We start from the raw sequence: 61,857 nt of genomic DNA, 5'->3' as shown, positions 1-61,857 counted from the left end.
TCTTAACATGTTTAACATTATCCGGTAACCTTTGGGAGTCCTTTCATGTTGCTACTTTTTGGTACGTATACTTATGATGATTTGGGCAAATGCACCAATGAAATTGCTTAAAATAGATTTTAACAGAATTCATATTCTGGCGATTGAGATAGAGTTTGTTTACAATGAATTCATACAATGTTTTGAACAAATTATTACTAATGGGATCTAAATGAAAATAAATGAGTAGGTCCTGATGTAAGATTGAGAATATTAATTGGGGATTTAGTTATCATGAATGATTCAATTGATGAAAAATGTCTGAGCAGAATTGCTGCCAGGTAACCAAAATGGTGCTATTTTGCCGGTCTCGAACCCGGTCTAGGACCGAGACCTCGAGACCAGGAGGGCCGAGACCGAGACCAAAACCGAGACCAGCAGGTCCAAGACCGAGACCAAGACCAGGCTTAGCTGGTCTATCGACCGGTTTCGAGACCTACAACAATGGAAAAAACACTATAACAACATTTTAAAAATTTCAAAATGTTGTAAAATATTTTTTGGCTAAATATTGTTTTTGCATCATATTTTATCAACTCTTTAATAAACATTATCCTTTATATAATTTGACAATAGAACATTCTCTGTAAAACACTCTGTGTTTGCTGGGAAGCATCCCATGTAGTTTTATACCTAGCGCTCCAAGTAGTCAAATAGGCTATTCCACTTGATATCCTTATGAAAAATAGGGGCTTAACCCCTTTGGATGTAAAGTCTGCACAAAAAGAAACTCAGCTGTTATAAACACGACTATAGCTTCAGAACTAATAATTGTTTTCACAATATTTCAACATAGAGGGAAGGATGAATTATTTACACACATTTTGATACCACATTTGTCAAATGTTGTTCAATATTAACAACACAGTAGTGTTTTTAAAGAAAAATACCCGAATTTAAAAGTTGCAGTTTACAGCGATCAGTGGTTATTATGCCAGCACGTTAGCACGTAATGCCCGCCATTATCTTCACGCTTACTTCAAAATCAATACAAATAGCTGCAACTTTTAAATTCAGCTATTTTTTCTTCAAAACACTGCTGTATTGTTAATATTGGACAAATTAGGTATTAAAAAAATGCGGCTGAATAAACCATCCTTCTTTTTATGTTGAAATAATGTGAAAACAATTATTAGTTCTGAAGCTATAGGCGTGTTTGTAACAGCTGAGTTTCTTTTGTGTGCAGAACTTTATATTTCAAATGGAGTGATTAATTCACACTCCTTGTGTGGAAGATTATGGTCATGGCTTTTATAGAGGATTTCAACTGGAATAGTCTAATAACTGGAACTGTAAGATAAGAAATGTATTAAATATTAAATTTAAAACCCCAGGAAACAAAAAACAAAGGGGTAACCATTTTTGTAACATTTCAAACACTTTTTTGAAAACTTACTGCAAATATTCTAACATAATAATATTTAAATGTCAACAAAATATTTGGCAAAAATTTTTCATGACCTTTATAACCTAAAATTTAATGTTATTAAAACAGTTTTACCAAAACCTAAAATACTGCTTTGCTGGGACATTAACCTCGAAACTTATGAGATTAGTTCTTCACAAAAGTGTTATGTGTGATGCCAATAGATTATAACTGAAACAAATATCAAGAGTACATGCTAACAGAAAGATTACCAGTAATAAAATAGCTTTTTGTTTATTTTTATGTCTGGATTTCATTTCTATGTTGTCTAGTTAAGACTTGGGGTTAGTTTACTCAAAGCTCTCGTGTGCATTTGCAGGCCTTGCCGTTTGAGGCGAGCGATCACTCTCACTTGCCACCGCTTGCCCAAACTCCATTTCTAGTGAGCGATTTTCCACTCGCCATAGATACTATTATAAATATCGCTCACTGCGAATCTCCCCAAATCAGCCATCGAATCGGCCAATTCAGCATTTAATCGATTCTGTGCCCTCTCCAAGCAGAGAAAGTCACAAAGTTTAGCGGCGCTTATCGCATTGCAACATAAATACTGTTTTAAGACCGAAGCTCTACTTGATTATAAGTATACCCAAGTTAGTGGTATTTGTGCAATTTCGACCACTCGCCTAGCATCATGCTAGCGAGTGATTAACCACTCACCTTTAAAATCTAGACGGCAAGGCATTTTTCAGATTTTTAGTGCTGGCAACATAAATTAACAAATATTTCTTAATTCCCACCCTTTTTTCTTTAATAACTGTTTTTGCAGCCCCTTCTACTTCTGCCACCCCTTCCTTTTCGTTGTCCCCTCCCCCCCCCCCCGTGCCCCCACTTTTACCCCGGGGGCTAGTGCCCCAAAGCCACCCCAAAATATGCGCATGTAAAGACTATTAAAACGTTTTAATAACATTTATAAAACATTTTTGAAAACAGGCAAAACGTTGTAACAAATAATCTTATTTAACTGTTAACAAAATATTTTGCAAAAATGTTTGCCCAAATTATTTTACAATATCGTTTTAAAACGTATTCTTTACCAGACATTTCAACGTTATTAATAACTGTTCATTTTTTGGATATTAGCAATGTCTCTTAATTGATATAAGCTGGAGAACATAAAAGCTGTATGGGGGAACTCCCAAAGGTAACCAATAAAAACCTGGAAAAGAAGACACTTTACTGGTCACTGCTCAATCAGGAAAAGAAGACAATTTGCTGGTCACTGTTTAAGAACTTGGCAGGTAGTGTCAGATTTTAGTGCTGTGGAAACCCAGCAATGGCAAGAGAAATGTGGGGCGGCCAAGAAAGACCTATGTTGCTCACAGTTTAATTCGGCAATTTGCACAACCAAGAACAAAAAGTGACTGGAGTTATTTCTTGCTTTGAAAGAAACAATGGTATATCCAATATGTTTGGTTGAACTACATTACCATTTGAAAGTGGGAGAGACAGAAAGAGTAGTTAAAACAATAAATGATTTTTTCTAAAAGGGATTAAATCTTCTTGAACAAATTCATCAGGACTGTTCATACTGCTGATGCTGACTGCTGCTTAGCAAGTGAGTTGCCATTTGATTTTCTCTCAGTTATCAGATCGTCAAATACGTGACTTAAGTTCTATGCCCCTCATCTCTGTTCATTTCTTGAATTTTTCCTACCAATGATCTCATTTAAAATATAATTTACTCAATTCAGCTGGAATGACGCGCAAATAGCGAGCGGGGTATGAACATTAGAACATCTTCCATTCACGCGTGACTGTACACACACCAGCTGCTCAAACAAGTCTAACAATGTCTAAAGAGTACATTATGGTATGACAACATTCAGCATTAAGATTTTCCCATCTCCTAATTTTCTCATGAACCAAGGTTACATTAAAATTAATAGTTTCAGCTTTTTGATAAGAAATAATGTGCAAATCAGGTCAGGTAATTATTGGTCAGGAGATCCCATTATCTGCCACTGGTAACCTATAACCAGTGCTACCTGTTTAGGGTCGAGCCGTCGGCAACTAAACCGTCACACTCACCAGTTGTCCCGGAGGAAATCAATGGTGTGGAGGGTGGCTGGACACCCTGGTGAAATTAAAATTAAGATTCACCTACAAAGGGCGTATGCACTCACAGGGGAGCCATCGGCCATCCAGCACCTTCGACTGGCCAGCAAGGTCGAAGTAGCAAAGATGGCATACGAACTACAGAAGTGGTGACGTGCATTTTCTGCATTCTGGCAGGCGAAGGATCCTGTTTTTAGGATAACGGCTGGCAGAACCTTGTCATCTGAATCTGATTTGGTACTGTCCAACACTCCTTGGTTGCTTGGCAATGGTAGAAGTAAGCCGGACAGGGTTGTGAGTGCGCAATGCTATTTATTACTCTCTTAGGTGCTTGTGAAGTTTGGATTTGAAGGTTGCTTTCTTGTCTGTTGAGATTATGTTATATGGAAGGCTGTTCCAGTCCACCACTATCCACAGGAAGAAAGAGTACTTGAAGCAATCTTTTCTAGCTTTTATTCTGTGGAATGTAAACTCGTTGGTGTAGCGGGACGGACGTGTCGTCGAGCGCAGGATTTTGTTTACCGGGATGGACAGGTGACCATGCAAAGCTTGATGTAATACCAGCAGTCTTCTCTCTTTCCTTCTCATTGCCAGCGGCTCCAGTTCAGCTTGGATATCATGTCTGATGGGCTGCTTGTGTATGAGTAGTCGTCGAAGACGAATCTGGCTCCCCTGCGTTGTATTTTGTCAAGTTGAGAAATTTGTTCCTGGGTGTACGGATCCCACACGATAGAGCTGTATTCAAGGTATTAAGTTATATTGATGCCCAGCATAATATATGACATTGCTGGAAAGTAAGTAATGCAAGTCTCACCAACATGCATCTGTGGCAAGCATGGTGAGTATGCCACAACCTCCAAGTAACAACTAAGGACGAGGCCCTCAGTCCCCAGCAGCTTTCAAGCCTCCAACCGCGGGAGCGGTAGGAAAGGTGAGAGAGAGCAGAGGGTGCTAAGAATCTCTGGGTTAGGACAGGCTCCCTAAAGGAATTGACCTTAGGAACATACAACAGAAGGTCCCTTCTGAGTGATGATCGATTGTGCGAACTAGAGAATGAATTAGATAACATAAAATGGGACATCATTGGACTCGGTGAAGTAAGACCAAAAGGAGAAGCTTTATATGATCTTCAAAGCAGGAATACAATATGCTACAGAGGCAAAGAGAGGGGTGGCGCTAGTGGAGTAGGATTCATCTTAAGAAAATATCTCACAGCTAATGTCTTAAGCTCATCTGATAGAGTGGAACAGATGATCGTCAAGTTATCTAACCAACAGAAACCGAGAATCATCCAGATATATATGCCAACCACAAGCCATATAGATGACGCAATTGATGAAGTATATGAAGAAATCGATGGCCTTCTCAACCAAGATAAAGCAAGCCATACAATCATAATGGGAGATTTTAATGCCAAGGTGAGAGCTGGAGAGCAGGTATTTGGCATTGGCGTAAGGAATGACCGAGGAGACAAACTTGTAGACTTTGCTGTCAATAAAGGATTTAGAATCATGAACACATTCTTTAAGAAGAAACCCTCTATGAATTGGGTAACCACAATTCATGTGTGAACATACCGTTGCTGTCCTATGTTTTTCTTAGCAAATAAAAAAATTTGAAGGTTTTTCGTTTTATACCGGAAGTGACCCCTTAATGACCTTTGACCCCAAATCTGTGAGGACCCCATAGACACTGGGTAATAGCAATGCATGTGTGCAAGTGGTGTCACTGTCCTACGTAATTTGTGGGAGAAGAAGCAATGCAAGTGGGGTTACCGTCATACGTAATCTGTAGGAGAAGAAACATTTTGAGTTAAAATCACGTTTTTGACCCCTATGACCCCAGCGTGACCTTTGGCCCCACGAGTTTCATGTGACATGTAGGGGCATGGTCTAGACTAAATCCTCCAGTCTCGAATATACGCACGGCCGTTACACTGTGCTGACATTGAAAGAAAGAACTCAGTTGTATGCGGCCCATGTGGTCAAGCTTCTTGAAGTGTGCCTTCGCTGCACGTATTTTGTTTATAATGGCACATATCAGCAAATTCATGGAGCAGCTATGGGCTCGCCGGTTTCACCAATTGTGTGTAACTTATACATGCAACACCTTAGCGCAAATAGCCATTAGAACAGCACCCCACCCCGGTGTGGTGGTATCGCTACGTTGACGACACGCACATGAAACTCAAGAAGGAGTACGCTGAGGAATTTACAGACCATCTTGACTCATTAGACCCAGACATCAAATTCACCACCGAAGGAGAGGAGGATAGATCATTAGCGTTCCTGGACACTTCCACTGTGATCCAAGCTGACGGCAGCTTAGAAATCTATCGCAAGCCAATCCACACAGATCAATATCTGCATTTCTCCTCTAACCACCCTTTGGAACATAAGTTTGGGGTAATCCAGACCTTGTTTGACCGTGCGGAGTCTGTGATCACTAAAACCCAAGCTGTGGTAGAAGAAAAACAGCACATAACGCAAGCTCTCACTAAGTGCGGCTACCCCGAATGGGCGTTCAATAAAATCAACAAACCCAAGAGCGCGAAATCCAACCATAACAGGGACAGTACGGTTATATCTAAAGGACAGGTGGTGTTACCTTACATCAAAGGAATACCAAACATACCACTGTCACCGTAGAAGGTCAATAGTCAATACACATGGCTTGGTTGGAGCTCTCCCCTACTGACAGTGTAACAAAAGATCAGGAAAAGAAAATGTATTACCCTGATACTGGCTATTACGGGTATAATGTTTAAGGTCATGTTCACATGATGAGGGAATTTGCCAAATGTTACCGGGGATATTTGCTTTAAAATTAGTATAAATGGCCGTTGCCATGGATGGAAACTGCCTTCTCTTTGAATTATCCTAGCTCACAATTAAAGAAGCCTCGTATAATCAGTAATATAAAGTGTAATACTAACTTTTGTAATGCAAGAAATTGCTAAAATGTGAAAACAGTAAAATCCATTAAACTATAAAAATTGTGTAAAAAGTCTGCAGTGCAAAAATCTAATCTACATTTTTTACTAAATGTAAAGTATGTTGTGTGTCATACAAACTTTTGTAATGCAAGAAATTGCTAACATCTAAAAACAATAAAATCCATTAAATTATCAAAATTGTATAAAAGTCTGCAGTGCAAAAATCTACATTTTTTATATACTTAATGTAACGTATGTTGTGTGTCTATTTCGTTTTTTCCAATATTGTTATGTAAGTTTAACCTGTTGTCTAGCTTTTTCTATAATTTAAATATGAGGTCTATGGGCCTGGTTCAAAATTGGGTTAAAAAGGGTGCATTGGGTCAGAAATGGTCGTAACTCAACACATGAAGATTTGAGACTACTTCTAACTGCATAAATAGATTGATTGACCCAAAAAAACATAGACTAGACACCAGAACCAAGTAAAAAGATCCCAAAATGACAAAATTATGGCTAAAAATGTGATTTTCAGGGAAAAATGCGGCCATTTTGGATTTTTGCCGTGCACATTCTTTTTTGAAACCCAGGTTTAACAGTTTGTAATTTCATGTTGAGATAGGCCTAGGCCAAATAGAACATACAAAAAACCTTATCCCGAAGCAAAACAAAACAAGTCCCATTTATAGCCCACTCCTAGTATTAATATCCACCCCTAGGTTATTAGGATTTAGTACGTTGGGGTATGGGGCCCTACTAGGCCTAGTTCCTATAGCTTAAGTACTGATGCATGTGAAATGATTAAGAATCAGAATAGTAGCTTTTGATTTTCATAATAATCATAATACCACTAACATGTATGAATACGAGCTTGTGACACGAGGTAGGGGCTCATATTGAAGGAGCATTATCTACTGGCGATTCTACCAATATGCTGTAAAACAGAAACACCTACCCCTGTACTTGATTTGCATTCTTAAATGTAGTTCTTAACTCCTCAATGCAATAACTGACTATTGGCTCAAAAGGGACTGCTACAGTGAAAAGATCTTACATTTGATGTTAGTGTTGTATACAGCATCATTATACCAATGTCACATATTGGGAAAATCCATGTTTGTGTTCTATGAAAAGTAAAAAAGTCTCCATGATTTTTATTGCATTATATAAATGACCTATGTACAGAGGTTCTCTCCTGTAATAAACAATTTGAGAAAGATTGAGGAACTCCTACAATGACGTCACAAAGTAGAGGGATATTTCCCTTTTTTTCAAAAGTTGTAAAATGTGAAATATGGGCCCCCATCCCTGTTCATAAATGGAACATCCCAATATAAACATTTGTTGTTTAATTTTTTTGATAAAGACAAAGGATGAAAGATGGTGTGTAGAAAAATTTACTTTCATAGATTCTTGTCTTAGGTGCCAAAAATTTGTTCAAAAATGGCATAAAACGGCATTTTACAAGTCAGGGAAATATGTGTTAGGGGGCATATTTTAGGGGGCCCCATGTTTCCCAGGAGGGGGCATAACAGATTTTTTTATACTGATTATTATGAACACTTATCCAAACTTATTAAATTGCCAAAATATGGTTGAAATTTGCTGACCCCCATCTTCCACCTTTTTCCCATGGCATCAGTATTTCTCAGAAAATCTCTCTTAAGAACATTTTTTGGATATTAGCAATGTCTCTTAATTGATATAAGCTGGAGAACATAAAAGCTGTATGGGGGAACTCCCAAAGGTAACCAATAAAAACCTGGAAAAGAAGACACTTTACTGGTCACTGCTCAATCAGGAAAAGAAGACAATTTGCTGGTCACTGTTTAAGAACTTGGCAGGTAGTGTCAGATTTTAGTGCTGTGGAAACCCAGCAATGGCAAGAGAAATGTGGGGCGGCCAAGAAAGACCTATGTTGCTCACAGTTTAATTCGGCAATTTGCACAACCAAGAACAAAAAGTGACTGGAGTTATTTCTTGCTTTGAAAGAAACAATGGTATATCCAATTGCAAAAATGTTTGCCCAAATTATTTTACAATATCGTTTTAAAAACGTATTCTTTACCAGACATTTCAACGTTATTAATAACTGTTTTAAGAACATTTTTTGGATATTAGCAATGTCTCTTAATTGATATAAGCTGGAGAACATAAAAGCTGTATGGTGGAACTCGCAAAGGTAACCAATAAAAACCTGGAAAAGAAGACGCTTTACTGGTCACTGCTCAATCAGGAAAAGAAGACAATTTGCTGGTCACTGTTTAAGAACTTGGCAGGTAGTGTCAGATTTTAGTGCTGTGGAAACCCAGCAATGGCAAGAGAAATGTGGGGCGGCCAAGAAAGACCTATGTTGCTCACAGTTTAATTCGGCAATTTGCACAACCAAGAACAAAAAGTGACTGGAGTTATTTCTTGCTTTGAAAGAAACAATGGTATATCCAATATGTTTGGTTGAACTACATTACCATTTGAAAGTGGGAGAGACAGAAAGAGTAGTTAAAACAATAAATGATTTTTTCTAAAAGGGATTAAATCTTCTTGAACAAATTCATCAGGACTGTTCATACTGCTGATGCTGACTGCTGCTTAGCAAGTGAGTTGCCATTTGATTTTCTCTCAGTTATCAGATCGTCAAATACGTGACTTAAGTTCTATGCCCCTCATCTCTGTTCATTTCTTGAATTTTTCCTACCAATGATCTCATTTAAAATATAATTTACTCAATTCAGCTGGAATGACGCGCAAATAGCGAACGGGGGTATGAACATTAGAACATCTTCCATTCACGCGTGACTGTACACACACCAGCTGCTCAAACAAGTCTAACAATGTCTAAAGAGTACATTATGGTATGACAACATTCAGCATTAAGATTTTCCCATCTCCTAATTTTCTCATGAACCAAGGTTACATTAAAATTAATAGTTTCAGCTTTTTGATAAGAAATAATGTGCAAATCAGGTCAGGTAATTATTGGTCAGGAGATCCCATTATCTGCCACTGGTAACCTATAACCAGTGCTACCTGTTTAGGGTCGAGCCGTCGGCAACTAAACCGTCACACTCACCAGTTGTCCCGGAGGAAATCAATGGTGTGGAGGGTGGCTGGACACCCTGGTGAAATTAAAATTAAGATTCACCTACAAAGGGCGTATGCACTCACAGGGGAGCCATCGGCCATCCAGCACCTTCGACTGGCCAGCAAGGTCGAAGTAGCAAAGATGGCATACGAACTACAGAAGTGGTGACGTGCATTTTCTGCATTCTGGCAGGCGAAGGATCCTGTTTTTAGGATAACGGCTGGCAGAACCTTGTCATCTGAATCTGATTTGGTACTGTCCAACACTCCTTGGTTGCTTGGCAATGGTAGAAGTAAGCCGGACAGGGTTGTGAGTGCGCAATGCTATTTATTACTCTCTTAGGTGCTTGTGAAGTTTGGATTTGAAGGTTGCTTTCTTGTCTGTTGAGATTATGTTATATGGAAGGCTGTTCCAGTCCACCACTATCCACAGGAAGAAAGAGTACTTGAAGCAATCTTTTCTAGCTTTTATTCTGTGGAATGTAAACTCGTTGGTGTAGCGGGACGGACGTGTCGTCGAGCGCAGGATTTTGTTTACCGGGATGGACAGGTGACCATGCAAAGCTTGATGTAATACCAGCAGTCTTCTCTCTTTCCTTCTCATTGCCAGCGGCTCCCAGTTCAGCTTGGATATCATGTCTGATGGGCTGCTTGTGTATGAGTAGTCGTCGAAGACGAATCTGGCTCCCCTGCGTTGTATTTTGTCAAGTTGAGAAATTTGTTCCTGGGTGTACGGATCCCACACGATAGAGCTGTATTCAAGGTATTAAGTTATATTGATGCCCAGCATAATATATGACATTGCTGGAAAGTAAGTAATGCAAGTCTCACCAACATGCATCTGTGGCAAGCATGGTGAGTATGCCACAACCTCCAAGTAACAACTAAGGACGAGGCCCTCAGTCCCCAGCAGCTTTCAAGCCTCCAACCGCGGGAGCGGTAGGAAAGGTGAGAGAGAGCAGAGGGTGCTAAGAATCTCTGGGTTAGGACAGGCTCCCTAAAGGAATTGACCTTAGGAACATACAACAGAAGGTCCCTTCTGAGTGATGATCGATTGTGCGAACTAGAGAATGAATTAGATAACATAAAATGGGACATCATTGGACTCGGTGAAGTAAGACCAAAAGGAGAAGCTTTATATGATCTTCAAAGCAGGAATACAATATGCTACAGAGGCAAAGAGAGGGGTGGCGCTAGTGGAGTAGGATTCATCTTAAGAAAATATCTCACAGCTAATGTCTTAAGCTCATCTGATAGAGTGGAACAGATGATCGTCAAGTTATCTAACCAACAGAAACCGAGAATCATCCAGATATATATGCCAACCACAAGCCATATAGATGACGCAATTGATGAAGTATATGAAGAAATCGATGGCCTTCTCAACCAAGATAAAGCAAGCCATACAATCATAATGGGAGATTTTAATGCCAAGGTGAGAGCTGGAGAGCAGGTATTTGGCATTGGCGTAAGGAATGACCGAGGAGACAAACTTGTAGACTTTGCTGTCAATAAAGGATTTAGAATCATGAACACATTCTTTAAGAAGAAACCCTCTATGAATTGGGTAACCACAATTCATGTGTGAACATACCGTTGCTGTCCTATGTTTTTCTTAGCAAATAAAAAAATTTGAAGGTTTTTCGTTTTATACCGGAAGTGGCCCCTTAATGACCTTTGACCCCAAATCTGTGAGGACCCCATAGACACTGGGTAATAACAATGCATGTGTGCAAGTGGTGTCACTGTCCTACGTAATTTGTGGGAGAAGAAGCAATGCAAGTGGGGTTACCGTCATACGTAATCTGTAGGAGAAGAAACATTTTGAGTTAAAATCACGTTTTTGACCCCTATGACCCCAGCGTGACCTTTGACCCCACGAGTTTCATGTGACATGTAGGGGCATGGTCTAGACTAAATCCTCCAGTCTCGAATATACGCACGGCCGTTACACTGTGCTGACATTGAAAGAAAGAACTCAGTTGTATGCGGCCCATGTGGTCAAGCTTCTTGAAGTGTGCCTTCGCTGCACGTATTTTGTTTATAATGGCACATATCAGCAAATTCATGGAGCAGCTATGGGCTCGCCGGTTTCACCAATTGTGTGTAACTTATACATGCAACACTTAGAGCAAATAGCCATTAGAACAGCACCCCACCCCCGGTGTGGTGGTATCGCTACGTTGACGACACGCACATGAAACTCAAGAAGGAGTACGCTGAGGAATTTACAGACCATCTTGACTCATTAGACCCAGACATCAAATTCACCACCGAAGGAGAGGAGGATAGATCATTAGCGTTCCTGGACACTTCCACTGTGATCCAAGCTGACGGCAGCTTAGAAATTTATCGCAAGCCAATCCACACAGATCAATATCTGCATTTCTCCTCTAACCACCCTTTGGAACATAAGTTTGGGGTAATCCAGACCTTGTTTGACCGTGCGGAGTCTGTGATCACTAAAACCCAAGCTGTGGTAGAAGAAAAACAGCACATAACGCAAGCTCTCACTAAGTGCGGCTACCCCGAATGGGCGTTCAATAAAATCAACAAACCCAAGAGCGCGAAATCCAACCATAACAGGGACAGTACGGTTACATCTAAAGGACAGGTGGTGTTACCTTACATCAAAGGAATTTCGGAAGCACTTCGCAGAAACTTGCAGAAAGTTGGTATAAGAGTGACATTTAAACCTACAAGAACATTGCGCCAATTTTTAGTGGCGCCAAAGGACAAAACCGAGAAAAAGGACGTCACTGGTCCGGTGTATATGATTCCATGCCAGGGGCAGACCACAAGAGGAACCTGCCAATAATCATACATCGGTGAGACGGAACGTTCTCTTAAAACCAGATTTTTATAACACAGACGTCCAAGCACCACTTCGTCCGAGGTTTCCAACCACATCCATATTGAGTCACCGGGCCACCACGTTGACTTGGACAAAGTCCGAATTTTGGATAGGGAGCCCCGCTGGTTCGAGAGGGGAGTTAAGGAAGCCATACACATCAGGGCCAACCAACCATCTCTGAACAAGGACGGAGGGCGCTACAAGCTGCCAAAGGTCTATGACCCGATCATTACGTCACACTTCAAGTGAGCTCAAGTGTGCTCGATCGGGTCAGTCCGCTGAAGAAAGCTGTAGTATCAACAGCTGAAAATTTCAGAGGTAAATATTTTGTATTGTGATCAAGAGTTAAATCTTTCTATATACTAATGTTTTTGATATAGATGTCTGAAAACGGATACCTAATGTTTTAATGACTCAACAATTAAAGTTATTTAAACGACAACTTTTGAGAAGTATTTAAGCACCTTTTATTGGATTGTGTTTGCTGGGTTATCGAGTTGGCTGTAATAGACCATGTTGACTGTAATGACAACAACATAATTGGTCTTTTCCAAACAGGGCACGGTTAAATCCCCGTGAAAGAACAATAGAACTTGAAATTATCGCATTCAATTGTACAAATAAAACTATAATTAAATTCTGCTGTGTCAGGTTAGCATTTCACAGTTGAATAATTACAACCTGAGACGAATCGCGTGGTTCGCTTACAAATAATAAAAATAATAATTGATTGCGATATCGTAAGTCGGCTACGATAGTTGCCTTAGTCATATTTTGTATGTCATATTTTCGATATGGTGGCTGGAATAAAAGTGTTATCTAGAAAATAATATGATACGTTTGAGAACAAACCAAAAAGTTGATGACGTCCTGTAAACGAAATTCCGTTCGCGAGAGGGGGCCAACAAATCCCATCAGTTACGTTTGTAAAAAACTGGTTAAAACGTGATTTACATGTACAGCTCTCTTCCCTAGTAAAAGTGGCACAATTGTGATTTTACCCTTTCGTTGTTAAATAAAAATATCTCGAAATTGAAACAAGCAAATTGAACAGAACAAACGGCATTTGAGAACTCAGACTACGCCCTTGACGTTGATGTAAGCATCATGTCACAACGGTATTTTCTAATTGCCAAAGAGGGCGCTTTTCACTTGCACAATTTTTTTTTTTGAGACAGGCTGTACATTATAACACCGTATATTCTTTGGAAAGGGTAAAAAGACTGCTTAATTTGGATGGCTTCTGTATGACAAAAGCAGCATCTTGACATCAGTTAATGAAGCCCCTACTTGGGCTCTTTTCAAAGAAGGCCAAATCTTTGGAGTATATCCCAACAACTCATGCTGTTGGGATATACTCCTATAACTTCCGCATTGTCTTGTGAAAGCTGTATGTCTTGTTAAATACTGTGCTTAAAAATGTATTATTTCTTCTAACAACTTCAAGTTAAACTAAATCAATGAATAAATGAATGGCTGTAGTTAAACTAAATAAATGAATGAATGAATGAATGAACTTTACAAGATGAAGTATGGAGCCCATTCAACCAGAGGCAGCCAAAGTATGCAATGAATTAATCAAGTGTGGCTGTCAACTTGGCCGTAGATGTACGAGCTGCAAATGTGGAAAAACAAATCTATGTGATGGACTCTGTGGCTGCAGAGAACATTATATGTGAGCCATTCCATGTCAACTCCAGGGATGTGCACCGCAGCACCTCTTCAATTTTTTTCTTTTTCTGTGTGGTGGTAGATATTGATAAGAAAGTAAAATCCTGAAAATTTGAGCTTCATACTCTATTCCGTTTTCCCGTGGCATCATTTTGAAATTTAGGGGGATCAGTGTAAAAAATCTGTCGCAACGCGAAAGACGATGTTTGGAGGTCCATAAATGTATAAACATGATAAAGGGAACCCCCTACAACTTTGAGAAGTATATATCCTGGGGTACTTTTTTGTGTAGAGTTCAAATCTGGCATCAGAAAACTTCTAACTCCTTTACTTTAAAAGATATAGGGCCCTCAAACTGCAACTTTGTCCATCCAGGACCAACTTCGGGGGGTCAGAACTCCAAAAGTAGAGCCCCACCATCAACTTCAGGTATGTTGAAAATATGTTCTTGGACAACATTTCTGAGAAATATTGGCTTGGGGTCTTGATGACTTCGCTTTAAAAACATTAGTTAGGTTTACCTACTCACATATGAGTCATTCCAGCCACATCAACAAAATGGGTTGGTTGGTCAGTGGTCATCCCCTCAAATTTTGCTGAAAATCATTTCTAGCATACCTCTATGAGCATAATGAACACATGGAAAAAATGAATGCTCAACTCAAACATTTGTCCAAGCGGTTTTGGAGATATGGCTTGTCAAAATTTGGCCCAGACCCCCACTTTTTGCTCTCTCGAGTCGTGTCGTTGAATTAGTAGCGTTTTGGGACACTCATATTTTAACTTTGCAAAAAAGATGTTATACTGAAAAGTACTAACTGGGGTGACTTTTACCCAGAAAAACAGAATCCGGCCTCAGAAACATTGTATCTTATCTACTCAAGAAGTTATGGGTCTCTCCCGAAGTTGGTCCTGGATGGACAAAGTTGCATTTTGAGGACCCTATATCTTTTAAAGTAAAGTAAAAGTAAAGGAGTTACAATTTTTCTGATGCCAGATTTGAACTCTACACAAAAAATCCCCAGGATACATACTTTTGAAAGTTGTAGGGGGTTCCATTTATACATTTATGGACCTCCAAACATTGTCTTTCGCGTTGTGACACATTTTTTACACTGATCCCCCTAAATTTCAAATTGATGCCACGGGAAAACGGAATAGAGTATGAAGCTCAAATTTTCAGGATTTTACTTTCTCATCAATATCTACCACCACACAGAAAACGAAAAAAAATTGAAGAGGTGCTGCGGTGCACATCCCAGGAGTTGACATGGAATGGCTCATGTGTCAGAAACTAACTCAATAACTCTTATTCTTCATTGCAGAAACATTGTAACTTATAGAAACATTTGTAGCTAGAGGAATAGAAAATTATCTAGACGTTGGAGCCGTTTATTTTCATAAACTTTAGGGTTATACAAACATGTGTACCAAATTTAGCAGTTTTGTCACTCGTGTAACGATTTTGACCCTAAGGCACTATACTACAAATTCAATTCCCATGATGCAGTCATGTCTACAGTAGAATTCATCACGACCTTTGCAGGACTTAAACCCCATTAAAAGCTATTAAACCAAGATAACACTCATTGAAAACAGCTCAACTGATTAAATCAGATCTTCTCTGGTTGTGCACATGTGTCTGTTTTACATGTGCGGTATCGCAATGAGCTGGTATTATAGCTTCAGTTGGGTAACCGATTATAAAGGAAACGCAAGGAAACAATGGTATGTGGACCTTTGTTCACGAAATGAGACAATGGTCTGCTTTTTGTTAAGCAGCATTCTTGAAAATGAGCAACATAATGATTGTTGACTTAACACGGTTTGGAAACAATTTCTTCGTATTTTTTGGTGTTATCTGTCGTTTACATATCCTTCCTAAAACACAAAAGTGCGACGTATTCTAAACACCTAAATTAGCTAAAAATTTAGGACTTGTTACAAAATTATATTTTCTAGAATTTCATAGAATACTTTAAATGTAGCTTGTACCGTTTTTTTTTTTTTCCTTCAGAACTGAGCGGTCCGTTATTAATATTTTCGGTCAAATTTCCATTCAATTAACACGGGGAGTTGGCTAGATATGAGCTAGCTATGCCTTGCCCTCACTCATATTTTACGAAAGTGCGACTATTTCTGAACATCTAACCTAGCTGTAATTTTAGGTCATGTTAGAGAAATATATTTGCTAGAAGTTTGGAGAATACTTTAAATATTGGCCGGTTATTTTTCACACAGTGATGTTAACTAGGCAAATGCTTATACTTCTAACATACACTATTTGTAAAGGTCGCGCGTCAATGGTGAGAGCACTGTGTACTGTGTATAGGAAAACGGACAGTAACTGCAGTATGCTTGGAATCAATCCCACAATTCCTGTTAAAAGTTCTTAAGCTATCACATCACCGGGTTGACCTTAAAGGTTTCGTTCCATGCCAATGGATCTACTGCTGTCGAAAAATAGTAAGTTTTTGGCAATAAGAATGATTTTGTTGTGTACATTATTATATATATTATTATCTACTCTCGTGTATTCGAAATGGAAAATATCAAGCATCGATGTGTACTGTCTTGTTAAAATGAATAATTTATATCAAGTAGGCCTATGTTCCGTGTCTGGCTGACGATATAAATGATATCAGGTAGATTTCGAAATTCACGGTTTTGAACATCAGTTGTATAAATTAATGTTACGACACCTCGAGCGTCATAAACCCTATTATGACAAGGTTGGATGGTTCACAATCACAATGAATATAGTATACCAAATGATTGCCCAATTATTATGGGTTCCTTAATATATTTTACATATTTTCAGTTCCGTGTACGACCATCGATAATTAAATAATCAACTAACCACAAACTAGACTAACTAACTATACAAATGACTGACTAAATGAAATAAATAAATAGTATCACTAACGTTTCACAGTGTTCACTTTGTCTCGCGGCCGATTTGGGTTTCTTGTACTTGGTAGCGCCAAATATATATATAGTTCTAGTTCTCGGCGATCTGAAGTGTTATAAGTTAAGAGACCGTTTCTATGTCTTAGGCTAATCAGAGTGTGAAGTCATATGATGATAAGCAGGAGAGGACCAAGGATCCTTGACGCCATGCATTTATTGTCTTCTCGCTGCCAGCTTCTCATTTATGATGACTTTCAAGGAGTGAGCTAAGAGTCAATCCTGCAGCCAGTCCAATCATACTGCAGTTACTGTCCATTTTCCTATACACAATAGGCCTATACAGTGCTCTCACCATTGACTTGTGACCTCTACAAACAGTGTATGTTAGAGGTATAGGGCACTGCCTAGTTAACGTCACTGTGTGAAAACTAACCGGCCAATATTTTTTGTACTTTCTGAAATTCTAGAAAATATAGTTTTGTAACATGTCCTAAATTTTTAGCTAATTAAGATGTTTGGAAATATTCGTACTTTTGTGTTTTAGTAAGGAAGGGCACGGCATGGCCTGCAAAATTCCCTGTGTAAATCGAATGCAACTTTTAGTGACTAAATAAATGTTGGTATTTATACAGAAAATAAATAAATGTTGGTATTTATACAGCGCCTTTCACATGTGAACACTACCAAAGCGCTTTACATTTATTCCGCCGTCATTAGAATATGTCAGCTGCCATACAATGCCCAAGGCATGCTCATACCTTTGGGCGGCGCTCAATGGACAATATTCATAACAGCTCCCCATTTCACACCTGGGTGGAGAGGAGTAATCGAGATAAAGTGCCTTACTCAAGGGCACAACACGATGGCGTCGCCGGGGCTCGAACCCGCAACCTTCAGATTATGAGTCCTAGCCCGTTCCGCTCTGCCACCGTGCTCCCACTATCACTCATTTTGTGGACCGCTCTCTTCCGAAGGGCATTAAAACGAAACCACTTGACGGATATTTTTTGTACTTGCTGTCAATCAAGAATAATGTATACGTTACATGTAGGCTAAAAACTGAGTAGGCGGGGCATCTGCAAATGGTCGTACCTCCCTGATATGTAAATGACAGATAACAGAAAAAAAACTCCCAAATCTGTCCATAACTTTAGTCAGTGGAGAGAGTCAGGGGATTTCAAATGGGTGATTATTGATTGGCAAGTGACATATTTGGGCATAAGTGCAGCCCACCATTCAATGTGGAGGATGGACTAGACTTTATCGATTGATTTTGCTGGAGTAATTTCCTGTTAACCAGGTTTAAGTACTGCAAAGGTCGAATCATGTTTGATCAGTGTGCAGTTTGCGCATAACTGCACTATGTGGTCAAATAGCTTGAAGCCTAGGGTAGATAACGTTGTAGGCCAGGGTGTCATACGACTGTCATGACTGTGGAAATGAGGTAATTTATTATAATAGTCACTGCATGAAGGAACATGTACCACTTGACTTGGTAACTCGAGGGCTGAGAATCAGAAAGCCTTCACAATGTGTCACATTAGGAATTACGGCTCTCTGGTTCTCAACCATAGAACTGTATTTCAATATTATTTGAAACGTAGAGGTTTGCACATTAGAAAATCATGCATGCACCTGGAATTGTGACAAAGCTTAACGAGCCGTGCAATAGAGAGGATTGAACGAAACGGCCGAAAATTCCGCTGAAAAGAAGTTCAAATGTTCGGGTCTTCCTGCGAAATGGTAAATGGTTAAACACTGAACATGCACGTTCTGTGAAATTCCGTTATCATTGCATGAATTCGCCTTGTGAAAGTTGCCAGATCTAACATGTCTAAACCATCGAGATTTTATCTCAATTGTCTAACTTAGCCAGCCAGAAGAGACGGTCTACCCCTAATCAAGCAGAATGGAACCAGTGACTTCGCCATTCAATAAAGCGTGAAAACCTTTCAATTAATGAGCTCACTTAGCGAAGAAGTCCCACAAAATATATTATCATTTTTCCAAAAAGTTATAGACTTGATAATTTCAGACAAGTAGAACAAAAGTACACTTTATCTTGTCTTAAGTTTGAATTTTGGTATATCTTGGTAAATTTTCGATTTTTACAATCACGACTACAAACTATGCATGATGCAGTCATGTCTACAGTAAATTCACCTCGACCTTTGCAGGACTTAAACCCTTTAAAAGCTATTAAACCAAGATAACACTCATTGAAAACAGCTCAACTGATTAAATCATATCTTCTCTGGTTAAATACACACACATATGTTTCTGCTTTAACAATGGATTATAGTTTCAGTTGGGTGAACGATTATAAAGCGAGCGCTAGAGAACAATTATGTGTGGTCTTTGTATACGAAATGAGACAATACGTGCTTATTGTTAACCAGCGTTCTTGAAAATGAGAAGCATGGTGGTTTGCAGACTTAACACGGTTTGGAAATAATTTCTTCATATTTTTGGTGTTATCTGTCGTTTACATATTCCTAAAACACCAAAGTACGCATATTTCCAAACATCTAAATTAGCTAAAATTTAGGACATGTTACAAAACTATATTTTCTAGAATTTTAGAAGAGTACTTTTAATATTGGCCGGTTATTTTTCACACAGCGACGTTAACAAGGCAATGTACTATTACCTATAACATACACTAAAACACCAAAGTACGCATATTTCCAAACATCTAAATTAGCTAAAAATTTAGGACATGTTACAAAACTATATTTTCTAGAACTTCAGAAGAGTACTTTTAATATTGGCCGGTTATTTTTCACACAGCGACGTTAACTAGGCAAATCCCCATACTTTTAACGTAGGCTATTTGTAGAGGTCACGCGTCAATGGTAAGAGCACTGTGTATTGTGTATAGGAAAACGGACAGTAACTGCAGTATGGGTAACCAACTTATACAGTTATGTTAAACCTGACCACGATGATATTTGTATGCGATATTTCACCCATGTGCGGAATTATTTTTAGGTGAGACTCGTTCGTATTTACCGTTTTTCTAACGCGTAATTTTTCTTCCGGTGTCTGGAAATCAGATTATCCACCTTTTTCGTAAATGACCACACTTCTTTGCCGTTGGCGGCGTTTGGCTCTGCTAACTCCAGTTAGGCCGGAGTTGGCGAAGCGGAAAACTGAAAGCGAGGCCAAAGATGTAAATTACGTATAACGCCAAATTATGCAAAGGTAATTTACCAAGTTACTATACGGACTATCTAGCTGAGACTTGCTACATAGGCCTATGTACAGGGTGTCCCTGAAAGAACTGTAGCGTCGGGAACTGATTTGTTTGGGTACTTTAACGCATAAACCAAACGTAATAACTGATGATGTTGAGGAACATATCAGCTATCAGTCACATACTTTTTGAACAATTGATCGCTCCGTTTTTGAAATAAAAGAATTTTACTAAACTCCCTCATTTTCAAGCCTTTCTACGGAGTCAATATATTATATCAATGACAACGGACGCATCATGCGCTGATGATGCGCAGTGATGGGCCATCTTATTTTTAATCTTAATAGTTCGTTATAAACCCAATACGGGATGCGGTTTTAATTTTAAATTTTTTTATTATTTTAATTAAATTTTGTGTATATGTGGCCAGGATAGACCACCTTTTCATCTCTCAGGGAGGTTGCACTGTGGTCAAGATGAAGAAATTTTTATTGAGATTTACGCTTAGGACTATGTTGACGTCTGACGATGTCAAAAAACTGAAATTTACTCAATCCAGCGGGAATAACGCGAAAAACGGGCGATTTTACTAATGTCTACTTTTTCGGCTGTTATTACTCTTATTTACATAACCCCTGACTAAAACTATTCTGGACACTACAAAGTACCCTCAATTTAATGGAAACAATTGGTATAGCTTCAATCCATCAGCATTAAATAAAAATAAAATAAAATCATCGTCGTGTTCTTTTCTAGAATTTAGATAATTTAATATCTTGAATTGATGATTATAAACATGATAGGCCTAAAGCTATTTTTGTGTCGTCCTTGTCAATCAAATGATTGTGACGCGCACTCGGGCGTGCAGTTTGATACCAGTGTGCTGAGTTTCAACATAGATCATCAAGTGGTGGTGTTGATATCAAAATCCAGTTATTGCACGGAGAATTGATAACGAACAGTTGGTGGTTCACATCATTACAGGATTTATCAGCCTGGTGTTTTTATGGAATTGGCTCCTCATAAGCTATTCCCATCTAGGTATGTAGAAGCACATTAAATTCAATATGATTCAACAAGTTACGAAGACAATAATATACATCTTATAAAAGGGTAAACCTACACCCTCATGCATGCAGTTGGCTACGTGGTATTGTATGTCTATTCTAAAGCTAAAAACCCAAAAACGATTGAACCTTCACGATTTTCTTTTCAGCATATATTCAAGGACAAGCAGAGGTTACATGTCAGTAAAGCGCGCTTCAGACTCCGTATTGTACGTACAATATTGTATGTACAATACTTTTCGTGACGTCAAAAAGTATTACACGTGCAATAAATAGTATGTACCGGGAAAATATATATTTTGCTACAATCATTGGTTGCTTAATTGATACGGAGTTGCCAAAATTTCAAAGAGTGGTAAATTTAGTGAATGCATGGAATGATGAACATCTTTTAATGTCTTCTTGTATTCAACTGTACTTGAATTATTATATAATCAATGGGCACCTTTTTAAAGTTAATACTATTAATACTAATATTAATAATATTAAAATTGTAATGATAATATAAATGGTAAATTCAGATCTTATTTATTTATTTATAGATTTATCTATTTAGGCCTATTTATTTATTTATTTATTTATTGATTGATTGATTGATTGATTGATTGATTGATTGATTACTGATTGATTAATTGATTTAAAGATTCATTTATACTGATATTTAGTCATATATTGATTTAGAAAGTTTAAAAGTAGGCCTATTATTTGTAGGCCTATGTATTTATTCTGGTTCTGATTTTATTGATACTGATATTTTTGTTATTTTTTAAAGTTTTGGCATAGCATTCGTTACATTATAACACGCTGTGTTATGAATTTGCAACACCTTTTTACATATTGATATCGTTGAGGCATGTTATGATGGTGTATGTATAGGCCTACTTATGATGATCACAATACATCCATAAACGTGTTAATGCAGTAACCGTAGCGTTATAGGGGCACGGAAAACATTTTTTTTCGTCAGATGCAGATATTTGGCCTATTCAGTGTCATAAAGCTACAAAATAGACGATCATTTAAAATCATTTTTAAATGGCTATTTTTTTCAACCTTATTGTTTGTATTATTTTGTAATGTTCACACAATCTGACAATGTCCCAACTTATACCTAATATGAATCGTGTCATTTAACATGTGCTTGTAGGACAACGATTTTGAATTAAACATTTTAATTGTGATATTTTAATTCCCCTAGAACACCACAGTTAAGCGTCCAAAATTGTAAGTGGGTTTTCTTTTATTTTACTAATAAACATTTCATAATTTTGGGCAAAGAATAGCCAAATAGTTGACCGAAATCGTATATTTGCACCAATATTTGACTGAAATTGTATATTAGCATTACCGTCCCTTCGTGGCTTTATTGCAAGCCAAAGTGCTGCTAAATGTGAAACGAGATTACTTGAAATATATATTTCAGAGTTGAAAGAGTTTCAACGCTACGAATATATTTATGAAATATGTCTCTCTGATTGGTTGATTGTCAAGAGGATTACGGCATCCTCAAAGCCTCTTGCTGTAATTCTCTAATCGATATCTATTATAGGGCCGATCTTTTGAAATCCATACAACCGTGTCAAATGAAATAGTCTCGAATCATAATTTGTGCACGATATAACGTTGATACGTCAGATTTCGGAATTTTATTAAAAATAGGCATAAATCACATTGAACAGGTTGAATGCTGGCAAAAGTAGATACAATAACTATGGGTCGAATTTACATTAATCAGTGTCCTGGGCCAGGATAACATTTAGGACGCCTTCGAATTCTAAAACAATACTTCACCAAACGTCCTTGCTTTCATTTTCTCATTTAATTTGTTTTAATTTTAATTAATTTCTTTATCCACTGGCTCTCTGGTAAATCCGGTATTGCCAAATATTTCTCGTCCATTACCCGTGTTAATCTATTTATTTATTAAAATGCACCATCTATTAAATTCATGTAATACAATGTATAGGCCTAGTGTATTTGATAACAAATTTGTTTTTATTTTTGATTGGAATTTGGTTTCCATTACACGATTTCATATACAGTAAGCAAAAGAATTAAGGTAGCAGTTGTGTTCACCCCCGTATATCCTAAATAAAGTCAAATGTGTCAAAATTAAAACAAACAGCCGATGCCTGTACTCTTTAGCTCTGATTTAAGACCTTATTTGTTGAAATTGGTTCAGAGTTAAAGAAACTGGAGTCCAAAACCTGATGAAGATACGAACTAAAAAGTTGCACTTTTGTGTTCTAATCAATGAAAGCATGACACTATTTTTTTCGTGCTAATCAATGAAAGTACAGCGCTAGTTATCCTGTTCACGAACGCTTTGTGTACAAATCAATAGGGCATTCAATGTGGCAAACTGCAACTTTTAAATTTGCATCTTCCTTGGGTTTTTGGATCGTTGTGTCTTTATTTCTTGAACAATGTCAACAAATGAGGTCTTAAATTCGAGCTAAAAGATGCAGCTATTGGCAGTTGGTTCCAATTATGACATATCTGTCGTTGTTTAGGATATACATGGGGTGAACGTAACTGGTACCTTAATTTTTTGGCTTACTGTATATATATAAAATGTTTGGGCATGGCGGAATTAGTATATGATTAAAAATAGACATACTCTTAGGCCCCCTTTTTAATGTTTGTAGGCCTACATTATTAATATTAATATTTATGTACAAAATGCAAACGAATGTATATATATTTGATTGTTTTGTAAACATTAAATTTGATGTTTACTCATAATTATGTCTGGAAAGTCAGAGAAAAACTAAGGAGTATCGGTATTTAGTTTCCTGGGAAAGTGGATCAGATGAGCAGTGAGTAAAAACATTCGCCCTAAATTTTTATTTTATTTTTTATTTTTTTATGAATTTATTAGGGCTACTTGTAAAGTGCAGAAAAAACCTCCAAACGCACTCTAGGATTTTTCATCAGCAGCAGTAGAAACTTCTCTTGCATAGATTTTCTGGTGACCTCCCTTGGATTTAACAAACAATAAACCGTCAGGGTTATAGCGCGTTATTTAATCTGATTCAACTCGTCGTTGCACGTATATCTATTGCACGTGTAATACTTTTTGACGTCACGAAAAGTATTGTACATACATTATTGTACGTACAATACGGAGTCTGAAGCCCGCTTAAAGGTATGTTACTGTCCACTCAATTAGCTTAGATCCTTGTTTTTATTAAATATTCGACAAAGTAGCGTTAATGTGAAAAATCATGAACGAAATGTTGCTAAATATTGTCAGACTCAACAAGTTTTCCACTTTCACTTGACAAACCTGATTTATTTATTTATTTATCTATTCATTTATTTATTCGTTTATTTATTTCTTTACTGTGTGGATGGGTCTACGAGGGTGTGTGCCTATTATAAATTGAACATTATTTTCAACTTGTTATTTCGTTTTGCTTGTTGAATACACACGCAATGAGAAGGATATTTGGAAACAAATGAACTTATTGTACAAGAAAATATTATTGTAATACACATTGAAATAAAATGACGAAGGTTACAGAAAACAATTCATGTTAAGTCACTGAAAATTTCAAACTTCATCTTGGGAAGGGATGATATATTATAAACGAAAAGTTTATTTTATCGATATAAAAACCAGTTGGAATATGAAGGAAGCCAACAATTTTAATGACTGTGTATGAAAAAAATAATGTCCAATACTCTAAAACGTAATCACCTATGGACCCTATCCAACAACATTTGAAATGGCAGCCACGTGGTGGACAGTTTAAAGTGTCAGAGGGACATGTCTCTAGTTCGAATTGCCTCGTGGAGGCTTCTTGGTGGGCATATTTAAAAAAAAATCAGAACGAGTGACGTAGTATTCGAATAGGGCATATGCCCTCCCTAAGCTGAGAATGGAACGTCCCACTCGATTTGTGAAAAGGTCGCGAACCCTTTTGACGAACATTTTTGGTGATCTGTGAAAAGGTCGCAAACCCTTTTGGTGGAACCAACTGCCTAAAAAGCTCTAAAATAGCTTAAAATGAGGCACAATTGAAAAGAAATGGGGTTTCAAATTGAACTTTGGAATTTGAAAAGTATATATCACGTTGGGTCTATAATGGTGTGCTAACTACTAATACTTTTTCTTTGATGACTTTGATCACAATATTCTTTATTTTTATTATCTTTCAAAACAAACAAGAATCTCAGCTAATTGAATGGACAGTAGTATATTCATCATCATCATCATTATCATTATCATTTTCATTATCATTATCAGTATCATTATCATTATCATTATCATTATCATTATCATTATCATCATCATCATCATCATTATTATTATTATTATTATTAATGTATTATGTAGCCCAATGTTAACTTATATATCATCATCATCATCATCATCATCATCATCAGTATTATCATCATCACTGCCACATGTACCATCACCATTATCATTCAACAAGTTGACAGTAGTTAATCTTATTTTGGTCATTTTTTCAGATCTTCAACAGTTTGAGAAACCAGATGGACTAGTATCGATTTTGGTAGCAGTAATTTACGATAATTTACGATGATGCGGGTATCACTTACTATTCTGGCTCTTGGCTTTCTTTGCCAAATTCATTCTACATTTGGTAAGAAAATATATATAAGTGGATAATAATTATAGGCTTTAAGGGACCGTTCACAAACACTTGTAAGGGGGGCCTGATGCAAAAAAAATTCATCGCGAAAATGTGTCGCCCCCCCCCCCCTTTACAGACCTCAAAAATGTCAGGCCCCCCTTTTTGACATGAAAATTATGGGTCAACCCCATAGAAAAGCATATAAACTCAATTTTTCCAGGAAAATTTGTGGTCATTTTTTCAGCCCCCCCCTTAGGAGGGTCAAAGAATTTCAGCCCCCCTTTTGCATCAGCCCCCCCCCTTACAAGTGTTTGTGAACGGTCCCTAAATCACAGTCTACATGTAATAAGCTACACTTGGCGTAATTGCAGAATACGAGGCAAGTTTATCTGGTGCAGCACATTATAACCATGATAACACATGTTGATGTCTGATATCTAAACCTGGCGCTTAGCTAAACGGTAGCATTAAGAGTGTGTAGGACGGGTATCAATAAGTGTCTAGGATGCGTTTATAACTTGTAAACCAAAGGGACGGTGCTGATTTTATTTGTGATGCGTAGGAGAATAGGTTTCAAAATTGAAACCTTTGTCTGAAATGGTACATCTCTCTATCATTTGCCTAATGTTGTATGTGGCTATGTATGTATGTATGTGGGGGTGTATTTGTAAACCAACATTAAACCAGGACATTATTTTATACTCTGTGTACAATGTGAGGACAGTAAAAATGTGAGGACAATTTTGATGTCCTCGCATTTCTATGGTGTCAAGGTCACTGGGCTTTCTTGCCCCGTGGGGCCTTCTATATTGGAACTCACTTGGAGTGTTTAGTTGTCGTATGTGAGTCTCCGGCCTCAGGCCTGCCGGCCCTGCGGCCTTGATGTTTTTATGGATACTGGGCGGTCAGTGGTTCTTTTTGTTTGAAAAATTAGCACCAGAACATGGCATTAGGATACTTTTTTGGGACAAATATTAATGCATGCCAGATTGGGCATAAACCTGGTAAACTAGTTAGCAAATTTAAACTTAAATAAATACCAAATTTTCAATGAATGTGTGCTGTCATATATACCGGCATATGGTGCTAGTTTAGATAGTAATTGCAATTTGACTAAACGTGTAACGTGTTTAAAAAGTGTTACAGCTTGGGGGATTTACTTGGCAAAATGAGAGGCTTTGTTTATGCACTGATATTATTGAAAATAGAGTCTTGGGTACAGTCACATGACAAATACGTGGTATATAATAATAATGCGGTCAATGAATAAGCTTGATAATACTTATTAGATAGAGGCCTTAAACATGCTCATCAAAGTGTAGCCGTATCGACGCCGATTATATATATTACAGTCACTACGCCACTGACCAACTTTTATTCGTTATGCATACAGGTTGAAATCAGCACCTTTTTGCTATGAAATTAATTTTCTCGGTCATATAAAGTAATACTTTTATTTTCTTCAGTATTATGTCAATACCTTTTAAAAAAATAGGCATGAAATTGTGTCTTTAGTGTAAGATTTTTGATTTTTATAGGCCTCAACTTCGCCCGTGAGCTTTTTTCGGAATTATTTTGTTTGCGTTTCAAATTAATATACGAGTAGTTCGCTAAAGAAAGCTATTTCCGGATTCCCACATCCCTAAGGCAGTATACTAAGAAAGTATCCTTACACTTGGAAAAATAATCACAAATTCAAAACTGAACTATATTGGGGTAACTTTGTTTTTTAATAGATGCACTATCTAATCCGGCACATTTTGACACCCCATTGAATTCAAGAAGGAAAGTTACAAGCATTTGATTAGACGAAGTTCCAGTTTTAAAAGTGACACTCTGGCCTATTCAAAACTCCACGGACTAGACATCTGGTTTGAGAGTGGTAAATGGCTAATTTATGTGTGTCTTTAAATTAAAACAAAAGGAACAAAAGAAAACTGAAACAAAAGAGCTGAATAATAAAATGCAAGTTATGAAAAGTACAGAGAAGTAAAAACTGAAATAAATACTGCTTTAAATAAGGCTTCATTGAAGAAACTGTGTAGTCTCTTTGTTTCGCTTGTTGGAATCTTTTTGCGCCAATTTGTCACTATTATAAAACTGGACCTTCGTCTATTCAATTGCTTGTAACTTTACTTCTTGAGGTCATATTGGATTCAATGTGGTGTCATAATGTGCAGGATTAGATAGTGCATTTATTACAAAAACAAATTTACTCCAATATGGTTTAGTTTTGAAACTGTGATTATTTTTCCAAGTGTAAGGATACTTTTTTGGCGCAGTATATTATAGTTTTATCAGAATATCCTTTTTTACACTTGCGACTGCCAAAACCAACCAGTACTTCATTTCTGATATAACCAGCAGAAATAATCGATATTTCTATTGTGGTTTGCAAAATCATCCAGGACATTCGCGAGTTGATTTTGACATAATTGGTAGGCGGAATTGAAAAATGGTGCTACCAAAACCGAAATTCTGATAAAACTATGACTTATAGCCCTATATGATGCGCTTTAGAAAGTTGGGAAATATATTTCATTAGTGAATTATCTTACTTTGAACTGAAGCAAAACGTTGACCCCCCCAAAAAAAAAAAAGGTCACGGGGCAAGTTGAAGCCTGTGAAAATCGAAAATCTTACACCAGAAGCCTAAATTTCACACCTAAGTTTATCACCAAGGTTTGAAAAAAATATACAGTACATTGTACCAAGCATTAAGCCATCGTCGACCCACTGCAGGGTGAAGGCCTCTCAAGGTGACGCCACTATGATTTATTCCACGTCTTTCTCATCCAGGTTACATCAAGAAATTTTGTAATTCATCTCTCCATCTAACTTTCTGTCTTCCTGGGTGCCTAGGTATCCATTATGTTACATGTACCAGTTTGGTCCATCGTCCATCTGCTGTGACTAGGTGACCAGCACAAGACCACATGACATCGGTGTCCTGTGTCATGCTTCTGATCCACTCATTGGTTTTTCTGCCTCTTTTTGTGATCACTAGCATGCTACTTTATTAATGTGTTGAGCCACTCTCAACTTCTGTCCATTCTCTGAGTCATGGGCCAAGTTTCCGAGCCATATGTCATGGCTGGGAGGGCACACTGGTTGTAGACTTTCTTTTTGAGACATAATGGCATATTGCTCTGCATCACCTCATTCATTCTGACAACTTGACCCAAGTACACATATTCTTCTACTTCTTCTAGTACTGTTTGGTGAATGTAGATTTGCTTCTTGATGACTAATCTGTTGAACATACTTTTAGTCTTGCTCATGTTGATCTTCAACACCACTTGGTTTAATACTTCATTGTTGAGGGCTTGCAGCATAGACACCAGATCATCAGGGTTTTCTGCGAAGATTATAATATCAAATCTCAGATGGCTTATCCTCTCCCCATTGATGTTGATCCCTTTCTTTTCCCAGTCAAGCTTTTGTATGATGGCTTCCAGAGCTACGTTGAAAAGTTTTGTTGACATGGTATCTCCCTGTCGAACCCCCGGTAAATGTTGATTTTGTTGCTCTCAGACTGTAGCCGGATGGTAGCTGTTCCTTTGCTTTATTTGCCCTTGATTATGTTGATATAATGCTCTCAATTGCTCTGTAGTACAGCTGGAATTTCAATGCTGTCGAAAGCCTTCTCATAGTATCAAACTCAATGGTTACTGATATTCATTTGCTTTCTCTATGATCTGGTTAACTACATGTAGGTGATCTGTGGTAGAGAATCCGTTTCTAAATCCGGTTTGTTCTCGGGACTGGTTGAAGTCCAAGGTAGCAGTGAGCCTATTGGTGATGATTTTGCTGAAAAGCTTATAAACATTGGATAGAAGAGTGATTGGACGATAGTTTCCTAGATCTGTGATGTTGCCTTTCTTATGAAGAAGGGTGATAATGGCATTACTCCAATTGTCTGGTATTTTGCCGTCTCTGGTACACTGTGTGAAGAGACCAGCTAGCTAATAATAATTACAACTGTACCTCCCTCCTTCAACACATCAGTCAGTATCTCATATTCTCCTGGTGCCTTTCCTTTCTTCATATCCTTAAGGGCAGATCTTACATCATCTGCGTTAATGGGTGGTATAGTGGGATCACTGGTTGAGACTAAATGTGGGCCTTCTACTCGGATTTTGCTACTGTAGAGGTCCTGGTAAAAATGTTCAACTCTGGATACAATTCCATTCCGGTCTGTTAATACTTCCCCATCATCATCTTGCAGGGCAGGCATCTGTGATCTCCCACGTGTTAATGCTTGGTTTGTCTTTTTATAACTTCTGCCTGCTAGAACCATATCTTGTTCTTTGTTCTCAAAATTACAAAAAATGACTTAGACAATTAGCGTAGCAGGTGGACGATATATGACAAGGTTCTGCAAGCGGTTGCATGACGACGCTATCTACACTGTGCACGCCGATTCTGATGTTTGAAAATCAAGTTTTAGCCATTTCTTATGGGTTTCACTGCCTAATAAGCTTTTGCAAGATGTTTTCCTTCTGAAATCATGAGGTTTCAGGTCTTAAATATGACTGGTAATTTAAAAATTTGATATATAAATTCCATACATTGATATTGCCATTGCGGTTCTCACGAAAGCGTGATCCAGTCGCTATGGTAACGCCTCGGGGTCACCAATATGACGTCATGTCTACGATAGCGAATTAGTTAGCGTGCACACTTCCTGCAATCTTGTTTAACAATAGCCATCGACTGACTATCGTTCTGCGTGATTAAACCATAGAAAAATTCCTGGAAGTGCTAATATCTCATTAGCATTTGCCGCATTGTTATCAAAATGAGCCATTGCATGTGTTATTCATGTGTTACGGGCACGTTACGTGTAGTAACGCCACCACTTCATGAATAATTAAGCGTTGTAAAGCACTTCGAGTTGAGAAATAAAGTCAATCGAATTCATTGGAATTAAATAAGTAATAAAAGAAGTACATTCTTTTTAGGGCTCAAATTGGACATACTAGAGAAAAGGGCACGTCCTTGTTCTAAAGAAAATATTGAAGTTAGAAAATAATCAAATAAATTTGAATACTAAAATGCTAAATAATCAAGGTCAAGGATGTGACTGATGGGATTATCATTTATTTGTCGTCGATGTTGTATAAAAACTCGAAGATCAAGAATGTAATGCTGGGTATATTATGAAATTGTTAAAGGGATCAGCCGGTCATGTTATGTTTCGCCTACCATTGTTTATGAATTAATAAACATACCTGGTTCGTGTAAAGTACAAAAAACCTCTCCGTTATAAAGAAATAAAAATTAAAATATCTTTAAATTTCTCGGTATCGAGCCTATCGGGGACGGCCATTTTCGATCATTTCTTGACGTCACGATAGTTTGACCAGCTTGTAATAGTCGGGCCTTATAACATCGCGGATTAATATCTGTATTTTTTATTTCGAGAATGTCTTGTGACATCTCAACAGAAGTATCACATATTATCCATTCAAGTCCTATACGTTGTATATTTTCTTTAACACGCACAATATAGACCAGATATGTCAACTATAAGTTAATAACTCATTCCTCATTACATATTTGACAGGGGCTATATTTAGGAGAAAAAATCTAAAAGATCAGCCTGCGAGGTTGTGGGGAAGGGGTTGCTGGAGGGGGCGGGGGTTGCCTCCCTTAGCTCCATGAAAGTACACACCATGGTTCACTAATGTCATTAAGTTTATGGTATTATTATTATGTTAATCAGAATGCAACAACGAATACAAACTCTGCAAAAATACATAAAATGACAACAGGTGCCTACAATTGCACGAAATTAATTTCTGTAAAATGTAATAATAATTTTTTTTTAAATGTTTGGATTTACTTAGAAGGGTATGTTCATATGGAAAGGTTTGGCTACAAAACGATTCTTGTTTTTGCTTGGTATTTGCCCGCCAAATGAATGTTTGACTGATTACCACAAACTATACCCTTTTTGCATATAGGATTTTTACTTTTTGGAGGAACTTTTTTAAATTTCCTGGTCATTTTCGAGCTGAAACTAGAATAGAAATATTTTAAGCACGGATTTTTTTAAGTCTCACTACACGGATTTTTATTCTTACTGCATGAACGTGCCAGGAGGCACGTTCAAATAGCCCCTGACATATGAGCTGATAAAAATCGAACACGATTTCTCATACTAAGATACAGATCACCTCGTTGTCCACCAACCAGAACAAATAATCACGTAAAATCGCACTATTTTGGGCAAATATGTGATGCGATCAAGCAAAATCAGTCGGAATTCGGAAATATTGAATTTTCAGTTTCTTATAGGATAGTAAACAGCATTTACAAATCTGGATTTTGGAGAAAACCCCATTGAAATTGAAGAACCAGTTCCAAAGATATGAGCAATTAAAGAGTTTCCAAAACAAAAGGAAATATTTCCTCTGTATGGCTATATCTCAAAATCAATATGTCCGAGTTCCGACTGATTTTGCTTGATCGCATCACATATTGTCTGATTTAGTCGAATTTCAAATAAGACGCTCCTCCCGCCCGGTTTCACTTTGACCCTCCCTCATTGGCCCCAGAAAAGAATGCTTGATGCCTCCACTGTAAACCAACAATAACCCTTTTTTCATGTAGGCCAGGAGGGAGGTAGTCACATGCACGATACACACCAATGTTTTCGGACCTGTGAGTGGCCACCGCAGCCCAAGACGTGCATCTATAACTTCACGGTTGACTGGTTTTATTCAATGTCAGTAGCATGTAATAATTGTCCAATCAACAGCACGGATTGTGATAGGAAATACTGCATTCCTCTCAATGGCGTACCCAGACCTGTTATGGTCGTCAACAAAATGCTTCCGGGTCCTGCAATTCAGGTAAGGCTAAAAATTGTTATTGTCTACATGTCAACATTTTCAAATGATGCGGAATGCATTTAAGATTTTTATTTTTATTTAAGAATAAATTAAGGTGTCATTTTTGAGTGTTCAAAAGTACACAGATAACATTGAACATTTTCTTAAATCAAAATAAAAATCTTAAATGCATTCCGCATCATTTGAAAATGTTGACATGTCGTATTGAAGATATATATATCCCCCAGACCTAATTTTTTATAGCATGCAACATATACCTAAGGCACGTCTTTAGCGTCCCGTAATAAACTTTTTAGGCTTCTTGTCAGTGAGAAACACGTCATCTCGCGATGACCTCATGGCATGTGAACCAATCAAAATCCAGCTACTATCCAACCTGAAAAAGGACGTGCGCTTGATGTAAAAAGGTTTAAAGTCAATACGTGATTCTGAGAATGTGTACGCATGGTGGTGATTGTATTAAAGTATATTGTAAAACGCCGTCGCAAATTCGACGTTGCCAACATTATAGGCTATCAGCAGTTTTGCGTCTGCCTGCATTATAACAATGCATAGCAACGATTATGGGACTGGCTCAACAAATCAGATACCGGTACCATAGGATTTAATAAAGTTCAAAGTTCATACAAAGTAAAATCGTTCGACGATTGTCATGGATAAGAATTTACGCACTGGAAACATACATGTAGGCCTATCATAGCTGAACATGATGCAGTCATGTCTACAGTAGAATTCATCTCGACCTTTGCAGGACTTAACCCCATTAAAAGCTATTAAACCAAGATAACACTCATTGAAACAGCTCAACTGATTAAATCGGATCTTCTCTGGCTGTGCACATGTGACTGTTTTCATGTGCGATATCGCAATAAAGTTTGTATTGAGCTTCAGTTGGGTAACCGATTATAAAGGAAACGAAAGGAAACAATGGTATGTGTACTTTTGTTCACGAAATGAGACAATGGCGTGCTTTTTGTAAACCAGCATTCTTGAAAATTAGCAACATAATGATTGTTGACTTAACACGGTTTGGAAATAATTTCTTCATATTTTTGGTGTTATCTGTCGTTTACATATCCTTCCTAAAATACAAAAGTACGACCCTCTCCAAACACCTAAATTAGCTAAAAATTTAGGACATGTTACAAAACTATATTGTCTAGAATTTTAGAAGAGTACTTTTAATATTGGCCGGTTATTTTTCACACAGCGACGTTAACTAGGCAATGTACTATTACCTATAACATTAACTAAAACACCAAAGTACGAATATTTCCAAATATCTAAATTAGCTAAAATTTAGGACATGTTAAAAACTATATTTTCTAGAACTTTAGAAGAGTACTTTTAATATTGGCCGGTTATTTTTCACACAGCGACGTTAACTAGTCATATCCCCATAGTTTTAACGTGGGGCTATTTGTAGAGGTCACGCGTCAATGGGAAAGAGCACTCTGTATTGTGTATAGGAAAACGGACAGTAACTGCAGTATGATAGCTCTCAAAAATGATGACATGATAATCGATAATTAGCATGATCAAACTCAGAACTGCAAAAGTCAGATATCTGATAGTATGATTCAGCAGCAGGATGTCATGACTTAATTTATTCTTTATGATTACGATTTAAAAAATAACAACGAAATAATAATTATAATTAAACGATGATAATATTATATACTATAATGTATAGGATTTTGTTTTAAATTAAAGAAATTATAAACATTTTTTTATCATAGGCCTAATTTAACATGTTAAATATAGGCCTAGGCCTATATATCATTTCGCAACATCTTATAGGCCACACAAACAGCATGAACATGATGAATATTATAAACTTGTCAAATAACTTAAAAACACTCAGTTGAAAACGTTTGTCATTTTGTCTTTATTTATACAATATTGCTTCTCGTATCATTTGTTTTTGTGTAATTATTTTAACAAAACAATAGCCTACCAATCCAATTTAGCAGAAAAATGTTATATTAAAATGCGCTTTGCGATATTTGTAGGCCCTAAATTCAATTAAAACGCCATATAGGCCTAACTGCACGCGGTTGGTATATTCTGAGAGAGAAACTTTTTCAGCCTACAATGAAATTATTATTATTATTATTTTATTTTATTTTTTTGGTTAAAAAAGCAGGACAATAAATCTGAAGTGTTTTCCAATTTATACAAATACATTTTTGTAGTAGGCCCTAACCCAGCGAACACAAAACATTAATTTTTAAAACGTTGGAAGCAGGTTGTATTTTTGATAAAAACCTTTTAATAACATTAAAGGAGTATTTCGTGATCATAGCACTGATGATCCTCTTTTTATGACAATTTTCAGTATAGATATCCACGAAAAAAGCTTATTCCCAAAATTTCAGTTGATTCCAATTTTGCGTTTGCGAGTTATGCATGATTATACTGCTCCATAGACTGTGTTGTAATTTCGTTCTGGTATACCAGAATGAAATTCATATCTTTGCTAAACGAATTAATCTGCAAGAATTTGTTTGTACATAAACATTATGTAAAAGTCTCAATTTTTTTTTTTAAAAAGTGGGGGAGATGATGCTGTGGATCACGAAATGACCCTTTAAATGTCGGATTATATCAAAGTCATTAAAACGTTTTAAAATGTTTTGTTATGAAAACACACAACAACATTATTTTTAAAATGTTTTCAAAATGTTATTTTTAATAAAAATTTCCAAACATTTCTTTTGTGAAATATTTTGTCAACACTTAAATAACATAATGTTAGAATATTTTTGAATGTTATGAAAAACGTTTTATATATCGTCTGTATACCCTTTATATAACCCGACATTTAAACATTTTCTGACAACCTTTTCTAACCGTTTGCGAATGATCTCGAAAATGTTTTGTGTTTGCTGAGAAGGTTGCTTCATTTTAGTAATACGTTTTATTTATTTTCATATATTTAGTGTAGCAATATTGAATAGTATTGTTATTATTTTATATTGTTTTATTAAATTTTGAACTATATATGTTCAAAATTTCACCTTCTCTGGTTCAACTATGGTCTTTCAGACTTTCACATTAAAATGTAGATTATGTGGTATCTTTATACTATAGGCTATATAAATAAATGGCCAATGATTTAACATAAAAGTGGGAATATTTTAACTTTATAACATTAAGTTTTAAAGTTTTAATATTTATTTAATATTATTATTATTGTTATTATTATTAATTTTAAACTAAAAAGTGCCAATTTTTTGCGCTTCGCGCAAATTATTTCCGGTTTTGTAGGCCTACTATATTTCACCAGTTTAGCTTCAATATAGCAATTTTTTGCGCCCTTCGCGCGCATTTGTACCATAAACTTATTTTGTCGGCAAAAGGTGCTGCATTCACTAGACTTTAAGAAATTTTCTCCAACCCCAAAAAGAAATCTATGCTACTGTTAGTGATGTATATTTTTGGTTTCTTTTTAGGACATGAAGGGGGATCAAAAAATTTTAGACCATAAAAGGGGGAATAAAAAATCCACCTTTTTTGGGGATCAAAAAATTTGACGTCCGAGGTTCCAACTTTTCCAACCATCCCCTCCCCCACCAAAGTATTTATGAACACTCCCTAGACTGGCACAAGTCTCTGGCACAAGTCTCTCTTGTTTTAGAAAAGATTAATTTCCGGCTTACGCGACACCACCCGGATTTAGAAAATTCCCGGGAAAAAATGGCCTATTGGCATTTCAACTCAAAACTTGTCATTATTATCTTTCCGATTTAAAAGCACCTATCCTAAAGAATATGATCCCGAATCACACATAAATTCGCCCAGTCCCATTTCCCAAGTATGAAAGTGAAAAAAAAAAGTGAATTTCAGTTTGGCAGAGGTGGGACTCGAACATACGCCGCAGCTGCATACAGTATCGCCAAGTCCAGCGCGCTAATCCATTGGACCACATGAGTTGCTGGTAGCCATATTGAATTTTAAACATATAGCTTATAGGCAACTCCAACATTTCTGGGTATAGAATAGAAATACAACAATACGTGTATTCCCGGCGTGTAACTTTGACTGCATCGTGCATCATGGTATTGATATATCGGTCCGTACAATGTAGGCCTATAGGGAATCTGCCATTTTGTTGTAGGCCTATAGTCCCCGGAGTATAGACGTTGGGTTTTCCCCCAGTTTGTTCAAGATTTTCACATAGAACCCCCAAGATGTTTTTTAGAAAATAGAAGATTAGATTACCATAAAAACGACACAGTAATCTTTATCGGGGTTCTATGTAAAAATTACATTAGATTTTTCATCATTTTTGAGCGTTTATTTTCAGTAAATTCAAAAATATTTTGACGTATATAAAATTGAAATAAAATTATCCCCTGCTAAACAACACCAACTGTACCACAATTGGGTATCACGAATCGTTCTACATGTTGTGCAGTTAATATTCATATATTCCTTTATAAATAGAATGCTGCAGTTTTTACACAAAAAATATTTCAGCGAAAACCCGCCCACTCGGCTATTTTATAATGATAATCAGACTTCCTTGGAACATGCAATAATTAGCATTAAAACCAAGTTGTTTTTATGCATTTTAAAAACACTTTGGCTGGACGGCGAAGGCCGCTGTGATCCTGAATATAGAGTGCTTGCACGAAAAGTCATTACTTCAAATCATCATCCAGACACGCTCCAGAAGATATGCAAATGCATGGAGTACAAAAGAATTACTTTGATCAATACCAGTTAAACAGGCAATTGGTATTGTACTCCATGCATTTGCATGTCTTCTGGAGCGTGTCTGGAGGATGATTTGAACGAATGACCTTCCGTGCAAGCACCCTATAATTATGATAGGGTCACGCATAAATTCAGCGCACACTTTAAATTTTCGTCTTGGGTAAAGACTATGCTGCAGGGATCGTTTTAAACGTTAATACCTAAATAAATCATGCAAGTGGCCATATTTTTGGGAATTTGTTGTGACGCACCATGATCTTTGCGAAGGTTGCATTCATAGAACACCTCAATGAAATATGATATGTCCCATATATATGTTTACTTTAAAGTCAAAACTAATTTATAGGCAGAAAAAAATTAAAATTTACTGGCCAAAAATGTGATATTTTTGGCATTTTTCTAGTAACATTTTTATGGAAACAAAAATAACAAAAAACCTCGGTAAATCTGTCAATTTACAACCAATTCTACCACCCGAAAGAAAAAACTGTCCGTGTTATTTTGCTCACACAATAGTTCTTGTTCAAAAAGCAAAACAGCAGAATGCGTGTTATCTCTAATTTTAAAAGAAATGTTCGGGACTTTTTATCACGATTATTGTAACACGACAAAAGAAGTACAGTACATACATCCGACACGTAGCATACATCCTTTTGGTCTGATAACATACCAACATAGCACCCGGCTATATGGCCACATAAATTTGTTAATCCGTTTCGCATCCCAGTTGGAAAAGTGAGGAGGGAGGGGGCTGTTGATTTTTGTTTTTGTTTTTTTGCTGAATTGACCAAATAAAGCAGTTTTCATGTAAAATTGACATTGCTAGCAGTTTTCGGGCATTTCAGCATATGCCATGAAAACGACGAAACCATCATTAATGAGGGGTAAGATCCCTTAGAGTTCCACAAAAACACTAGCAAGTGATTCATGCTGACTAATAATCTTGTTTATACGCATTAACATTTCACTCATGTATTGAAACCTTTTAATGTAATATGAAAATTGAAAAATGAAAAAAATATAGACTGATCCCAGAAAGTGAGGAAGGAGGTGGGCGTACAACAAATGATTTTTTTTATTTGGCTTAGCATGGACTAACCGGTGTATGTCTATTATTCTTAACCGTAACTGCGGGGTCAACAGTACATCCGATTTATAGTGATCTACAATCAGTCGCCAAGCTGTGAGTTATTGATTAGCAATCAATCAAGTAAAAGCACTTTCCTACAATAACAAAAGCTTCTATTGTCTGTCCAATTAACTTAGACACCCAGTTTTTGTTACTTATTTGAAAAAATATCCACTTTCAAAGAAAGTCATGAAAGAAAAGTGTTAACATTCGCTGAGACCTAACGGGATTTTTGTGTTTCCAAAGCATTGAGTGAGAGTTTACCAGAAATTCTATTGAAATTGGAAGGTTTTTCTCAACACTTTAAAAATAATCCGGTAGAAGTTGGGTACCACTATTTTGGAAGGTCTCATTATACAGATTTGTAGGTATTGTGATTTTGGATAGTGAATGGATGAATAGTAAATTAATTATACTCCTCACCAAAAACATTTTATAAAAATGAAAAATAGGCCTATAATTCAGTTCATAAAATGCAGACAGTGTTTAATTGGCATATTTATTCTTAGTGTATTAACTCAGTGATCCCAGCTGTCCCTCAACCAATTACAACAATTCGGGGCGATATTTGAATCTTGTTCTGTGCATGCTTTTGGCTTGGCCCAATTCCACGAAAATACAAATTGTATGCCCTATGAATGTTCAGATGTTATTGGTGAGGAGTATAATTCACAATACACTCCAGACGCATAGTAACTTGCCCTATCATTTGTTATAATGCACCAACTGAAATTATTGATTGGCTCCAAACAAAGGATTTGAACCGGTGTCCTTCACCGAAATCATGGCACAGTGCAGTCCATTCAATCAAATATTGTCATCAACCTATTTGATCGTAGTGTATTTGTTATGCGTGTGAGATGACCTCTCGCGGTAGATTGCAAACATGCTTTTGTTGAATGCATTTGAGTAAAAAAGGGTGGCATCACTGATCAATATGCATGATTACAATGTTCAAACACCCCTTACTGTAAATAGATTATCCCATCAAAAGTTTCAAGTCATTAGGAATATTCGGCTGGACCCAGATATCTTGCTGTAAATCGGTCAAAATTGAATAAAAGTAGACAAGGAAGAATATTTTTCATCGCTTTACTAATAATTTCTGTTAGGTCTGACCGTGTTTAGCAACTTTTCTTTCATGACTTTTTGCCAAAGTAAAAACTTTTCGAAATATATCCTAAAAACCGGGTGTCTAAGTTATTTGGACAGACAATAGTCCTGTCTCGCAGTTGAAATCGCAATAATCTTAAGCGACCAGTAAGTATAAACTCAGCGCCATGGGTTGTTCCTGGGATATTATATATAGAGGGAGACATTCCAAACCCAGAAAGATTATCGCTGTAGGACCTATGCTATGAAACACTTGTGAAGGAATGCAATGATAAAGGAAGATTCGTGCTGAAGAATATTATTAATATTATTGTTCAATTTATTATATACATCATTTAAACAGGTTTGCGAAAACGACACAGTTATAGTGACTGTAACCAATTATCTTGACAACTCTGAAGGGACTAGTATTCATTGGCATGGTGCGCATCAGAAAGAATCACCATATATGGATGGAGTAGCCATGATAACACAGTGTCCAATAGTCAGCCACACATCTTTCACTTACACCTTCCAAGCGTCTCCACATGGGACACATTGGTAAATTATCACTTCTCTTGTCCATGTCTTTATACAGTCAGTAAAACAAAATTCAGTAGAAATAGTAACATATTTTATACATCCTCTGTTTAAAGCAAGTACATAAAAGCACGAAAAATATCATGCACATTTGGAATGAATTTTATTTTATTTCCAATGATTATTTGTAATTTTGCTACTTATTCACAAAAGGAGTACGAAATATGCAGTGAAGAACATTCTCTTTTTAATCAGCTTAATCTACAAAACCTGTTTCGGTCTTGCATAGGTGGCATTCTCATTCAGGAGTTCAGCGAGCTGATGGTGTTTTCGGGCCTATGATATTTTATCAGGCACCTCAAGCTGATGTCAACAGCGCTCTCTACGACTTTGATCTACCACAGCACGTAATCGCCGTTCATGATTGGTTTGACGCGGTCACTCTTGATAGATACACAGAGCATATCTACGGTGGCGGTGGTCACGTGCCCGATTCAATTCTCATCAACGGTAAAGGACAAAGGCGCGGATTTCAAAATGAGCATGGCGAAACGGTGTACACAGACCGTGAAATGTTTAGCGTTGCTCATGGAATGCGATATCGTTTCAGACTCTTCAGCAATGCCATTACTGTATGTCCATTAAAGATTTCGATAGATTCACACAAGCTAACGATGATTGCAAGTGATGGTGCTTCATTGCAGCCTTATGAGACCGACACATTCGTTGTTAACGGCGGCGAAACTTTCGACTTTGTTTTAGATGCAAATCAAGAAATTGGAACTTACTGGATGAGAGTAGAGGTTGGTTACTTTTCTTTTTTAATTTGGGCGTGTAACAGTGTTTATGCAGGGTTGGCAGTTTTAGACACATACCACTCAGGAAATAAACAAATATAATACCTTTCCAACCATTATGTGTAGATTTCATATATTTATGCCCAGATAGTACTCTGAACCCTTCAACTCCAGGTTTTAAAATCTGAACTTCCACACTTATGGCTTAATAAAAATTCACATTATAACAGTTACCAATCACCGTTTTTGGAGAATGATATCATAATATCAATGCAAAACAATGCCTGTCAGCGAAGGTCGTGCCATGCAGTAACTGGCACGGCTGTATTGTCTGCGTTGTGTTTCTAGTCTCAAAACAAACAAAATCTTTAAAAATATATTTGAGAGGAGCCATAAGCAAGCAAACTAGGATAGATGAAATATATTGGAAATTTATGGTTGACTTGAAATGATTATATCTATTCAATTTTAGAACAATTGAGGTTCTAAGTTTCGAGCTCTATTAAGAAAAAAAGCGCCTGTAGAAATGTTAATATTAACCCCTTTTTCACAAATTAATATCAACTCATATTTGTGTTCTAGTGAGTAAATATTTGTACTCATTTACCATTCAAGTGTATGGACAGTTGGTGCTGGTGCTGTATGAGCAATGTGACACAGTCCATGGGCATTGATGTAGAACGTCATTCTCCCAAACCGGTCAATACCTTATTTTGGAGATAAATGGTAACTGATTGATATTTCTTGCACCAACGCACTCAACACTTACAAAAATGTGTAATCATTTGTCATTTTAGTGATAAATTGATAGATGGGGATTGGGGACCCTGTGTCTGGCATTATCTAATCTCCATTTTGGGCGAAAAGGAGATTTCTTTACCAAAATTTGTAGAAATAAATGGAACACAAAGACTCATCTACATAACATAGCCGTTTCAATGTTATTAGCCAGGCCGACAAGGCCTCATCGTGCGGTTATAGGCAATAGTATAAGCAATTCTCAAAATGGTCAAAATGGAGATGAGGCCGTGTTAAACTGAGCCGGAGCCCTTAAAAAATTACACTTTACTCATAATTGACTGATGAGTAAATGGATTTTCATACAGGGTTTGACTGATTGTGATGGAGTACAAGAGCTTGCCTTGATTACGTATGAAGGCGCCGCTGATGATGATACTCCTCCCGAGGAAAAGCCCGAACCAGAACACCACCATAAAGAAATTGTTGTCAACCCTTGGGGAGAGGATTCTCATGCAACTGAAGTTCCTATTGTAGAACTAAATTCAGCAGGTAAGCCTAAATAAAATTATGCCAACAGCTCTTCTATTTATGATAATACAAATTTGTCTCTTTGTATCGCCATTATGTAGGCATCCTAGCAGAACAGTAAAATCAAAAATCGACCACTGGTTACCAACGATTGAACCGCGTATCATTATTTAGAACAATAGAAACCGGCTCCAACCGGACGGAACCGGTGGTCAACCGCCGGTCGAGTTTTAATTTCATCCCATAGCTCATTCGGATAGGCACTCCACTCCAGCGCGTGACGCTATAGAGTTCAAGCCCCACAGTGTCACTTTATGTTCTTGTGGAAAATTGAGCTAGCTTGAAATTCCCCTGGACAAGGAACTTACTGTCAATTGTCCCGGCCTACCCTTTCAAAACTCGGGGAGATCCTGAATGCGATAGTTTAAGTAGGTTGATTAGGGCTTGCGTGAGCAGCTACTTTTCTGTCATCGCAATTAGGGGTTAAAGCTGTAAAAGCATATGGCGATGAATAAACCCGTATGATTTATTTCTTTTATTTTTTACTTACATCGTTCATCACTATTTTGATTGAGAAGGGGAAATATTTAACGGTTAGTACTACATCATTATGTTTTATATTATTTTAGAAACTATTGACAGACGAATTGAAGGCAGTCCTGATGTTGTATTCTACCTCGGTATGGATTTCAACAGGGTGAATAAATATTTTGACGATCCTGGAACGTCTGATGGTTCAGACGATCATGCCGGACATGACCCAGGAATGGATCATATGGGTGCTACAACACCTGCTTCGAATGGTCACGGTGGACATAACCCAGGAATGGGTCATATGGGTGACACGACACCTGCCTCGAATGGTCACGGTGGACATAACCCAGGAATGGGTCATATGGGTGACACGACACCTGCTTCGAATGGTCACGGTGGACATAACCCAGGAATGGGTCATATGGGTGACACTACACCTGCTTCGAATGGTCACGGTGGACATAACCCAGGAATGGGTCATATGGGTGACACTACACCTGCTTCGAATGGTCACGGTGGACATAACCCAGGAATGGATCATATGGGTGACACGACACCTGCTTCGAATGGTCACGGTGGACATAACCCAGGAATGGGTCATATGGGTGCCACGACCCCTGCTTCGAATGGTCATGGTAGCCATGGTGGGATGGACCATATGGCACCTGGTGGTCATGACGAACATGTCGTAAGTGGTGGGCATGGTGATGCGCATGCAGGACATGAATTACACTATCTCTACAATGCTCAAATAAATCATATGAGTTTTAGGATGAATAACCGGCCACCATTGACGCAGTTCAAGAATATTCCAAGCGAGGAATTCTGCGAGGTTAAACCAAATGAATATCCTTCTCATCCAAGACACTGTGAGCATCAATATTGCCAATGTACGCAAGTTCTTCATGTCAATCTGGGACAGGTTAGTGCTTAAAATTCTTATTTCTTACTTGATTTAATTTCTTTTGAAGGCATGATGACATTACATCAAAGCCGTGCCCAAAATAGTGTGCCAACAATTGCTTGTCCACCTTATGACCCTTTTTGCTTACCACCCCCTTTTCTCAAGTTACCAATACCACCCCTTCAAGTTTACCCTGTCAGGTTAACATAATTACACAGCCCCTTGCATATTGGACTTTTCCAGTTGAAATCCATACACCCTCATGAAAGACATGACCTTAATCTTCCACACAGAGCTTGTTATATTTAGTTACTGAAGCAATTAACGTTTTTAACCGTATTTGGTTTATTTATTATTGCAAGGTTGTAGAATTAGTACTTGTTGACGAAGGACAGGACTTTGACATGGCCCATCCTATGCACTTGCACGGTTACTATTTCCAAGTAGTAGCACAAGGAAAACTCGGTGCATCTACTACAGTTGAAGAGATCATGAATCTGGATCAAGCTGGTAGGTTTAGTTAATTTGAATGAACACGTCCTTGTCCTGCAAATAAAATCTCAAGTTTACAGTAAATTGTTTTTTATCGTAAATTCTATGGCCAAATGTCCTAGTACAATCTAAGAACTTGGCTACTTGAGTGCACATACCTTCCTCACGGTGCGTTTGGCCTGGCCCAGGGCCCCCAAAAAGGTAAATCCGGCCCTGGTCAGCTGATGTATTAAAATGATTCCCTATTGTCTTGGCTGTATGACACACGGGTAAAACAGTTTCAGGGACAGGAACATATTTCGTCATGGCTTGTTTAGTGACGAAGGAGCTAAAACCGGCCGGGACCGAGACGAGGCCGATTCCGCCTGTATATTTCCCAAAGTTGTGAAGCGCCATCATTTGAAAGTCAGACAAATTGACGTCGACATGCGTGGCGCTATTTTCGACCAAGTCATACATATCTCTGTGTCCCATTATGAAAATAATAAGAAGTAAAGAGTTCTTGGAAATTGAAAGAATTCATAAATAGTTTTGTTTTAATTATTATTGTGTCGTTTTCTAAAAATGCTTACAATAAGTTTTCATTGAAGTCATGCACACTGCATTAAAAAAATCAAATTTATAAATCGTGAGAGAGACCACTTCTGAGGCTGCCATTATGACTTTTCAATGCAATTTTATGACAGTTGACCTCAGCAACTTAACGGCTCTCGATAAGAGCTCTCGATAGCATTTGTCACAAATTTTTGTCATATATAACATATTTAAAGGTCCTTAACCCGATCGGCATGATCGGCAGCCTTATATTCCCTGATTTTTCTCATTGTTGATGAGATTTTGGTATAATATAATAGATCATATTTTTATCATTACCATCCTGAAATTTGACGCTTCAAATCGATGTATTTCCGACGAAATCGTAAAAAAAAAATCGATTTGTGGTTACCAAAATTTAAAAAATCCGCGGCCCTTGGAATTGTGGGTAGCGAAGAACTGATAAATTCGGCTCCGATATGTCATTATATATAATATAAATTCCCTTATAGAGTTGATAGCTCAACGGTGCCGGCGTCAGAGTTTCAAGCAGAAATCCCGGGCTCATTTCATGTGGCCGGGACTTTTCTATCCACTTTTAACCCAAAATAATTGTTTACTTTTATATGAAAATGTACATATTGCACTGGAGAAATATGTTTTGTGTCATTTTTTCTGTAACGGTACTACATGTGTGCGAAAAAGAGCCAAAAACTCACCTCGGGGGGAAAACAATTTTTTTGCATTCAACGTACTACGGCCAGTGTTGTACTACATGCACGCGAGAATATGGCACACCGTTATGATATGAGTTGTTTCGGGATGCCGGACCAGAATGCAATGTACGCATTCGAACGTATTGGCTATCCCTGCCAATGCTGGGTACTACACTGCGCGCAGGAGCATAATTACAGGATTCAATATATGGGGAGGGGCTTGTTTATATTACCATATTCTTGGTATCTCTTAGTTATCTCTTGTTATCATAAACTGTCTCTGTATTTTTTTCAGGGAATATCACACGTAAATTCGAGAAAGCACCCTCTAAAGATACAGTGATAGTTCAAGATGGCGGTTACACTATTGTACGTTTTGTAGCGGACAACCCCGGATGGTGGTTCTTTCATTGCCATGCGCAATTTCATCTTCAGGTTAGTACGTCATGATATATATATGCATAATGCCGAATCACTGTCCTATCTAAAACGTGCTTTTTACTGAAAACAAGTTTGGCAACCTCGTCCTCTACCAATACAAAGGGCCAAGGATGAACAAATTTTAATCTTTTCCCAGAGTAGCCAGCGCCTCTGTGGCTCAGTTGGTTAGAGCGTCGTGCTGGTATTACAAAGGTCACCAGTTCGAATCTGACCAGATGCACTGGTTTATTTCAACGTTTATGTTAGTTGGCTACTCTGAAAAAAGATTAAAATTTGTCACTTTCATGAAAAATATCGACATATCAGGTACTTCTAAACAGCTCCCCCTATTTGGCGCGGTCACTTACACAATATGAAAATGCCACAAATTATTTGTTATTATTATTGTTGGATCTAATTACTGGTATTGATAATTTCGAGCAAATGTTAAAAAAACTTACCTCAGTTTTTGGTTCACTTTTGCTTTCTAGTCTGGAATGGCCTTATTGCTACACGTTGGGAGCGAAGCGGATCTTCCAAAGAAACCGGCTGATTTCCCTCGTTGTGGTCCATGGCCGTCAAACTATGATGACGAGAAATATGCTGAGAACAAAAATATCAAGAAATATCGTAAAAATTCAAATCAGGTCGTTGATTAAAATATTGTTTCCCATATCATAATGTTAAAGCAGTAATTGCTCTAGATATTTTTTAAGTGTAAAAATATTATTAACATGATTAAGGTATATATATGGTATCGTTGAGATTACCACATCAACAAATCCCGAATAGCTATAAACCGATCCTCTTGGTTTATATGGACTATAGAGGGCGACTTTCTAACGGTGCAAGCATTTGGTATTGTCGCTGCACGAGTTCAGCGTATCACGAAGCCCACTTTTCGGGTTATACAGTGACGGTTTATAGTAATTTGGTATTCGTCGTTACGCGGACATTATTTTTGTACCTGTATAGTAGGTATTATTTATTAAATAAAGGATAATGCATTCTCCCTTAAAATATGTGACCGTCCACGGCGAATGAGCCGTAAATTCCTCCCCCGGTCAATTTTGTTTTATTTCTAGTTTAAAAAATAAACATCATAAACTTAAAAATGGTATATCATTTGACTTCAAACGATATCCAGAAGCGGGGTTATGGTTTGTTAAACTTTGCTCCTTCAACAAAATGATAGCTCTTTACGTTTTTACATGTGTCTCTTTTTCCACATTGCTGGCAATAAATATCAAACAGTCATAATTGGCGGTCATTTCAAATCATCCCCAAGTCAACGAGGTTTAAGAAAGACTAGTTCTCTCATTGTTAATTGTTGGTTATGCATACCTGTACAAAATACAATGCCTGGTAACCCACCACTTGAACAAGATTTAGCAAAAGCAAACAAAGACCAGAGCTATTAAAAGTTCTATAGCCATCTAAGGTAGAAGCTTATTATCCACTTCAACAATAGGATTATTGATTAGTTTTTGACTTTCAAAATGAGTCTGATGTCGGGCCAGCTTAAGTTACCGATGAATACGACCTTCGTACACATTTTACACCATAACTCAGAATACAATTTAGGGAATTTACGGCTCATTTGTGCTGCCGGGTCACATATGTCCGAGAAAATAAAACGTAAATAATAGGTGAGGCGCAACCGAACCCATTTTTAAAACATTAAAATGCTGAGTACACATTATTCGGTATTAAGGATAATACTGCACCTTTTATTTTCGATCCCACCACAAAATAGTGCGATGTTCTACGCATAGCGGTTATGCGTATAATATTTCTGCGATTCGTACTGTCACTTGCTGTTGATACGCGTACGCGCTTTACCTTGAAGTAAACAATAATTGAATATTTAGGGGGAAAAGGGGTATTTCCTCTTTAAATCGCATTATTTTCGCGTTAAAAGAATAGAAATAAAGGTTGCTGCTTTGTCCTGTATACCCAAATAATGTGTTCTCGGCAATAAAAACGTTTAAATAACGAGTTCGGATGCGCCCAGGGACGGATTTAAGCAGTGGCCCGGTGGCCCGGGGCCAGTGGATTTTGCGTCGGGCCAGTAAACTTCCAACAACGCTGGCCCGGCGGGCCACTAGATTTTTGAGCCAACACATATGAGACAAGATATAATCAGTCATATACATTATTTACACAGTTTCTGCTCCGCCTGTCACCTGTAATTTATATCTTTATTCAATGATTTTTCGTATATTTATATTCTTATTCTTGCATTGCTAGCAAGTTGGAAATATACGGCCGCTTTTTACGGCGATAGTAGGCCTACGTAGCCTACTACTTCCCAGCTCTTTCATGCTCTATCTGATGATGATAGCGATACAGCAAATACCGCATATTTGAACCTTTGTGAACTTTTGACATAAAAAAGGCAGGACCAGTGGCGTGGCAAAGGGGGGGGGGGGGGCAACATGGCCCGGGCACCACCGTTAGGGGGGCGCCAAATTGACAAATTCAGCATCGATTCTGCGCCCCTCCAAGCGATGAAAGTCAAACTTTCAGCACAAAGTCAATTGAAAGAACATTAAGACGGATATTCAATATCTAGTAACCAAAATTAATTAGTGTATAGGCCTTATTTGTCCAAATTTTCGCAATTGTTTCAAGAATGAGGGAGCATTATGTATCCTTAGCCCCTGAGTTACGCCACTGCCCGCGTCTAAGATATTTATAGGTGGGGGAGAGATAGGAGCGCCAATTTTGTTTCTTGCCCCGGGCGCTACCAACTTGGCCTAGTTACGCCACTGGGCAGGACTACTGACTGAACTCGTCTTAGTGACTACTACACTCTCTACATTGAGTACATTCAGTACAAAACAAATGTTAAGGTTTGCTTGACTTTAAGGGCTCGGATAGCGACGTTTCCACATATTTTTTGTGGGACCTGAGAACACATCAGACATATCGAATTGCATTTTGAAAACGAGGAATGTCCTTCTGATAATCAAATTATTTTGATTTTTTGAAATTCGTGATAATACATAGATTTTTCCCCCAACAGCAACACCAAGAAAATTTTTTTTTTTTGCAGTAGAACATATTGAAAAAGCTGGGCCAGTAAATTTATTGCAGGGCCACTAGATCTGCCATTTCACTGGCCCCGAGGGCCAGTAGAAAACTGAAACCTAAGTCATCATGCGCCTCACCCATTTATATATGGTTTACTGCCTCGGACACATAATTTGGGTATAAAGGATTCGGCATTACCATTTATTTCTTATAATAATTGAATACCTGAGTGGAAGAAGGGCCCAACTCCAAAAAAAAACAAAAATGAGTTAGACTCAGTATTTAATTGCCAGCAGATTATTCTTCCTTGTGTGTGAAAGATGAGCCAAAATGCCCTCTCTAAATAGTCTTCCATGTACACTTAATCATGGTTTTCATGGAAGAAAGGCTGGGCCCTTCTTCCACGAATATTGGGTTAAAGGGGAATTTCGTTCATCCATGAAATCTGCTTTTCACTGCAATAAACTTTCCGTGCTAACATATTACATGCTTCTACTTGAATGTGCAATTAATGGATAATTACCAAATTTCTGTAGCTATTTATAACACATTTGCTTACGGAACTGGCACTTGCATTTTATTAGTGGAAGAAGGCCCCAACTCCAACCCGTATTAAGACCTGTACCGTTGCCATGGAAACATCATATATAATTTCGAATGTATGTAATATTGTATGTTCATGTATTACAGGTCCCCTGAAATTGACAACATTCTGCCTATAAAACTTTTCCAAATATTAAGTTTTTTCTTAATATCTCAAAAACAGTTTTGATGGAGCTGGGCCCTTCTTCCACTCAGGTATTCAATTGTATTTGCCTTGCCGCGCCACTCCACTCCTGAACATAAATGGGTGAATCTAATTCGTTTCCCTTTTTTTAAGGTGGTACTACACCCATTGATAAATTTGTTACTATTTTTGTATTTTTCTCAAAAAAATAATAACACACTGGTAACAAAAGTTATGTATTTTATAGGGACAAGGAATCCAGTTACTACACTGGAATTTCGGTGACTTGAGACAAGCGGTACGTTATTTATGATAAGAAAAGACGTACCGCTAGAATGTACCTCATTTCTTAACATATATGAACCACTTGTCATGAATCACTGAAATTTCAGTGAAGTATTCCTTGCCCCTATAATATACATAACCTTTGTTACCAGTATATTATTATTTTTTGAGAAAAATCCAATAATAGTCACAAATTTATCAATGGGTGTAGTACCCCCTTAAATCGTATTTTCTTGTCCACAGGTAAAAGAAAATAACCAAAGAACGAAATTTGTCTCTCTTATCTTAATACTAAAATAATTTACTACAGATACATTATTATATCGTAGAGTATTAACAAATAATCGGAAAGTGAAAATCACTGATGGTTTTTCATTGACGGACCTCAGGTTGTCGCTTAAAGACCACAAAAGCAAACCTTTTCAGCAGGAATGTGCTTTTCACGACCGTATTAAATCCAATGTGTGATTAGCGACGCCCTCAATTTTTCTCGAATTTCTACTTTTTGCACGATTGTAATACCCAAATGGTGTACTAGAATACCATGTGAAGGACTAAGCCTGAAGTGAAAAAATCACAGCTTTTTGTGCATCAACACACCAGCTGGTGTTTGTATTATGAATTGAGAAATCGTATAAAACATTCAAAATTTCTTTCATTTTACTCAATATTTCAAATGATTACTACTACTAATCTTTTCGTGGCTTGCGTTATTATGTAGGCCAGTGTGGGGAAGAAAAGTCAACTGGCATAAATAAAAATGGTTGGATTGGTTTATTAAAGTAGTATTTCGTGATTCTAGCATCCTCTTTTTATGACATTTTTCAGTAGATATCCAAAAAATTCCCAAAATTTCAGTGATTCCGATTTTGCATTTGCGAGTTAATTATACTACTCCATTGACAAATTTCGCGATATCTTTGAGATTATTTTGTACATAAACATTATGTAGCCAGTGGTTTCCAGTGATATAAAAATCTCAACTTTTTTGAGAAAAGTGGGGGGATGATGCTGTGGATCACGAAATGCCCTTTTAACATGATTAATAGCAGTATACAGTAAATTGAATTGTGGCATTAATAAGTTGATATGACTGCACATTGTCAATTATATACTGTACTGGTTCTTGTCATCAGTGTGGTAACATTAAATAACAAGCTAATAGAAATATAAGTTTAATTGCCATTTATTTATATTCATATTACTTGGTGAAGAAGAGTGCAAATTGATGGCAGAAGGCACTCTCGATTGAACAAATTCATCAGGATAGGTGGAGTAATTTTTGGTACACGGCTAGAAGAACACAGAAAGGAAGTGAAGCAGGTAGAAAGGAATCCCTAACAACTGATAAAATGTCGGCAATTTTATTGGATGGGTAGGCTTAGATCATTGGCGCTGAACAAGAACGATTCAAACCCTGGATAAAGGAGGCTATAGACATTAGAAAGAGGAGGGGCACCACCATGAATAGAGACGACGGACAGTATCAATTATCTCATATTTTTGATGAGTTTCTACAACTGGGATCAAGAAAATCCCCAGATGAAAAATCAACTGGCAATGCCAAGACCTGCGCTGGAGATAACATCTAGTGTCGGTTGCCAGTGATCACTCATCATCAAGTGCTGACAAAGGCAACAGTGTTTGCTGAAACGTGCATAAGTAAGTGTACTCTTCTGGATCAGATACAACGAGCTTTGTGTACTGAGTAATGCACACTGTCAACGAATATTGTGTGTTTCTTCTTAATAAATAATATGTCAAAGACAGCAAGGTAAATACCTGTAAATTGACTTTCAAAGCTGCAATATAAATGTCAAGAGTCATCTCGAAATAAATGAAGATTGTCACACTCGAAATAAACCTATATAGAATACCTTAAAGCTGCAGTAAAGCAACCCTTTGTTTCTAAGCATGTCAAGATTATTGATCTGTTTAATTGCTTTTTGTATCACCAACACGTTATTTCGACCTCTTCGAAATTGTCATATCCGGGTGGTTTTTTAAGACTGTGGAATTGTTGACACTCTATAAAAAGGTATAATTATTTCCAAACTAGGCAAAGCCTCTTGTTTAAGGCTATTCCCTAACCAATTGCTTTCGTCTAAATTTAAATTTCTTTTAAGATTCCGTAGAAACACTATAGATGTTTTGAAATCGCAATCACAAACATACCACTATAATTATACTTACGAAATATTTTCGGGCTTGTCTTTATATCGGAATATTATTTCATACACCTTGCAAATTTTAATGTTAGCCAAATTAATGTTCATATCCACACATTTCTAACATACCTAGCCATCTCCGTGGCCTGCATTATTTTATTGTTGAAAGGGGTCTTCAGTTAAACTTTGTCAGTTGTAGCCTGCAGGGATGCAGAAAGTGGATGAACAGGGAGCAAAGCTCTAAGGAAATGACTATCAAAATTAAGGAAATGGTGCATGTGAGAAAAAATAATAGAAAAAAATTAGAAAAAGGTTGCACCTGAGGAGGAAACCACTTTGTTCATTCCTGCCTGCAGGCAATAATAAAGATAATCTTCTTCACGGAGTGATATGTCTTGATTTTTACCATACCAACGGTGTATTACCTGTGCAACTCGGAGTGGCATTGCAAGAAATACCGTATATCGAGGGATTCGATATATTTATCCTCAGGGCTTCTACTCTGATAACATTTCGTTGCATGACAGATTGTCATGATCGTGAAGATATGTATTAGAAAATGCATAGCATTCCTCTTGGGTGTCCGCTTTATTTGTCTCAATATTTGAGTCAAACACCACTAGGGTATAAAGATTAATAAACGATAAAATGCATAATACAACGATGAGTGAAGGAATTACAGTTGAGGCCTAGAGGCCTGTAGTTCTAGGTATATGGCATTTAGTTACTTGGAATGGCAGCAGGTTGGTAGACGACAAAAGAGGACGAGTCCAACCAACCAGCTATCATGTTTATTCAAACTAAATAAACTTTCCTTAATATCAAAAAAAATAATTTCATGATTTTCAAAAATAAATAAAGCTGTTTTTAAGCCACGTAAATTTATGTTTTACGTTCCTGCTCCGGAAATCCACCTGGAAATTGCAACGTGCCTGCGTACCATCGGATGAAAAACACTCATGTATAATGTGACGCGTCAGCCATAGGCCTACGCGTGGACAAACTCAATTTTGACCCTTTGACTTAAAACTGCCGCCACATTTAAATTTGTTTCGTTCATTTTTTACCCAATACTCTTAGAAAATTCGTTGTTACAACAACAATATGAAACAGACCTTTCAATTTTGAGATATGAAACTTTATAATTGGGTAAAGTTGTTTTTGGACCACTTTGGACCTGTGGGTGCAGAATGTAGTCAGACATGTCAGAGCGTGTATTTTACCGCTGCCAAGTAACATGTAGTTGAATATATGAATACAAAACCCACCCAAGTCCATACTTTGGCCAAATTGAGTTAAGCATGGGAAATTGTTGCTATACATAGGCCTGTCATATGTATGAAATAACAACTCAAATTCATCCTCTGTGTCTATTGAGCATGTGAAAAATAGCATGTAAGAAAGAACCACCCAATTCCATGATTTGAGTCTTGTAACACATTGATTGAAATCCAGTATGTATAAAGGTCCACTTGTAACACATTCATTGTTAGAGAGTGACTTTTGAAAAAAAAATGGGTTTAATAAAGGAAAGTGTGTGGTTTATATTACATGGCAGAATGCTTATCAACATTATACATACATGTGTGCTTTATCAGTCCGGTCCGACTTCCTGCCTCGGAAGCATTGCCCACGACGGCACTATGTTTCCGTCCCCGGCAACATAACCCCACAATGCATTGCGCTATATTTGGATCGCATTTGCAACTATTTGCATAAATCGACTTCTGCGCATATTTGCATATTGGAATTCGCCAGTGTTTATTTTGTATTATCTTACTAGTGGTAATCTCATTCCAACATTGTTGTCTTTGCATATGATTCAAAAAACCACCCAAGTCCAGCATTTAAAATGATACCCACGAAGTCCCTGAAATGCTAATCGTCATACCTAATACAGGTTAATCCACTCATTTGCACGTAAAACTTACCATATTGACCAGATAAATCTTACTGAAGGAATTAAAATGATACACAGGTTTTTCTCTCAAAATCACTTCCCATGGACTTGGGTGGGTTTTGTATTCATGTATTCAGTTGTTTTTTGGCCTTTACTGATAGTTTGTTTACTTTAAACGATCTGTCTATGGGTAAGCTCTTTATTCATAACTGTTTCTACCTCCTCAAGCTGACTGTGTAAGAAAAACAAATTAGTGTCATCTGCTAAGGATATAACATCGAGAGATTTGTAACAAGATGAATATCATTAACATTAAAGATAAAGAGCAGTGGCCCCAATATTGACACCTGGGGCACACCACAAATGATATTTTTGCTCACTGATGAAACACCATTGTAAATTACAAACTGTTTTTTATTATTCAGAGTCTTTGAACCAGTCTTATCATACACCTCTGAAGACATAATATAATATAATAAGAAGTATCGAGTGATCAATGATATCGAACGCTACTGATAAAGATACCAGCAGTAAATGTGTTTTTATTTACTGCGTCAGTAATTTTATTCACCAAATCTATCACTTCCATATTATGTAATGTGGCTCCGTTCTAAAACCATATTGGTGCTTATACAAAATGCCATGAGTGTCTAAGTATGATACAGATCTGTTGAATACAAGACGTTCAAGAATCTTTGATAGAATGGGTAATAAAGAAACAGGAGGATCGGTTGAAAACAAATCACTTTCATCCTCCTTATACAGGGAATGACCTTTACTATTTAAGACTGTCTGGTACTCTGCAAGTGAAGATAGATCAAGTGGAAATAGATAGGTAGCATCAAGTGCGTCTGCTCAAATGCGCCCATCATCCATGTCGCGCTTGCTTGACAACGAATGCCTCGAGCGCATTCCGAGGGAAACCGAATACCCCAGTGTTTGCTCCATGCCTGTATTAAGATGTTTGTCGAGTCCCGGTTCTCAGTCCTCTAGTTCTGTGATAGAGGCCCAAATAAACAAAGGGCTGGCATTTTCTAATTAATAAAGCAGCTATAGTACTCTGAGTTGGTATACTGATAGCATTTGAACATTGTACCTTAACGACCCCATTCACCCATATCTACACGGAACACGCCGTATGGATACTTACCATATCTACACGGTGAACATCATGGCTGGATAAATAAACTCAACCCAGAAAGTATCGAAACGATTATAGATGGTCAGATATATCGGGAACTGAAATGTATAGCAAAAACGTATTTAATGTATATAAAGCGCAGCTTTCTCCTGCGCATTTTGATATCTCTTTTGTTGCTCTACGATATCATTTGGTCGAGTTATGGGCGCTTGAGTGGCTTCAAGTCGGATTTTGAAAGTTGCACTTAGCTCCTATTATTATTGAACTAAAAATTCAATGGTGGCTAGAACGGCAATGTCAACCTCGAAGGTCAAAAATTGGATTAGCAAGAGCAACCGCTGGTGGCGCATCGTATTCAATCACCAGATAATGTTGACATCCAAAGCCCGTGTAATACAAATACAGCACAGGAACATAATGTCATTGTGTGTTTAAATGTCAATATAACGATGTTACATGCAAATGTTACACGGAAATGCGCAGCAAAACAGTAATGTACAATATACAATTTACAATATAGTAGATCCATTTTCTATCTATTGATCCACGGAATCCTTCATGGAGCTGTTTTCAACATTATTATCATCGCACTCACGTAAAAATTCAATGGTGGCTAGAACGGCAATGTCAACCTCGAAGGTCAAAAATTGGACTAGCAAGAGCAACCGCTGGTGGCTCATCGTATTCAATCACCAGAATTAAGAAACTGTAGTGTACTAAATATTGGTAAACATGGTAAATGGTAAAATACAGAAAAAAGCAAAAAGACAGAAGTTTGAAATTATGAATGAGAGAGTTAATTAACAGGAAGTTGTAGGAATTAGATTGTTATGGTCATGATGGGTGTAAGTGCGAAAATGTTACAGGTCGGCCCATGGTCATCAGAGGTGATCAGATTGTTGATCACAATTCTGCGCCAAATTTGTTAAAGGTCTTTTGAGGTCGACTAAGTATAAATTGTTGGATTTTCAAAAGTCGTGTCAATGTCATTGATGTCAGCTGAGAATTGATTGTCTGATTGTCATAAAACGTGGTGCATGTAATCAAAATTAAGTGTTAAGTGTTAAATGTCAAAAGTCATATCAAGGTCATTTGATGTCAACTGATAATATTGATAGTTAGATTGTCATGAAACTTGGTTCATATGATCACCCTTGAGCAGCAAACTTTCTTAAGGTCGTGTGAATATAGGTTGTTTCATTGTCATGAAACTCGGTGGATGTGATTTCCATTGAGGCAATTGTTGCAAGTATAAATTAATAGAGACCTATTTAACACAGATTTTTCAATTCAGCTTTCAACATGATAATTCTTGAGTATTAAATACCGATATTTCCCACCCGGTTTGTTGTGCCACACACACACAAAAATTTCTAGCATTCCAAGTACTTGTTAAAGCAAATTATTATGAAACATGATCTTCATCCATGGTGTTGCCTTTTTAAAGACAGTTCTTGTTAAATTTGTTTTGTTTTCCTGGTGATTTATAAAATCAAGAGGAAGAACGTAAGTAAATAAGTAAATAAGTATACACTTCTATAGGGTGTGACGTCGGCCAGGCGAGTTGAATGCTGTACATTATCCTGTAATACAGCATGCGTCAGCTACAGTTTTGTACCACGACAATGAGCCAACAAGAAAGTTGCTGAGCCCAGCCGCAATATTGCAATAACAGTGTGGTTATTATTGAATTCAAATAAAACTGTTCTTAAGTCTGAACGAACTGTAAGTATTTTAAATAAATCTTATCCAAGGTGGAACATACCTGCTGCGTACATGTAACGTACTATAAAAGATTCTTTTAATAATTAAAACAAAATCATTAAAACATTTTGTTTAGCCGTAACATTTTGAGCTTACATTGTCATGCTTGTTTTCCCCTGAAATTCTACATGAAAATGATTTTGTTTGCATTGTAATGCAGTAACGTATCCACGCAGACCTGGAGAAAAGGTGAATGTTGCCACCCCCTTCAACAGCCCAAATAGGTTGGTCCAACTTTTTTTCGATAGTTTGAAAAAGTGAATCCGTCCTTGTTTTTTAATATTTCTTTTTGCCGCCCCTTTTTATCCTGCCGCCCCTTTCTTTTACCGCCCTTGCTTTTACTCTGGGGGAATATCGCGCCCCATCTTGCATCTTGGATTCCACATTTCGCCTCAAGTCACAATGTTTCAATTATCGTTTCAACAGTACTTGAAAAGCTTTAATATTATTTGAGAGGTTTACTGACCGCTCTTACATCTGTTGGCTAAATGGCTTCCGGGAAATACATTCGGGTATGTTGGGTGTCAGATTGTAATCATGCTTTTGTGATTGCAGGTTACTGCTTGTCAGAGACATTTGAAAAGGAACATAAGATGTTTAATGTGATACGTATAATTTACATCCTGGACACTTTGATACATAAGAAAACGAAGTTCTCTAGTTTGGCATTTTGAAGAAGTAGTTCGACTTCATTTTGGTTTAAATGAAGTCAGGGCGTAAATTTCTTGATGGCATAGAGGGATGGAGGTTGGTGTGCCGCGAAGCGGAGCGAATGTAGCTCTTCCGCTCCCAGATTCTTTCCTCAACTAAGAGTCGCATTTTCAAACTAAAACGATCTATTATGAAATTAAACAGGACAAATGCGCACTAAGTGCGGGAAATTTGTATTCTTTTGAACTAATAAGAGCTTTGGTCAGAAATATATGTATTTGCCTAACATTTGGGGATGATAAAAACCACCCACTGTCGAAGATTAACAGAATAATCTACAATAAATTATCGAATTGGAAAACTTTTCGTGATAAAAGCTCGAACGGTGGTGATGCATTTGCAAATTAGGGAGTTGGTAAAACTGTTCGCAATAAAAACCAGTGGCGGCACTACGTTTCAAATTGCATTTATTTACGAACCGAAAAAGACGGGTGACCGCTTGTATTAGTAAATTACATTTAAATTTGAGCTTAAAGTAACATCGAACTGATGCGCCTTCAACGGATAGATTATGATTACCAATTCTGGTATGAAAACCAGTTATTATTTTAATTTTGTTATTGTTCACCAAATATCATCATAAATTATCGTATCATATCATATCTCAAGAAGGTTTTCTGGTAATTCCAAGCCAAAATAATTAGGTAAAATGACAAAAAACCACTTGGTTGCTTAACTGTGGAGCTCTATGGATTTAAATTTTTAAAGTTTAAATATTTTGCTGTAATAAAAGCACCCCATCATTGGGTATTACAATCATGCAAGTGGAAATCCAAAAACATTGAGGGCGTCCCTGTAAGCATATCATACATTAATAATGCCAACAAATATGGCCAACATACAGTTTCTACTATACATGTAATCTTTTTATGTGACACCTTGTATAATGGTGTGCAGTAGAAGTCACCGTCACAATCAGTTAAAACTTGTAAAATGTTTGTGCGTGATTTACATCGCACAGTAAAAAGGTCCGTGACCCATACCAATTTGCCGAATATTCAATTTTTTTCTCGGTCATGGTCAAAACATTGGTCATAATGATGAGACTGGTAGCAACGGAATGCAAAATTTAATTTAATTGACATTGTTGCAAGACGACCACACATCGCCTGTTGAAATTAACCGGCTAGTCCTGAGGAGACACTTGGCAGGAAATTGCGATGAAGTTGAAAACACCAACCTGCACAATCATGGAGCAATAATTAAATTGTCTGCTACAGAGAAGCAAATACAACGATTAAAATTCTTGTCACGTTCACTGCAAGTCGGTTACATTCTGTTACTGTCTAATGACTAATTATGTTGGTAGACAAAGTCACTCAAAAGTATAGGTTACAACATCGTTCAGATGTCTGCCTGATGAAAGCCTGAAAGTTGTCATACCCATTTTAAACAAAAGGCAGTTTTGCTTTTTTTTTTCAAACTACAGACCAGTGCGTCAAACAGCTGCTGACGGCTAAATCAAGCGGCTGCTTTTTCCTTTCTTTAGGGGGCTAAATTAACAGATAAGCAGCCAATAAATACATTATATTGTATGTAATACTTGTATACAAATTACACGATATTGACATTGCATAATATGATTAAAGCCATTTTGTAATATTTGCTGAGGAGGACGCCCTCACCGTCGTTTTATTATTACGATGGAAATATTAGTCAAACGCGTACACGATGTTCATAACACAGTACGTACATGGCGTGCGGGATGGTCATGCACACATCAAAAGATCGTGCCGTATGAAAGACGGAATGATTCGCATTGGCGACATCGTCGCTGGTATTAAATTCCAATTTTCTCTGCCTACCTTGTTCGGCTCAAAATTGAAAGGGGACATATCTGAGTCTGACAGTAAAAGCTAACAGTTTGTGGAAAAGAAATACTAATCTATTGTTTATGGAAATGCTTCAATATACCTTTAACACACCAAGTGTAGATGAAACTTTATTAACTTAATATTGTACATGATACAAAGTTACAAAATGGAAGCGGGTCATAACAGCTTAATTTATGTAGATGCAAATCTGTATGGATCTAGGTGAAATAAACGAGTAGCTATCAGTGGCGGCGCTACGGGGGGGCAAGAGGGGCATTTTTCTTGCCCCCCAGTTTGCCCCCACCTTTGAGGTAAAAACCCCAAAATCACGTAAATTTCCACTTTTTGAGGCAATTTTGCGAAAAATTGGCCAATTTTGGCCCCTTGAAATTCACTTTGCTGCCCCCCATGCCTACCTCCCGAAAAAATTCCTGGCGCCGCCATTGGTAGCTATAGGCTCAGATCTGCATATTTAGAGGCAGAGTTGTAGTTTAATGGATCACCTTGGTCTGGACGTTTTTATAAATGTTTTTATAACATTTTGGAGAGCAACGATGGTATATTTTTCCTTCCAGTCCAGATGTTCAATCTACATAAATATGCACAATTCTGGGCAAAAAAAGACCAATTCGTGACTATTTTAGGCCCGGTTTTCTATAACTGGTATTTATTGATTGTGTTATTTGAGGGCCTTATAACCTCCAATGATATAAGCCAATTTCTTTAAAAATGACCATTGCTTGCCCATTTTACTGAAATGTACACTTTATGCAGTATAACCATGTATAAATAATATGATAATAGTCATACGTTGTACGTTTTCTTCCGAAAAGTCAAAACTTTTATACCTCATTGATAATGAAACCTATGTACGATTATGTAAAATGAATCGCCGAAATATGTTGAAGTTGTTTTCCTCGTTGAGATGAAGTCAGACAAGCTCTCTAGCCATTGCACCCTTTTCCCGATATTCACATATATATTTATCTGGAAGAAAATTATCCATTTAAAACGCTAACTTCGCTGAAAAGACCCAAAGCAATGCGTTTAAATCGTTAAGTGTAGCTGACAGCAGTTTTCGAGTTGAGCAATGAAACTGGATTACATTTTATTTTCTCAACCAGTGAACAGTTAAGATATAAAAACAATCCTGCATTTCTTCTTATGATTAAATAGCCACCATGAACAACTACTGGCTTATATCAATCATGTGAATATTTTGCCGCGAATTTCGGTAACTCCATGTTCACACAATACATTATCCCTGAGCAGCACTGGTAATTATTATCAGCTTTGAATATCATGTCTGCAAAGAGTTGCAGTTTGTATCAATGTTTAGATAAAACATTTCATTCCAAGTTCTATGACAATTATGTTGTGTCCCGAATCTTGCTTATGCACTGATATTTTAATCAAAATATTAATAGTATAGCACTCTTTTTTAATTGAACTATGCAGGTTGTTGTCGCACTAATCAGGATAACAAAACATTAAGCAATTAAAAAGTAAAAACGAACATTAGTTTAAATACATCAAATATAATGTATTATTTATTTTAAAACATGTAGGAATATACATGTTTAGAACACCTGGATGATAATGTAAACTCATCGCACATCCGGCACAGTGTAACAAAATGGCAAAATTGGCACGGTATCAAATAAAATTGGGCCAGGACAGGTTTTTATTATTGCAAAAGGTGTGCATTTTGAAATGGATATAGGTGTAGGGCTGGCACTTTCGCACCCAGGGGCATTCGGTGAGAGCAAAATGTAAAAAATATGGGGTCATTGGGTGAGAGCATGATTTTTGGCATTCGGTGAGAGCAAAATGTAAAAAATATGGGGTCATTGGGTGAGAACATGACCTTTTTTAAATGAAATCTTTGGGTGAGAACCGAAACAGGGCCACAGAAACCTTGAAAATCGAATTTCTAGTTCTAAATGGCTTCAAATGTCTGTGTGTTTTTTTTTCAAAATAAGTAACAAAATCAGTGATAAATGAAAGTTGCTGTTCAAATTGAACTTGTTAGGGTCTTTGGGTGACAGATCAAATTGAAAAATAAGGGTGACAAAACATGTGTTCGTAAAAAAAATATGGGGTCTTTGGGTGACAGCGATGCTGAAAAGGGGGTCTTAACAGCCCTACCATACGCGTCACCTCCAAAGTTGGAGTGGCCCCCCCCCCCCGGGGGCATTTGATCGAGCTTTTATGGTCGGAATAAATGCGGCATCCAAGTCTGCTGCATTGATATCATGTACTCTACGTCACCTTGTAGTAGCTTTGGACGACTTAAATTGCTACTTATGGTCCGCAAAAGTGATATGGCACTCATCAATTCCGTCGTATAGAGTATACAGAACCTGTTTAGTATAGGTTCCCTAAAAGGATGTGCCGCTGGTCATATGTTGCGTCATTTTGTGACACTTACTACTACAGCCCAAATGTTCACCAGGGCGCG

General features: G+C 37.3%; 3 protein-coding genes across 5 annotated transcripts; all 3 read left to right on the top strand.

The window, feature by feature from the left end:
* The first annotated feature begins 10,334 nt into the window (after positions 1-10,334).
* Positions 10,335-11,678, top strand: LOC140154672 (craniofacial development protein 2-like). The gene is made up of 3 exons (XM_072177238.1): positions 10,335-10,350; positions 10,607-11,106; positions 11,670-11,678. Exons 1-3 carry the CDS (start codon positions 10,335-10,337, stop codon positions 11,676-11,678), a joined length of 525 nt encoding a protein of 174 aa, XP_072033339.1.
* Positions 11,679-11,736: 58 nt separating this feature from the next.
* On the top strand, positions 11,737-12,357 carry LOC140154671 (uncharacterized). Its single transcript, XM_072177237.1, has one exon. It carries the CDS (start codon positions 11,737-11,739, stop codon positions 12,355-12,357), a length of 621 nt encoding a protein of 206 aa, XP_072033338.1.
* A 4,121-nt stretch (positions 12,358-16,478) lies between these two features.
* On the top strand, positions 16,479-47,606 carry LOC140155727 (uncharacterized). Of its 3 annotated transcripts, XM_072178661.1 has the most exons (11): positions 21,040-21,211; positions 21,387-21,426; positions 25,717-25,850; positions 32,460-32,701; positions 40,009-40,205; positions 40,474-40,987; positions 42,088-42,271; positions 42,880-43,706; positions 44,051-44,198; positions 45,726-45,865; positions 46,342-47,606. In XM_072178661.1, the coding sequence occupies exons 3-11, from the start codon at positions 25,787-25,789 to the stop codon at positions 46,507-46,509; spliced, it is 2,484 nt and encodes an 827-aa protein (XP_072034762.1). In that variant the 5' UTR covers positions 21,040-21,211; positions 21,387-21,426; positions 25,717-25,786; the 3' UTR covers positions 46,510-47,606. The 3 variants fall into 3 exon arrangements, with proteins under 3 accessions (XP_072034764.1, XP_072034762.1, XP_072034763.1); XM_072178663.1 differs by lacking the exons at positions 21,040-21,211; positions 21,387-21,426 and adding an exon at positions 16,479-16,530; XM_072178662.1 differs by lacking the exon at positions 21,387-21,426.
* The last annotated feature ends 14,251 nt before the right edge of the window (positions 47,607-61,857 follow it).

Source organism: Amphiura filiformis, chromosome 6 (assembly GCF_039555335.1).
Source record: "Amphiura filiformis chromosome 6, Afil_fr2py, whole genome shotgun sequence".
In the NCBI taxonomy this organism is placed as follows: domain Eukaryota; kingdom Metazoa; phylum Echinodermata; class Ophiuroidea; order Amphilepidida; family Amphiuridae; genus Amphiura; species Amphiura filiformis.
The sequence above is the reverse complement of the archived record's forward strand: the minus strand, read 5'-3'. Positions and strand labels throughout refer to the sequence as shown.

Bases quoted from the DNA above. Each gene is read 5' to 3' on its own strand.
- LOC140154671 (XM_072177237.1), top strand. From the start codon at position 11,737: ATGAAACTCAAGAAGGAGTACGCTGAGGAATTTACAGACCATCTTGAC.
- LOC140155727 (XM_072178663.1), top strand. From the start codon at position 25,787: ATGATGCGGGTATCACTTACTATTCTGGCTCTTGGCTTTCTTTGCCAA. The intron at 40,206-40,473 runs GTAAATTATCAC...GGTCTTGCATAG, and splicing joins TCTCCACATGGGACACATTG to GTGGCATTCTCATTCAGGAG. The intron at 43,707-44,050 runs GTTAGTGCTTAA...TATTATTGCAAG, and splicing joins TTCATGTCAATCTGGGACAG to GTTGTAGAATTAGTACTTGT.